General features: G+C 40.6%; 1 long non-coding RNA gene across 2 annotated transcripts; it reads right to left on the reverse strand.

The window, feature by feature from the left end:
* Positions 1-28694: 28694 nt before the first annotated feature.
* On the reverse strand, positions 28695-52020 carry LOC117244278. Of its 2 annotated transcripts, XR_004497038.1 has the most exons (7): positions 51893-52020; positions 39178-39355; positions 36119-36246; positions 32545-32714; positions 31446-31471; positions 29894-30022; positions 28695-29003 (listed from the first exon to the last, which is right to left on the reverse strand). It is a non-coding gene; the product is annotated as an uncharacterized LOC117244278 (long non-coding RNA). The 2 variants fall into 2 exon arrangements; XR_004497037.1 differs by lacking the exon at positions 31446-31471 and having other exon boundaries at positions 28699-29003.
* Between the last annotated feature and the right edge of the window lie 3089 nt (positions 52021-55109).

Raw genomic sequence — 55109 nt, forward strand, 5'->3', positions numbered from 1 at the left:
TGTCTGGAAATTTTGCACTTCAGGAATCTATCTGTGGAGCTGCACAGCTTTGTTTGTCTGCTGAGGGGGAAGAGGAAAAAGGGGACAAAATGTAAAGTCACCCAAAAATGTGCTGCCTGTGAGTACCAAAAGGGTGAGATACCACATCTGCTGAGATGTGTTTGACTTAAGAAATACTTCCCCACATCTGGAGCAGTAGTGGCTGTTTAAAGGAAGCTGTGATGTTAGTTTCAGACAGAAAGCAAATTCTCTTCAGTGCTGCAGCATTTGGAGGACATGGAAAAGTGATTGCTACTGGAGCTTAAACAGCACTTTCCTGGGTATTAGTGTAGTTCTTGGGGAGCTGGCTGTTTTTTATGGGTAGTTGCTTCAGGTTGCTTTCCATCACCTTGTCGTCTCTGAAAAATCAATCACAGAGATTTAAAACCCAAATACCCAAGAAAGCACCAATGTGTTTTTTCCTAGAGATCCTGGGCAGTCACTACAGACCCTGCTGGCAAAGCCACAGGCAGAGCTGGGGATCACATCAGTTAATTTTTTCTTCTCTTTGCAGGACAATAGTTGTATTCATCTTTCTCGATGTGCAAGCACTATTTTAGACAGTTTATCATCTAGAAACACAGTTATTTCAAAGTAGGAAGAAATAAAGCAGGTTATTATATTAAATATAAATATCAGGTTAAAATAATAACCTGATATTTATTTATTAAAAATAATTATCAGGTTATTCAAGCAGGACTTACCTGTCACTGACCCATGCTGGCTGGGCCTGATGTCCTGGTTCTCCTGTACATGCTGTGGGATCCCACGCCCCATGATCTGCCCCATGAGTTTTCCTGGCACATCGAGGTCCCACTGACAGGCCTGTAAATTCCCAGATCCTCCTTCAGGCCCTTCTGGTGGATGGGTGTCACATTTGGTGGCCTCCAGTTCCCTGGGATCTCCCCAGGGGCCAGGACTGCTGGTAAATGATGGAGAGTGTCTCAGTGAGCCCATCCATGAACTCCCTCAGTCCTCTAGGGTGGATCCCACCCAGCCCCACAGACCTGTGCATGTCTAAGTGATGTACCAGATCTCTGACCATTTCCCCTTGGATTATGGGGGTTTCATTCTGCTCCCCATTCCCATCTTCTACCTCAAGGGGCTGAGTACCCAGAGAACTGGTCTTACTGTTAAAGACTGTGGCAAAGAAGGCATTAAATACCTCACCCTTTTCTTCATCCTGTGTCACTGTGACTCCCCCTCATCAAATAAAGAAGGGAGATTCTTCTTAACTCTTCTTTTCTTGCTGATATATTTATAGAATTAGGTTTTTTAATGCCTTATTGTACACAGATAATCTGCTTATTACAAGAGTTTTTTCCTCTCCTAAAACAGACAGTAGTTTCTTAGATTAAACCTGTGAGACTTTAGAGATTTTTATTTTTATATTTTTTGCTAGCAAAATGGCCTAAGTGTGTATATATATATATATATATATATATATGTTATATATATTGTTCAGCAAACCATCCAGTTTGTTCAACTCTTTACTTTATAACAGACTTTTGGCCTTTGATGTACTAAAATCAATTATGATTCACACTAGTGACATCGGAGACATTTTAAAAGTGTAAAATTTAATATATTTATGAGGCTATCTGCATTCAGGCACTTCATAGAAGCATGGGTGTGAGAATCTGGTCAGAAATGTATTTTCCCTGAATCTTATCAGGATCTCAGGCATAAAATTCCTTCATTTCTACTGGGACATCTGTACTTCTCGCTGCTCTCCCACATTCCCTGGAATCATTTCCCAGCAGTTCAGAAACAAGGTACCATTTCCTGCAAAACTGACCTCGGTAAAAAATATCTTTTGAGAAAAATTAATTGCTTCTCCCTGATGAGCCCCCTGATCCCAACATTCATTGCCTTTAGGAAGTGGGAGGGTTGTGGAAGGAAAGTATCTCCTGTTGGTGTGTGGCTGCAGCTTAAAATGCTATGCCTGAAATAAAACACCAAGGGAAGATTTCTTTCTGTTTTCTCATTGGGGAGGAAAAGTTTTTGAGAAAGTTAAAGACAATACTGAGATTAGGCTGCTGTTGTTTCAGCTCAGTGGCAGACGTTGAAGCTTTGGCTAAAAGCCCATTGACAGGACCAGATGTTTTAGTCTTGCACTTCCTTTGCAATGGGAAATAATGAAAACTGAGCCTTGTAAACGGAACGGGACTTTGCCGATTTAATTCTTTTGTCGTGTCATTTTGATTCATATCATTAGAAAATCTTCCTGCCAGGGGTTCAGCAGGGGTTCAGCAAAACAGGAGCTTGTAAGGGAGCTGCAAATGGGGTTTCACAGGTGCCTTCTCATCTTGTTTTCAGTTCTCCGATGTCATCTTTAGTAGCTCTCACCCTGAGAAACCTATGGGAATCTATCAATTTTCCAAAGGTAATTGCTTTCTGGGAGTTCATTTGGTGTGGTGTGTGATACATAACCCCTTCCAGTTTATAGTGCAGTCTATAAGAACTCACAGAGGACTGGAATTCAATGCTCAGTGCTCAGAGAAGCTGATGACCTCCCCAGAGCTCTGCCCTGGGTGTGACATGGAACATCACTGCGCTACCTGGGTGACCTGGGTCACTCTTCACCTATTTTAGCTACCAGAGCATCCTCTGTGCACAGTGCAGAGAAAGATGCTTCCAGGTGTGACATTTTTTGTAGGGAATTCCTCTTTTGGAAGTGTCTGTGCTGGCTGTGTAAAGAGTGTGGGCGGCTCAGACCATAACAGAGTGGGATGAACTCGGGGTCAACTGTTCTCAACAAAACACAATCATTCTTTTTTCCCCTGTTCTGCCTTGCACCTGAATATAAGTAGCTTTCTTCCTCTGCCAGACACACTTGATTTTTTCATTAAGTGACCTCAAGTATGAGAAGTTCAGTGGGTTTAAGCACCTTTTCTTTTCAAACACAACCAAATCAAGGAGGTACCTAAGATGGTTGGAAACAGAGCTGGCAGTGCAAAAATCCCTGAATTTCTCCCTCAGAGCAATGTTTGTAATTTGTCATGGCTTCCTGGGCTTAGTTGAAGCTGCAACTAGAAAGAGCCATCACAACCACCTGGTTGGATCCCTCTGCTCTCAGTTTTTCCCAGATCCTTCTGCTCTGAAACATTTCACTGCTGGGAGTGTCAGCAGTGCTGCTCCAGAACCTTGGTCCCACCAGCCTGAAGCTTTCTGTGCCACCAGTGCTGATGCTCTCAACAAACCCATAAATTCAGCACAAAAACCTTGTGGACCCTGGAGCAACTGCAGCAAAAGCAACTGAGATAGGGCCATTGTGAATAATTGAAGGGTAATGTAAAAGTAACAGATGACAGAAACTTCGTACTTTGCAGCAGGCAAGTAAATTTCCTTCAAAAATATCAACATTGGAAACAAGATGGAATTATAGATATTGCTTTATCTCTGAGAAACATGACTTGTTGGGTTTTTTTATGTTTTAATAACCCATATGTAGTTTTACCTCTATTTCACTGTGTAGTAAAACCATTTTAGCAACAATACATTCCTCAGAAATTCAGACTTTGCAGGCTGTACTGTCATAACAGAATAAAAAATTACAGCATTTCACTGCTATTAAACATAGTTAGAAATACGTATCTATTTCATGAAGTCAAGTAATATGCTAAAAATATGCCTCAGAATAACCAAATTGCTAAAATCTTGAAATAGAGGCAATAAAATGTAACAGATTTGAAAGAGGGAAAGGGCTGTAAATGAGAACCAGAGAAGAAGGCCTGCAGTAAGAGTATATGAGCACCCCCAAAGCCAAGCTCTGGCAAATGTTAACCATAGTTCAGTCTAACAGGCTGCCTCTTGTGATCCTAAGCTCGGTAGCTTAGATGAGTTATTGGAGGGTATGCTCTGATTAGGGTCTGTTTTGTGGCAGATATGGAGAATGGGATTTCCAGCAGTCCTTTAGCTCCCTTCCCTGAAAACCTTCAGCTGGCTTCAGTAGCTGCAGCATTCAGTGGAGACTGAGGCTTTTGCTGTCTGCACATGTCTGGCCACAATGGATATTTCTAAGGAGAGGATGCTAAGGACAACCAGTTATTGAGGCTTTGGAGATCCCCTATTCTACATTCACATTAAAAACAGCAAATAGTCCTTAGGGTAAAAGACAAATTCTTCCTTTATCTCTGTGTATGATGATTGTATCACTCATTTTATTTGCCTGCTTTCCTAAACACTTATTTCTGCTTGGAATTTGACTGCAGGACACTTGAATTCTCTGTGGCATCCCCTGAGGTCCAGAGACAAGTAACACAGTTGAAGAGGGTTTTTCTCCTGGATGGGAACAGAGGGGCCCAGAGGCAGTTTGATTGTGTAAGGGTTAGCATATTGTGTCCTGCACTTTAGGCATTATCATAATAAAAATTAAATAATAATAAACACCAGCATAGAGTTTGATAATCAGCATTGCCAATTTCCCAGGGTATACTGGGGAAGGAGGGTGGAGAACAGAGGTTGATCAGCCTTGTAGTTATGTGTTTGAGGGTTAAAAAGGATCCAGATTTGTTTCTCCTCTGTTCTTTTTCATGACAATCATATTAGACTGAGTAACTTCTATACACATCCTAGTGCCTCGTTTCCATGAAGATTGTAACATCTGGGGATCCACCATTTCCTTTTGCAATTCTTTACCTCAGACTCACTCACTCTGTTAGATAATTGTGTCATATTTCTGTTGGGATGTCTTTGTCTTTAACTTTCAGTCATTCTGTGTTATGTTAAAAAGTCTTTTGAGAACTGATATATACTGTCTTTAAAGAAAAAGTGTAGTCTTTTTGACACCAAAATCACACTCCCTCCTTGATCTTTCTGAGGACTTCAGAACAGTGAGTGTCTGACATTTCTCTGCAAGGCACATTTTCCCAGCTTTCCAACTATCAAAACTTGTGTGTGCATCTATGCTCTGAATTTTTGTGAGTGTGGTGTTGAAAACATGTGTCCAAGATTTAGTATTATATTTTGCACAATAATTGTGTTTCTGTACATGCATGTGTAAAAAAATAGAAAGCTAAGACACAATATGTGTTAGAGACATGAAGTGAACATATTTGTACCTGTTGTACATTAACACTTTAGTCCTAGAACTAAAACCTTTTCCCCATCTTAATCTTGTAGCACTGGATAAAAAGGCATCAGGCACTGCTCATTTTTACTGAAATAAGGAAAGCAATACTTCTGTCATGTTCTTTTCCCACAAAAGTGTTGATGTTTTAGGACTTGCATCTTTCCACTCTTCTTTCCCCCAAGCAATTTGCTTAAACGATGTTTTGGCAGCTTGTGGTATAATCGAGTGTTTTATTCGAACGGCTGACAAACAGTTGGGAGAAAATGGGCCATTGTGAAATATTCTACATGGTAATGTGTAAAATGTTTTCCTGAAGAGCTGGGCACCTGCCTGCTGGAGTCCTCTGTGATTCCCAGGAGAAAGCCACAGAAACAGGAGTCAGACTGTCGATTAAGCAACATTTAAATAACAGAAATAAAATCCTCACATTTTCGCATTGCATTTCAAAGAAATAAAGAAAGCCATAAAACTGTCCTCATTTCAGTGAGCTAACCCCATGTGTGGGAACATTACACACAGTTTCTTACACACAGTTTGGTTTAGAACATTATTGAAAATTGCAAAGCCATTTACATCCTGTCTGGAAAAAAAAAAAAAGAAAGCTGCATTTTTCTCTTTAATATAATCCAAAACATTCCAAACCACAGACAAATATAATGGCAACACTGACAGGCATTTACTCACAGTGTCACTGGGACTTCATTAATGATTTAACAGCAGCTAGAAGTGATTAATTATGCTGCTTCTAATCATTTCTCAGGGTATGGTGGCTCTATGATATTGCACACAGGGACATTTCAGCACGTGTGAAGTCTTATCCCTACCCAGGGCGTGTCAAGGTGAAAGTGATTTCTTCTATATAGTGCTATAAGAGATGTGATTCTCCTTGCCAAACAGGAGAAGCAAGACTGAATGGGGAATGTGACTTTATCTCCATTAAATGCTTTAATTAGACAGACCCTGGAATGCTCTGTCTGTACTATCCAAGTTTTAGTAGAGATATTAAGAGATGGGAAAGAGGTCAAGGGGAAAAAAAAATAGAGAAGATTTTATTGCAGTGAAATGTTTTTCACAGCCAAAGAAAATAATTTGTAATGAGAGATTTATGAAGCAAGTTCTTAGGTTATCAGAAGAAGACTGAAAACAAGGGTCAAGAGATGAAGAATTTCAGTCTCTATGTTCTTTCACACAGAAAAGTACTGAGACCAATCATACTTCCACTCTTATGGACAGAGAGAGACATGGCCCAGTTGAAGCCAGGCATATTTTTACAGAAGGAAAATTAAATTTTGTGAAAATTTCCCATGCAAAATGTCTGGTTTCTCCACCTCCTGCCATTCCTGGGAAGTGACTTAAGCCAGTTCCTGCTGGAAGACCTGCAGTGAGCAAAGACATCACTGGAGCCACTTGTGGGACAAGAGGGCAAGTGTCTGTGTCATATGGACACACTGATACAGCGGTGTTCTGCTCCCAAAGCCCAAAAATGAACTGCAAAACTTACTGCCTCTGCAGAGATCCAACACTTTCAAGCCGTGAGGGTGACTCCAATGTGGCGGTGAAATCCAGCTCAGGTCTGGGTTCATTCCCTTTTGGGAGGAGCTGCATGGGTCTCTCATCACTGCAGTGGAATCCGATGTTTTAATATGGAGACCAAACGAAACTCAAGAGAACTTTTCTGAATACAAAACTTGCACATGTATCCCACTCCTTCATGATTATGGATTAACTTCAACGTGGGGCAAAGGTGCTGCATTTCATTTGCCTCCTCTTTACTGATCAACAGCAACCCACACACAAGGAATATGACTAAATTCTTGACCTAAGGACTTCTGCAGTGGCTGAGGCAATGGAAGAGACAGATCCATAATGACCTGTTTATTCAGTAGAAGAACAGTAGTTTCTTTCTGTCAGCAACAGAAACAGAAAATCTTTGTAAGTATACACGTATACAAGGCAACTGCTTCCAACCAAACAGTATGAGTGCCAGTATTTAGAGATGGGACACAGGGCTGCCTTCTATTAGTCTGCTAAAACACCAATGCAGCTCCTAAATAAGACTGTTATTTTGGCTGTGAGATCTAACCAGAGAAAATGCCTGTGCAATGAATACGATACTCATCCAATTTCTACATATGAATAGGGAGTAACTATAGCTCAGAAGGAAAACATCCATGTAAGTGTCTGAACTTTGCAAGTGCCTATTTTATTTAAATATTTATAGTACTTTGAAAAGTGTTGGACCAGTGTCACACGAGCAGTTTTCCATGTGTCTGCCTGGGATGTTTCTAGACTTTGCAATGTCAAGCAAACAAAGAACATTGAAAACTAGATCCTTATTCACTTTCCCCTTTGCTGGAAAAAAAAAATTAAATAATCTGAATCAAACTTTTAAATGACAAATGAGATCTTCTCAAGGGACTGTAGTATCTCCTTTTCCACGTTCCAGTCTGGGATCAACAGATCTAGAAGATCCTGCTTGTACCACAAGCACACCAGCAAGACACCAAAATGTGCAGCTGCTAAGTTGGATTTTCAAATTAAAAGGTAAGAGAAGGTGCTTGGAGAGAAGTGCTAACTTTGTGTTTTTTGGGTGAGAACTGAGGCAGCAAGGATGGTTTGTCCCAGGTGATGGCAAAAGGCCATGCCCAATCTGGGATGCAGATACAAACCAGAGCTGGGTGACTGCAGTGTGGTCCACATGGGCTTCTAGCCTTGTCTCTGCAGGCTCCACCTGCAGTGTGAAAGTGTCATTCAGGTTTGTTATGTAAGGTCTGTCATTCTTCTCCCCTCCTTTCATCCCACCCCACCATTGGAGGTGGGCAGCTCACCCAGAACCTCATGTGTGAGTTATGAAGATGGGCCCCATCCAGTGCCTTCTCTTAAGGTTATATTTAGTATTTGATGGGTCCCAAATATTATATATTTGTATTTTATCATCATATATCATTTGCTGGGTGTCCATGCTGTAGTACTGCGCACTGTGGAGCTCCAGGGCAGGAGAAGGTTTGCAAGGATTCACATAGGATTGACTATGCCTTGTACAGCTGTGCTGGTATGACACTGAGAAATGGTTGGGACAAGTCATGTCATCACTGGAGACATGTCCTGGAGCAGAGGTAGCTTGGAGGTGCTGCCCTGAGATCTAGACTCAGCCTGCATTTGCTCTGACATGCTGTGGAGGAGGGCAAACACCCAGTTAAATTGCCTTAAAACCTCACAAGTCCATAAAAATCCTGTCATTTTAATTTGAAATACTTTGTGGAATTAGGTCCTGAGCTTTTGATGTTGACATTCAAACACTGTGCACGTCAGTGTTATTCGTGCACAGTGATCCCGAGTTTGGGGTGGAAACTTGCACAAATATATTCTTATTATAAATTTGATATGCACTGCAGCCCACAGCAAAAAATACACAGCTTGAGAGACCCTTTGAAAATGTGGGCACGTGTGTATAACTTGGCTGAAAGATCACGAAGGTGTTGGTACAATAACTACTATAAATATTTGAAAGGTGTCAACATCAAGGTCTTGATTTTACACACAGATTTCAGCACAATGTTTCCATTGATTAGCTGTTCTGTAATATAAGCCTGTGTATGGAAAACGTATGCTAAAAAGAGTCTTATACAGATCATGCCAGGATTTCACTTCCCCTGCTTTTGTTGTATCACTTTGAGCTTACTAAACCCACTGGAAGATAGAGATATTTTTATTACAAGTGAAAATCAGGAGCTTACTGTAAAAAAAAAAAATAAAAGAAAATAAAAATTTCTGGACTGACTGAGGCTCAGAACATGATCATTATTTGGGGCCATTATTTCCTGGATAATACTCACTTTTGATTAACAAGTCAGCAATCAGCTTTAACTAACCCAACACTATTCAGGGTGTTAATATGCCTCAAATGTGGATCTGAGCTGGAGTCTGTCCTGTCTAGAGAGCTACTTGCATTGTGTAGGTGTGCTCAAACCTCTTAGGAACAGTTAGGGCTTTCACATCTTGGTTGTTGTTCATGCATTTGAGCTTCATTTGCTGCTGTCTTTGTAACACCTGTAGGTTCAAAAAGCCACCTGTCACATTTATGGCCAAGGCAGGAGCACAGATCAGATCTTCTGAGACTGTGTTCTTATGTTCCAACTCAATAAAGCAGTTCACACATGCTGCCTGGTGGAAAAGGGTCCTGTTAGTCCCATTAACTCTGTGAAGTTCTCTGTTTGAAGTGAGCCAAGTGCCACATCTCATGCTGTCCCTAATGGAAACAGGTCTTCAGCTGTGCTGTCAATTATTTTCACCCTGTGATGCTCACACATATCCTCACCATCAATAAAAAGCATTTTTAATGGAAAATGCTTTCCACATGCCTGTAATTAGTGTTCCCTTTATTATAAAAGGATTGGTCAGGGAAATTTGGAAGGAAAAAAAAATAGGTTGAAAAAGATGTAAAAATTAGTACCTTTCATAAAGGGCAGTCAATTATTTGCCTCTCAGAAAAAAAATAAATCATTAAAATAGAAAAAATAATTAAAGCTTTCTATTTATACTTTTAGAAATTGAGCCCACTCTCCTTCCATTTTGAACCATCTTCAGATTTTTATTTTTTTTTACTTTGTGTACAAGTAGCCTTTAAAAGTTTAAATTAAATTAAGTTCTCTAAAAAATATATTGGTCAAAAAAAAAGGTAATTTTTGAGATAATTTTTCACTCATGTAAAATCTTACAATATTTGAGGGTTTGTTCTGATTTGGGCAGAAGTATGTCTGGAATTTCCTAACTGCTTCACAAAGTGGAAGTTTGGAGCTTCTGTTTCCATACAGCTTTATTACAAAATTACTTAGTAAAGCCCAGAAGGAGGAATCAATGCATTTTTCAGTTCAGTTTCCACTAGAATTGAGGCATGACTGAAGCTATTCCAGGACAAATTGAAGAGAACTTCATAATAATGGTTTTGGTTAAGGAAAAAAAAATAAAAAAATTAGAGATTCAAACTTTTTTACAAGTCCCATCCCTAAAAGAGGAAAAAACTCCTTACTAGTAATTTTTGTGCTATCACTCAACAGTGATCTCCATCTAGTGTTATGAAACTGTAGATGAGGTTGAAATAAGCACAGTCAGACAGTTTAATCTATTCAGCACTGAAATTACGTCCTTGAAACAAAAATATTAAAGAACTAGTGATTTCTGTTTCTTCTTTGTTTTATTTTATCTAATAGTAGTAAATACCCCCACAGATTTGTACCCAACAGAAACAGCAACCAGGTTTTACACACGCAGGAGAAATATTCCATAAAAGCATTTAATTAAGTTGCAAATAGTCTAAGGGTTGTTAATATTTACCCTGTAGAAGACTGGCTTCCTTTGTTTGCAGACCTTGATGTGAAAATTATTTTGACCTCACTGGGAATAATGGGGGTGATATTTGGTTAATGGTGCTGGCACAGGGACATAACACAGGTGCCCTTTTACTGAGCTGGTGCCTGGCAGGGTGATGTGGAGAGGTTGGGAGGGTCTGACTTGTCCTGGAGAGCATCCCTCTGTGTGAGGGGTGAGGGATCCAGGGACAGCCACAGGCAGATGCTTTGCAGCTGCAGACTGCAAACCTGCTTGGACCACGGTAGCAGGCTTTAATTTAATGGACTGTTTTGAGGAATGTTATTTGTCTGTTAGCAAGAACATTCTCAGCTGGCCTCCAGGTGAGACCATGTTGTGCCACGGCAGAGAAAACCCCAGGTAGGTCCTGTACTTTGAGGTGCAGAAGACAAACTGGATTTGGCATTTTTATGTGTGCTGTGTGTTCTTTCAGGTGGTTTTATTACTCTTGGAAGTGCCTCACCTTCCCATAAAAAGCAGAACTCCCTGGGCTTTGTGCACGTGTTGGAGGAGAGCAAGAGTATCCCCCTCAGGCACTTCTGCAGCCTCTGTGCCCAGGGCTTCCTCCCAAAACTCCAAGTTCTCACAGCAGGAGGACGTGCTCCTGGTCCCACCACGCCCTGGGGACTGTCCTGCCACAGCTCTGGGCTGCCACACTCCTGGGGCTGCTCCTGGGTCTAAGGCAGTGTTGTAGTGCTGCAGATGATGTGTGTACTCTGAGACTTGGGGAGGGATGGCACCAACCTCTTGTGTACAGTCCAAAAGAAGCTGAAGACTTTTCCTGATCATCAGAGCAAGGAGAATATCCTTCTAGTCAGGGTAAAACAGGTAAAACAGTCTGCAGATGAGGCACAGGAGATAGTGGAAGATATCATGCATGGCTTGGACCTGTATCCAGAGATGAATGAATAAATTCCCTCTTATGGAATGCAAGATGAGGATAACCAGGTGGATGTGGCTTGCTGAAGGGATAGAAATCTCTGATGGCTGATGGCAGTAAAGCTGAGATGATGCCACATCTGACCATGGCTGAGTGCAAACCCAAGTGTGGAACTGGCGTTTGCTTTGTTGTTTTTTGGGTTCGTTTTTTATGTTTTTTCAAAGCAGTTGAATGCAGTAATTCCAGTTTTTCTTCTAAATCTTCAAGATTTTTTTCTAAATATCTACAGACTGCAACAGGTACCTGGAAATGGTGCCAGTCACCATATAATATATGTAGCATTTGCTCTACTGGAATCTGCTCAGAGCTTAGCTGTTAGGCAACCCAGATCTTAGAAACATTTTCAGAGAAGAATATTAGCCTCTTTCCAAAATTAAACGTGCACTTAAAATGCTGCTTTCAGATAGTATTTTGTTCTGGGGTTGAACTCCACAGTTAAATATGGTGTATTCTCTAAATAAGCATAAAGACTGGACAAACTTGTTCTGAGGAGTGATAAATCCTGGCAATAAATACCATTCCTGAGGAGAAACCGAGACCTTGCTGTACTCCAGAGGAACAGAAAGAGCAGGTCACTGGAAAATGTAGTAGGAAAAAATACATGGGCTGCCTTGGGGGAGAGGGGAAGGTGGCCCCTTAAATCCCTTCCTACTCTTCTGTGATTCATCCAGACCTGCCTGTAATGGGCTGTTGCATCGCCACATTGTTAGTTTAACTTCTTTGTATCCTGAACAGCCAGTGTGTCGGTAAAAGAAACTCTTTGTGCCTTCGGTGGGAGAGAATGGCACAAGGGTTGTTCTTGGAACAGGCCCAGGGAAAGTGTGGGGTGAGGAGGGAGAAGGGAGTAAAAGAAACTCCCCAGTAAAGGGAAAAGAAGGAAAAAAAAAAAAAAAAAAAAAGGTGTCTGTTTCACAAACCCTGACCTTCGGCAGAACTGCCATTTCCTGAGACTGCACAAAAGGTACTGTTCTCAGGCCTGGCACGGAGGGATGGAGCCACACACTGCCACTGCCCCAGAGCTGCCTTCCCCTGGTGCCAGGGAGGAGCGGAGGGGCAGTGAGTGCCTGATCCTGCTGTACCAGCAGAGCAGGGAGAGATGAGCTGCAGAGATGAGCTGCAGTGAGAGATGAGCTGCAGTGAGAGCAGAGCTGCAGTGAGAGCAGAGCTGCAGTGAGAGATGGGCTGCAGTGAGAGATGGGCTGCAGTGAGGGATGAGCAGCAGTGAGAGATGGGCTGCAGTGAGAGCAGAGCTGCAGTGAGAGCAGAGCTGCAGTGAGAGCAGAGCTGCAGTGAGAGCAGAGCTGCAGTGAGAGATGAGCTGCAGTGAGAGATGGGCTGCAGTGAGAGCAGAGCTGCAGTGAGAGATGGGCTGCAGTGAGAGCAGAGCTGCAGTGAGAGATGAGCTGCAGTGAGAGATGAGCTGCAGTGCTTGGCTTGGCTGGGAATGGAAGGAGGAGCTGCAGTAGCCATCGCCTTTCACATGGCAGCTGGAAAGGGCAGCAAGCACAGAAGCTGTGTTGTCTTTGAACCTTGTTGCAAACTGGCATGAAGAGCAACAGGACTCAAGGGATGGTGTGAAGCTGTGCCAGGGAGGTTTAGGTGGGATATCAGGAAAAGGTTCTGTCCCCAGAGGGTGGCTGGGCACTGAACAGGCTCCCCAGGGCAGGGGTCACAGCCCCAGCCTGACAGAGCTCAGGGAGTGTTTGGACAATGCTCTCGGGCACAGGGTGTGATTTTTGGGATTTTCCTGTGCAGGGTCAGGAGTTGGACTCAGTGATCATGTTGTCCCTGCTTGTTCCTTCCAGCGTGGGATATTCTGTGTTTCTGGGATTCTTTAGTGCTCCATGGGTGAATCTGCTGCAGAGAGAAGGAAAAAGGTTAAACTACTTGGAATATAGAGAAGATCTGGGGCTATTCCAAGAGGAGCAGCCAAGTCAGATGGGGACCATCTTTCTGGAAAGGGAGTCCAAGCAGTGAATAGTCAGGGAGGAGCCTTATCAGTTCAGAATAACTTCATTCTCCCTTCCTAGGGGAACAATGCATTTATTTGGGTCAGCAGCGATAGTGCTAACACTGGGAAGGAAAGGTGGGAGGGAATGGCTGCATGCCATGTTCCAACAGCCCTTCTTCAGTGCCAGAAACGGACAATAGTGAATTTTTATCACCAACACTTTTCCCAGAAAACTTCGAGGGATGTATTTAATCCTAAATAGAAATGAGTCCTGAGGTGTTATAGAAATTGAAAACTTCATGACTGAGAGGGAGCTGGGGGTTATAATTACGGAACAAATATTATCCCCTGAAAGACAATGGGGCCGGAAGTCATTGCACCTTGAGGGCAGCTGGGTCTGTCTTTTCTCCTTCAATAACTGGGGAAAATAATGTGCTTGAATAAGAGCATGAGTAGAATATAATCAGGAAGATCTCTCTTTCTCTGACTGTTTCGTAGAGAAGTCATTCTTTTCTACAGAGAAGCAGGACACTTCTTTGAGGGAGAGACACAGGCCTCGTCTTTCCTTGTGCCTGGAGATTCTGGATAGTGAGATCCCTCCAGAACATGAAGTGTCTCTGTTCCAGTTCCAGCTCTGACTCAGAAAAAACAAATTCCTCATTGCTTGCAAGACAAAGAAAACAGAAAATAGTTCAGATGTCTTCCATGTTCCATATTTTTTCTTTTAGTGTGAATCCTGCATTTTTCCATGGCTCAAATTAATGGTGAACATCTGCTTGGCTAAGTTATCTGGGACACTGCAGGAGAGAGGGAAACATCTTGAGAGGTGTCATAATCTGCATCCATCATGTATGTAGTGTTGCTATTTTGTAGTTTCATAGTTTTTGCCAACCTTTTCACCAAAACCCAGAAACTGAATGGATACACCCAAATGGTGGGATCTTTTCCCAACTTCTGGATTTTAGGCTGCGCTTACCACATCCTCATTATGCACTAAAAAGAGATATGTCTGATTGTCTGCCCTGGCTTCTGGATGAGGGTAATATGGATAACTAGACAATTCAGAATGGCAAAATGGTGTGGAGCTCACCCTCCCTGCAGCTGAGACCAATCCAAAGTCAGCACAGACAGAGACTTGCAAATCGTCATTGGCACAGATATGCTAATTGTTATGAGCAGCAAAAAGTGGATATGTCTATAAATGCCAGATGGGAATTTGCCTGATCCTTCCTCTATTCCTCTCCTCAATTAGAGATACTTTTCTCCTCATTTAAAGCCTCAATAAGCTGTTTCTTGAGGGGAAAGGCTCTGTTGTGTATGTATCTTTTTTTTTTTTCATGACTCCAGGGCATCTGGACAAAGGAAGTTTGGTGAAAGCCAAGCTTATTTTGCTATTTGTTTTCCAAGTGTGTTGAGTTGTTAGCATTGTGTTAGAAGAATGTTGGTTCATTCAATCAGTCTGGGTGTCTTGGCTTTAGTCTGTTCTGCAGTGTGGGAGAATGAATAAGGTGGGCAGTAACCTACAGCAGGGCACTCACATGGGATAGGGAAAACCTGGTCTCCAGACCTTTTTCTCTCCTTTGGCCATATAACTCTTGCCTGACAGGCTTTATTGCAGCACAGGTTCTATAGGACAGATAGAGCATGATCTATTTTTCCTATCAGCCAGGCTATTCTGTGTCTTGACAGCTCCTGCTAAAAGGAAAATAAATGATGGTTTGAGTTAATAAGTTTAGTGAGAAAACTAAATTTCATACAATAAAACATACATGGCCTGGGTGCTGGCTTTTTTTCCAGGTGCTCACCTGGAGCTGTGCACAAACTTTGATTCCTTTGATCTGGAGATCTTCCAGACCTTCAGAAAGCAGGGAAAGGCAGGAATTCAAGAATTTGAGTGTATTAAACATCTCCTAGGTTGCTTCCTGCTCTGCATGTCAGTCTTTTGGGGTCCTAAATCCATAGGCACCAGGGTTTTTACTTGGAATGGACCAGTGACACCCTGCTGTTCGTTAATAGGGTTTCCATTATCCAAGTTTGATACCCCTGGTCTACTGTGCAAGATCATGTCACAATGCCTCTTCTGCTCAGGTATGCATGCAGGTGCTCTGAACTGGGTTTTTGTCACTGCAGCCTGTGCTTCCTTTGCCCAGACATTGCATTTCAGCTGACACTGATGCTAGCTGCACCAGAGCAGAAGCATCCAGCTCAATATCCTGGCTCTTAGTTTGGGTCCTTGGCACTCTTCTGCAATTGCACACTAAGAAGAACCAGAGGCTGGGCAGAGCTGATCAGTCCTCATGCCTGACTGCAGCTCAGTCTGCTCTCACCAGTTTGCCCTGCTGGCTCAACAGCTCTATCAGAAATCACATTTTGGTGCCTCTTTCATCTCCAAAACACATCATGAACATTAACCATAACATCCCTGTTAAGTACCATTAGGTTCAGTGGTCAAAATGTAATAACTTGCAGACATTCTGTTATCCAAGATAGCAGTTTCCCGCTGTGAAGAGCTGAAAATAACCTGCCACATAGTGGTAATATGTATTATATCAGTGTTACCTTGTGAGACAGATCCTGACCAATATCTTAGGACATGCAACAGTTTGGTGTCAGCATCCAGAATTATGTTTCATGTCCAGACTATTAAAACCACGTGCTTGACTATGTGAAAGCTGAATTGGTGAGGAGACAATAATTTTAAAAAAAAGAAAGGTATTTTTAAAAAACTATACAGGTAGAATAATTATTGCTTTTAATTTATATTAATTAAAAAATAACATGATTACATTATTTCATGCAGTCTTACATATGGAAAGTTGTTGCCCAGGACCAAAGGAAAGCTGTAACACCAGAAGGGTGAATGTAGCTGAATACCAGTGCTCAGCCTGGTCCTCCTGCAAGGCTGAAGTCTGATCTGAGACAACTCAGGCACGTGTGCAGCAGTATTCCTCAGTGAGGGACACACCAGGGACTCCTCTGAAGCTAAAACAGACTTTTGGTGCAACATGTAGAAACCCATCCTGAACGACACTCCAAAAAAAAAAGGGGGTTCAGCACTTGCTGAAGAGCAAAACGCTCTCCAGCTGGATTCAGCTCACTTCAGGCTGGCTGCTTTGAAAACCACGGCTTCTTTGATCCCAGTCTGAGCATTTCTGTTGGACCTCTGCTGTACAATGAGCTCGAGGTCAGTAAAACATTTTTCAGTTGTGGTGGAAGCATTTAAGTTGGAATTTGTTAAATCAGGGGCACAATTCCATGGGTAGAAATTGAACTCTATGTGTGACATTTCTCTTCTTATTACACTTTAAAGTATTAAATTGTGCAGGTTTTTACTTCCATTAAAAACAAGTTGCCAGATTTAGCATTTTGTTACTTTGAAGTCCCTCTTTTATTCTTCCCCAAAGGGCTTTAACTTTCAGACATGGTTATCCTTAAAAATATATTTTAAATGTTGGTTTTGAAACCTTACAAAGGATATGGCATTGGAGAAATTCAGGATGGAATGACTTTCCAGGGGCAACAGTCAGGGAACAGCAAAATATCTCCATTTTTCTTCCACCCCCACATTTCCCTTCAGTTTCCAGTATATTTAATTGGCCGTCAGCTCTTTCTAACTCCTGTACAGAGTTTAATGCTGAACTTTTAGATAAGCTGTTCTTAGGATTAGTTTCTATTGAAACTGGTTCCAGAGGATTTGCCCATTCCCAGCAGCAATCTGAGTTGCTGCTCCTTCACAAACAAAACCGTAATTCACATATTAGAGCAATGTTCCTAAAATATTGAAAAGCAAGCCAAAATATTATAGATCAAAGTGTGATTTGTGATGGATAAGAGCAGTGCAGGCTCTCTGTAAGTGCAGAGAAATGTGAAGGACACTGCTACACCAGATTTGCTGTGTCTAATGCTACTGTCTTCCCCTGTCCCAACCACACAGTGTCTTTGAATCTTATTCCAGCTTCTTCTACTTGTTAAGAGGACACAAGATCAGGGAGGATCCTCACCTTGCTTGCATTACTCTCTCTCTTCAGAGAAGAGAAAAATCCTTCACTCTGTTTTTCTTACAGATTATCCTGGCTTAGCCCCAACCTTCTTGCTTCTTCTGGAAGTGTGAATATAACCTTCATGGAAATGACTACCCCAAAAATCAACTGGAATATGTGTGTTTGTGAGCCAAGGCATTCCACACAGTCTGAAAATCTCAGGTGCCTTCAATGACATGAGCATAAAGCCAGGAGAGAAGGCAGGAAATGCCATGCACCCCTGGAGTGTTCCACAGTGATCAGCTCCAGAAATTTCCATTGCAGAGACCTCAGTGCTTGTGCCCACTGGAAGATGACCTGGTAGAAAACTTAACTGGAAAATTCTTACTGTCACCTTCTTTCCCATTTCCTTTTTTGCAGCAGCCCTTAAATCTTTGGGGGAAGTGGAAAACTTTGGAATTATCTACCTAGAGACAGGTAGATAATTCTGTCTCTTTGCAGTTACCACTATCATTTTCTGTGCAATATTTATGAAAAAAAACCAAACCCCACAAGTAGTTTCTGGTTACACTAAAACAGAAGAAACATTTCTAGAATCATAGAATGGTTTGGAGATGTGGATGCTATAGATAGAGTTAATTTATATTTCTTTTAAGATGAAATAAGGTTCTAGAGGTACATAATTTTAATTATTTTAAACTCCCCCAAGTAACATACTTAGGGTTGAGGGGAATCACTCTGCTTGTTGCCAGTTCTCATTTGTGAAATATCTTTACAGACTTACAGTGTATTATCATATTTTTGTTGCTTCAAAACTGGTATTTTCCACTGGTTGAAACTAACCCCCAATTCAGAGAGCAACATCCCTGCTGCTCAGACTTGCCAAATCAAATTCCTTTTGCAAACTCAAAATAATTATGTAATCTCCTTCTATATCCAATTTTCCTTCCTCTTGCTAACGTCCTCAGTGAGGCTCTAACAATAAGTCTTTCAGTTTTAACATTGTTTGACATGCACAATGTGCATGCAGAACTGTCCCTTTTGCCTTGGCAGTCCTTCAAAGCCTGGGCTGTTCTGTGACTTCATGTAAAGTTTAAGTCAAAAGTAAATATGCACTAAGTGTGCCTATCCTGATGGGCTAATGTTTTTGGGGGGTGGAATTGTCCTTTTCATGATTTTTTCTCTTGCTTGATCTCTGAGATGTCACAGATCCCAGGAACCTCACTTAAATCTGAGTCTTTGAATTTGACAAACTCACTGTGATATTAAATATGGCCAGAAGTGCTAAAGGAAGATTCAGATTAAAAGTGTGCAGAAGTAGTTCAGAAAATAAGATAACATTATTCATATTGTTTTGTACAAAGACCCTTTACTGCTTTCACAGGGGAGGTGAAATGTGGGTTTTTCACAGGTGGGAGAGCAAACAGCCTGAGGAAGAGTACCAAATGCCAGAATTTTGCACTTGGAAGAGAAGATAAAAAACCCCATGGGAAGTAGTAAAGGAAGGAGCTAGAGTTAGGGGAAAGTTAGTTTTGCCTGAAGATTTGGAAGAGTAGTCCCAGAAGCAGATAGAGCCTTGGCCAATCCAGAGGTTCTGGTATCAAATCAAAAGAGAATGCCTCCTATCACGTGCTAGGGACAGCCCACACTCCTTGGGGACAATTTGGTGCCATCTGATAGCAGAACTAAAGAAGATGTGCTGTTCCTACCCTGGGAATGTCTCCTGCACATGAATACACATATGAACGGTGTTCTTCAACAAAACTGAACTTCCTGCTGCCCAAGGTGGTCAACTCACTTCCAGAAGTGTTGAATGAGTGTCCCTGACAGGAAAGGTAAATGCAGTTATTGCACCAGGTTCCAAGTGCAGCTGTTCAACCTCAAGAACCAACTTTGGATGAGGTCAGGGTTTTGTAGAATGACATTATCATTATAATTGGTCATTATCATTCAGGATATTATCATCAGCCAAGGAAATAACAAGGTCTTTTCTCTTCTTCTTATAGACTCTGAAGTTATGATTGTGTTGTTTGGATGGTTATCTAAGGAGCAACAGTCAAGATTTCTCTTGCTCCCTAGGACTCAATCAACACAGAATTACTCCTTAAATTTATGAGATGGTTGTGGGGGAAAGAAAAAAATCAACCCTAACTTATTTTAACTGTGTCTGTTCTAGAGTCTCTGCTTGTTTAAATATACTCCCAGAACAGCTGACTTAAAATGAAATTGCTTATGCCAAGCCTTCGACTATGTAAATCTGCCACTGTCTGGAAGCATGGAAATGGCAATGCTGACCTTTTTCTTCCCTGTGTCCTCAACTACCATAATCTGCCATGCAGGGGGATTCCATTTGCAGTTGCTGAGGACAGTCCCCATCAGACAGCAAGAACTGGCTAATGAGCTATTTCATAATCTCTTTCACAGACACCATGTCAGAGAGTGTGAGGAAATGCTTCTGAGAAATTTTCATCCTCAAATGCATTTTTGATAAACACCTAATGGTATCTTGACACAAGACAGTTGATAAAGGGCAGTGGGTACTTTCAGATGCTGTTTCCATTTTTCAACATGCTACTTTTGCACTTTTTCAAAGGAGCAACCAGGGACTTTCTAAGCTTTGAAATGAAAAATACGGATACAACAAAGTGGCGGATTTAACCTCTGAGCCAGTATGTGTTAATTTCAGCTCCTGAGAGTGTGCTGCATTAAACTGTTCTTGACAGATTTTAATAGGAATTTTGGACATTGTACATTAATAAATAAGTATTATCTTTGTTATTTTAAGTGCAGTGGTTTTCCTTAGCTGAGAAAGCCTGGCGCTTTCATTTGATTTATATGATGCTATGTTAAAAAAAAGGTAGTAATGATACGTGTGTTATTCATGTACTTGGAAGTCTCAAAGGATTTTAAATATATCTTGACATGAATGCTCATAAATTCTATCTAAGGTAGACATTTTGGCAAACTGGATATGGAATTAATGTTCTTGAGACTTCCAAACACCATTGATCAAAAGTACTTTCAAAATTCTCCAGAATGCTGAACTGATTTCTTTTGAACCAGTCTGTGTGGTCAGTGCACCATCTATCAAATTGTCTTCAGCTTGGAGTCGTAGTCTGTGGGCCCAGACTGAATTTCATTGCAAATTCTTCACTCCACAAAGGCTCAATTCCATCAGTTTGAGACTGAGCAGTTGAGAGTGTCTAATGAAGAAGTAAAACGTGAGTACAGAGCTCATTGTTCCAAATGTGCATCTGTTTATGGGTTTCTCTGGGGTGAGTTTTTACTCTCAATCCAAAGTGTGAAGTGTAAAAGCTTTTGCAAACAGTGTGTTTACTTTCAGTGAAGGCCACATGGTCTTTGTGGAGTGGATTTGGACTTGAGTCTATTTGGGAGAGGCAGAATCAAACACAGCAGTGGGCTGAGAGCAGGATTTTGGGTTTGCTTCCCCCTCTGTGTATGGGCTTAACCACTCTGGGACTTTTGCTGCAAATCTTCTGTAACTGTTAATACCATAGACTGTTTTGGGCACCAAGATTAATTTATCCTTACTATCTCTGTGTGCTGACAGATAAAAACATGGCATTCAGGTAAGGGTGTAATTCCAATAATCATTGCTGCATTCTGGTCTACACAGCTGTCCCAGGTGGGGGCCATGAAGGTCATTTACCTCAGGAAAAACACATGACAAACTAGTATTTCTTTGGCAGAAAGAATTACTCTGGATGCAGCAATAACAAACCAAAAGTCAGTGGCTTGTGATTGCAAGTCCTTGCCAGGCCTTTCTCACTCCCAAAATGAGCCCTTGATATCTCTCCAGGTGTGCTGCAAGGGCTTCCTCACCTACATTTTGATGCTCTCTGCAGCTTTTGGAGACCAGTCTGCTACTGACCCTGGAGCTCATGTCCATACCACAGCATGTTTCCTCTGTAATTTAGGGATTACAGAGATTTAAATGTTTATAATAGGGTTTACTCAGACAACACCTGAGGTCATTCTAGCTCCCACTGATCTGGCCAAATATTATTCAAGCCTTCTTGCCTGGTTATCTTTTCAATGTATGGAATAAGTTCTGTCTGTCTCTGGTGGATCTCCTTTGTTTCTCCAAAATCTGCTCATTTTGGTTCCTGGAGCTAGTTTCTTTCCAGCAAAACTGTTCTGGTCTCTGAAATGATACTCTTGGCTCTTGTGGCAGAAACCTGAAATAGTGCTGTGACACTTTTTTGGGTGACCCCACACATTAGGAGTCATCTTCCAAGCTTTATTCAGCCTGTTCTTCCTCATAACTCTGCCCACACAAAGGAAAATACCTCTTCTGAAAGTTCACTGTTTGAATGCGTGAGAAACCTTCTATAAACTGAAAATTTCTTCTTCAGCAGAAATGAGCATTTTTTCAGTTTTGCCTTGTAGAAAGCTTGATCAAGATCCACACTTCTGTGTTTCTTTTCAGGAACCACATATGAGAATTTATGAAGGACCTGACTTTACCCAGCACTTTGGAAAGTGTTGTGATATATTTTACTGTCTTTTTAGAGTGGTGTTGTGGTTTTTTTCTATTTGAAGGAATGGAATATGCTGTTCCCAGTCTTTTTTGGGAGGCTTGATGCACGTAAACAGATGAACTGCTATTGAACCTTACTACTACATGATCAGCTTGCTGGTACAGAGGGAAGCGTGGAATTTCTAGAAACACAGAATTCAATAAACCCAAAGAAACAATTAGAATTCAAAGTTTAAAAGGCTCAGGGGCCATCTCCAGTATTAGTGTACCTGTGTTTGCCTGTTTCTTTCCAGAAGTACACATGCTAGTGCTTACAGTGAGAGGACAGCATTAGCATATGAGCAGAAAGGACTGGGAGCAGAATTTGATTTTTTTCTGGGAATCAATTTCCCAAGGAGAGCTTGTTACTTTACCAGGCAGTGCCAAAGTCTTTATCAAATTTTCTCTATGATTTGTATGTAAAGTCAAAACCCTGTGTAAGCAAAAAACTCCACAGAAAACTGTGTGGTGAAAAGCATTTGCAGAGCTGAATCTTCCATAGAACCTTCATTTTCTTCCTGTAAGAGGAGATTTTTCCTTCCATTGAGTTTCTTAGCAAATACCTTTTTATCCTAACTCACATTTCTTTGCTCTCACCAGTGCTCTTGCTTGGCAATCAGAGAAAAGCAATGAAAATACAAGGTCTTCTCAAAGACTTTAGAAAGCTCTGTGGTGTTATCTGGATTTAAAAAAAATATCTTAATGTTGGCAGGCTTAGCCATCCAAATCTGATCCATGGGTTTCACAGATGGGACACCTTCCTCCCCCAGGGTTGAAAGTTGTCACTTTATTTAACTACAGGCCTTGTTATGGTGTATTTTCCCCTTGTTTGGGGCATTTTCTAGTTTAAGACCAACACAATACAACAGACAGGGTGTTCCATGTTTCTAAAAGTGAACAGGAATCCTGTACCATTCCCTTAGATGGACTCAGCTTCAGGCTGAACTCTGATGCCTTTTCAAGCCAGCTCCTTCTTGAAATTTTGTTTTCCTCTGTCCAGCTCTCTGGGTAGAAGAGAAGCTTCTGCTGAAGACACATGATGCTTTGTCTGGCCAGCCAAAGATATATAATGGTCTTGGCCATGAAACAAAGACATTTCATAACAATAACTTTTATCTGGTCCGTTCTCTAAATTTGCTGCACTTGCCAGTTTTTCTCTTCTTTCCTTCTCTCTCTCTCACTTAAAAAAAGGAAAAAAAAATAATGTAACTGAGTTTCATTGTTTTCCTGTTAGCTCAGAAGAGCTGTGAGCCAAGTTAGAGTCCCTTTGCTGTAGACATTTCAGGGATGGAACATCAGAGCTCATGGATACCATCTTCCAGCTTCTTTGCTCTCTCTTCTGCTAAGGGAGTGTTGACTGGAAAGCAGGAGCACCACAGCAACTTCTTCCACATCCCGAGGTCTCCTGGGCCTTTTTTCTGATTTAAGAGACATGTTTGAGTTCAGGCAAGCATCCCTGTGTCAGTCTTTTGTATCTTACAAGTCTTTGTCTGAATCCAAGCCCATGTAAACTGAGATTGCACAAGACTCCTTGGACATCCATCCTGTTACTCAAGGTCTTCTCTTGTGCTCCCCCTCCAGCTGTAACCCCTTACCTTTCTTTGAGCTCAAACAGATTCAGATGAAATTACAGCTAAAAAGAGTTGCTCTGTGCAGTGACTTTCAAAGTGGGATGCTCAGGGTGATTCTGTTCAGACACAAACCCCAACCAGTCTTTTGGGATGTGAAGTGGGCTGAGGTGTCTGTGCCTCCAGGAGAGTCTGACCCTGAGCTGAGCCATGGCTTCTGTCCTGTTTGATCTTCACAAATAGAAACTGGAGTAGGAAGAGTTACCAGTGCCCTCTGAGTGAAAGCCCTTTACATCATCTGAGTCCATCTTTCACTTATTTAGAAAGCTGGGTTTTTATTTTTCGTTGTTTCTTTTCAGCTCCTTGAGCCCATGTGTCAGCTGAAGTGCATTTATAAATCCCAGCATTAAAAGGTTTCCCAGTTGTAATGGGAAGGTTTGTGATCCATCATCCCTCATTGCTCAGTGTTGTATCAACTCAGAAGTCCCTCAAAAGCTGAGTGCTAGAATCTATGGCAACAGAGCAGAGGTAGAAGAATCATCCTACAGGTTTAGTTTTTTTCACTCTTCTGTCCTAAACTTCTAATATTGGCTGTAGTTAACAAAAGGATACAATTTGACATTAATTATTATTTAGTCTTAGTGCAGTTTTCTGCAGGGTTTTTTTCACATGCATATCAAAATTTTATTTATGTTTAGGAGGGTTTTTCTATCTGCTCAGCCACACTTCATTCTGTCCCCAAAAACATGGTTGTATTTCTGCCTTTTCTGGGAAGCTACGGAATTTTGACTCAGATTCTTTATAGAGGGCTCCAGCAATTGTTTAGATCTTGTTCTAATTATTTTCTGGCCATTGTTGAGCTTTGTGAGTACCTCCATTGTTTGTTCCAGTTTGATTGCAGATATCAGCTTATCTTTTCTCTTCTGGGAAACTTGATTCCTCTGGTGATATTCGCCTGCCTCATAGCCAATATTTGTGGTGTGTGAGATTGTTTTCACTGGAAGGAGAGATTGGTGACCTGTATTTCTTCAATGCAGTCATGTTTCCTTGTGGAGAATGTTAGCAGAGACCTGCAGCAATGAACTTTGTTCACAAAGCCATGCTCCTTCTGAAGTAATTCCGCCCCTTTTTGGTGGTTTTATTTTATAGGTGTTCTTTGTGGTGTTTTCTGCCTGCCACTGGTTGTTTCTGTCACTTGTGCAGGCACATCCAGGTCTGCTGTGTCATTAGCAAAATTTAAAGTGTTAATTCAGAGCCCAGCCAAACCACCAAAGACAGATTTATATGACATGTAGATTAGTTACACAAACATTAACTTCTGCTGTTAAATTAAAGACCTTTTTCTTTCATCTCCCATTTATCTTGAATAAAATGTTGCTACCAAACCCATCATCTTCAGACAGATTTGGAAATATCCATGTACCAAACATACAAGACTTTGAGACTGAATCTTCAGCCAAATAATGAGATATTTTGACTCCATCACAAGCCTTTATACAGACCTATTGGATGTTTGATAGTGCCTAAGGCTTAATATGCCTTATTTTTCCCACTTGGAGAAACTGAAATAGCAGTAATTAATGACTCAACAGTCATAAAACTAGAGATATTAGCGTCTATGAAGTGCATTCGGGTCTTTCACTGTAATTAATCCAAATGTCAAAGCTAAATTAATTAATTAGAATGGTGACAGGTACACTTTTTAGGTTATAAGCAAATATAGGCCTGGGTTTTATTTGGTTGGGTTTTTTTTTTCCATTTTATTTGAGCTGGAGGAGACACTGCAGACTTCAGTGGTGGCCTCTTCTTTCTGAGCCTTCAAGTCTTTCCTTATTGAGCTTGTGGGAAATCTGTTCATCCATTCATATGGAAGAGAAATATTCAGGGAAATCAGATTTCAGGGATGTTTCATGTCTTCCCCGCTTTCATAATGAGCAGATCTTCTCTGTTCAGGATATGCAGAATGATTATGCAGCTATCAAAGAGGAATTAGTTGAAACAATTTAGCCAGACAAGAGATGAACAACAGCATCTTTAAATGATGGGGAAGTTTAGGAGTTTGAAGTAATATCTTTCCTTTAGTGGAAATGTGTGTGTCTCTTTGTAGGCAGGGAAACCAGGGGTGCTCTCTCAATAGTGTTTTATCATATGCCAGCAAGAATAAAAATAATTAATGTATGGTTTATCTTCTAATGGCAACAGGAATTATATTAAGCTTTGCATCTCTGTGCTGACCTGAGGGCTTGGACAGCTGTCTGCTGATCCTTGGCAGGTCCTTGATTTTGCAGAAGAGCTGTGGTGTGATTTCCCACACCACTGGGTGGGTGGTGTGCCTGCTGACAGTGCTCACCGGGGTCAGCGTGACCTGGGCCACACATCCCTCCCTGCCCATAGCCCCACACAGGCTCTTTGTCACTGCAGCTGATGGGCTTTGTGCTTTTACCAGACAGCTCCTTCTCATGATCAGTCTCTCTAATCTTGACCCTTGTTGTTTTGTCTAATCTGAACAGACATTTTTTGTGCAGCTAGAGAAATACGGAGGATGGCGTTTTGCCTTCAGTTCATTGATAGCTCTGGTGCCACCCTTAATGATCTGCTTGAGGCTCTAAACTTCTTCACTAACTTCTCTCCTCTCTCCTGTGAATATTTTAGATATACTTCCCCTTATTTTTGTCCCAGACTTTCAGCTTTGTGTCTTTTCCCTTTTCTAGGACGTTCGTTTTCACTGATCTGAAAACTCCTTCTTTCCCTCTACTGTTCTCTGTTACTTCTTCAAGCCCACAAGGACTCCCTCACTTATCTGTTACTGGGATGTCTCTGAAAAATCTTTCTTTATCCAGAATTATGTTTGAAGGAAACTGGCTCTGAACTATCATTTTTCAAATTATCATTATCAAATATCTGATTTTTCCCAAGGGGCTGGGACACATCCTTGAATTTCAGTCCATTTATTTCTCTCTCTTTCAGTGACATTTTTTGCAGTAACGTCTCCCAAAACACAGATAAGTTTCTCTAAGCTGCCTTTCCTAATTGTTTTCAGATATAAATTATCCATCTTAAAACTCACAAGTCATTATTAATTGAAGGAACTTTTGGCATGTAAAATATGATGTTTAAATGCTTAAAAGAGTCTGGCAGAACATTACTGCCCTACCTTTCCAAATGTTGCAAGATATTCTTGGCTTATAGCATATTATATAACAGAACCTTTAAACACAGATTAGCTTTAGAAAGAAAGTCAGTGATTGTTGTCAAACCGCAGTGATGAATCAGCTGAAGCTGATGAGATGCATTTGCAAAAGGATCTGAGCAAGACTAGTAAGAAGTAGTCAGCCTGTTTGGGAATAACAATGTTCCTAAAGAGAAGTAAACAATGCATGTGGTCCCACATTTATTGTTCTCTTGGAATGAATATTCTGACTTCAGAGTAAACAAAAACTCTGTTTACATTATGGCTGTCTGCTTTTAATAGGGCTAACTGAGGACTTTTGCCTGTAAGTAAAGCAAAGCAGTTGGCCAAAGCTGGGATCATGGCAAGATAAAATCAGTTTTCTATTGGAAGTCTTGCCATACAAGCAATTTCTGACTATTTCTGAGTGTTGCTCATGTTTTTCTAGGACTCTTACTGGCATCAGAAGACCTGTCCTGGGAGCAAAGTTAGAGGAACTGACTTTTTGTGCCTTGGTTTGCTCATGTATTTTAAATAGATACTATCTCTGAGCACTAAGATTTTAGACTTCCAATCCATAAAGAATGTGTCTTGGATGTACATTCTCATGCTCTTGTAAGGATATTTGTGAAACTTAAACAGACTTTAAAAAATTGTTTCTTACCTGTTAATGCTTTCCCCAGTTTCTTATTTATCACTACAATCTCATGATTTCTCGAAGGAAAAAGTTACAACCAACTTCACTTGTGAATATTTAACAATTCTACATTTTGTGTATATTTAATCTGTAGATTAAATATGAGTCCAGACAAAAATTCCATTCCTGTTGGTGAGATTTTGCCCTATTGGTAACTAGCAGCTTGCCAAGGAATGTGGTGGATTCTTATAGTCTTTAAATCAGACTGAATGTCTTTCCGAGAAGGATGCCCTGAGTCAACCACAATTTATTGGAAATAATTTAGGAATTGCTGGGCAGCCTCCTCTGGGCTATGCTCTGCAGATGTCAGAGTAGGTGACTGCAAAGTTTCCATATGATCTTAAAATCTACAAATACATGGCTGATCTTTGAAATACCATGGTCTTAAAGAAGTTTTTCTTTTTTTCATCTGGGATGTTTTAAGATCTTTGATGCGCTAATGATCTAAGTTGTCTGGCTAGATGATAAATCTCAGATGAAAGAAGTAGATGGTGAGTTAAGACTTCTTTCTCACCTCTGCTTGGGAGCAATGGCACATCTTAGTAACTCCCTTAATAAACACTATGTGTTTTCAAGGGATTGGGCATGGTTTTAATTGCAGCTCTGTAGGAAACTGTTTTTCTGTTTCATGAAAGCTCTCTTGATTTTTCAAAATGTTCTCATCTCCACATGGCTAAATCGTTCTCGCTCATACCCTCTCCCAAAATAAGGCTGAAGTTTAAGGCTCTGGGATTATAATGTGGTGTCCTTGTTCTGGGTCAACAGAGCAGGAGACTCACATTTTGTCTTCCCAAATGTTCTGAAAGAGATGGGAAAGGGACTATGGAGTCTTCCCTGGAAAAATCCATCTTCTTGTTTTGAATAGTGGTTCAATTCTGAAATTTTCCCTGGAGAAACTGGCCCTTGCTTTCTGGTGAAAATGTGACGTCTGACAATTTGATATTTCCTGGCAGACACCTTCCTTCCCAAATATTGAAGTATAATGTCAGAAAATTCATGTCAAATCTACTAGCAATGATTATGAATAAAGCTATGCTTGGATATAGAGATCACTGAAAGCCATGGTGCCTCAAGAATCTCAAAAGCTTTGTGGACTACCAGAGATAACAAATCATAGCAACTCTGAAGGCCAGGATGAAAACACTACCAAATAAAATACAAACTGTGTCTTCTCCTCTAAGTGTTCACCAGTTTTTTAATGAGTATGTTTACATAATTTGAAATGAGGATTTTTTTTTTCAGTGCTCGTGTATACATAGGAAGAAAAAAAAAAAGAACATAACTTTTTCTTCTCAAAATCAGATTTATTAAGTGTAAAAAAATTTCCTTCTCAATCTTTCTGAAGCTGGCAGTGCTAAATTTTACCTTTGCAAAAAATATTTAATATAATGTGTGTAAATATTATGTTAAAGGATTAATGTCCTGTTTTAAACAGTGGCAAAAAATTTCCTTTCAGCCTTTAGGTTTTCCACTAATTTATTTCATATTAAATCAGAGCAGGCTAAAAAACTGCTGATCAGATCTTTACTGAGCTTTATTGTAATGTAGTTTAAGTGGATGCAGACGGCTGGTTTTTCCTTTTCTTTATTTCTTCTTTTTTTTTTTCCCCCTCCATGTCTGAAATATTATACAGGAGACTGAAGTTCTTGTGGCATTAACATGAGAGTCTCAAAATGGGCTGAAAAATAAATATTATAAAAACATGTCATCCAAATCAAATACTGTGTGAATAAGGGAAGCTGGAGAGGTTACAACTGTGGTTCAAGATTTAACATGCAAGGTACCTCAAAAGTTAGCTAAATACATTTCAGATGGATGTAAAATGCAGAGGAAATGTGTTAGGTATCTTCCCTTGGTGAGATCTCCAGCATGGCTCAAATGACACGCTCGAAGGTCAAGTCCCCACATGGTAGCACATGGGGTGATGGGAGTAGGCTCAGATCCCTCTCTTCCTTCAACAACCTTTTTCAACTTGCTTTTTACCAGCATCCCCCTGGTAAAAAGGCCTGACTGTGCTCCATGATCCCCCTCATGCTCATCAGCAGCCAAAACCCCAAGGGTGCACAGAAACAATGCATGGAGCCTTTAGGTTTCCTTGCACTAGGGCAAAATCTTTGGCTACTGACTGCTCGTGGTGCTTAACTGTGTAATTGTCTTAATTATGCTAAATTGCACTGTGTAGTCCCTTAACAATTATGTGGGTTAGCAGCAGTATTAAATGACAAAAATGGCATAATGTAGTCACAGCATTGTCTTGCAGAAGCATGAAAGTCAGAAAATAAGGGAGTCTGCATGGGTTTCCCTTGAGGAACCTCCCTCACCACTGCACACAACTGGCAGCTGCAGGAGACTTTAGCACAGAGGGTGATCATAATATCACTGATTTTGTTAAAAAGTTTTGATTATGGGACAGCTCTAGCAAAATGCTGACTTTGAAATGTTCACTAAACAGTAAATGTTTGGGCAAACAGTTCTCACCCTGTGGTTCACCTCAAAGGGCTGATGTTGGCTACCAGAATTTGACTGAGGGGGCTTCAGCTGGTTTGGAGTATAACTGTGAAATCTTACCATGACCATGACAGAACTGGCCCAATCCAATATTCCAGGACAGTTTCCATGAGCAGATTACTTTCAGGGTGCAGTTCTGATCATCCATCTTTCCACATTGCTTTGCCTGGAAGCCAGGGACACAGACCTCTGGAAGGAGAAATTAGTTTTGACTGTGAAAACTGAGGAAGAGCTTGCTCAGTAGTTCTGGCGACTAAAATCTCAATATATTTGGCAAGTGTCTAGTCTGTGACACTGCTAAAACCTTCCTATTCACTGGTGCTGCAGACCAGTTTCCTGCCTCTCCTACCCAAAGCAGCAGAGCTGTCTGTGGCAGCCTCTCCATACAGGTGGGCTCTTGCTCTCAGAAAAGGTGCAATTCCTCCTCCTTTTCCCAAAACATCAACCTGCTACAATATGGTTTTCAATGTGGTAAACAGGCTCCTTCCCCCTTGCACTTTTTGCAATATTATCTATTTTAATTTAAATATAACAATCACATTTAATAATGTAAAAAAGTATATTTACTGTTTCTTTTTTAAAAACTAATTATTATTAATATAATAATAATAATAATAATTATTATTATTATTATTATTATTATTTATCACATTTGGGTAGCAAGCTGCGAACTACAAATCTGAATTCTCTGTCATTCACAACTTTCCACAGGACTTACCAGAGACCTGCATTGTTTCAGCCCCTGTGACTAGCAATAATAAAGACAGCAGCTCAACTCAGCAACCAGACATGAGTACAAGCTTCAGGGAGTTACAGAACCAAGTGCTGTCTTTTGTACTGAACTGTTTGAAGTAAAAAAAAACAAAAGAAAACAGGCTGCATATGGAGCATTTAAGTATTTGACCAGCTTTAGTGTGAAATAATATTAGGAATGAATAGAAAGGAGCTTGTTGTGGTAGAGTTTTCATGTTCATGTTCTTTAAGGGGTTATGTAGGATCCTCTGCAGCTAGAAAGCTTATTGAGTGTCTATTTTTAAAAAGATGTTTTTTTGTTATGTGTATGAAATAACATGGCCACACCAATGAATCCCATCTTAAATATTAGTGAAGCATTTATACTTGTTGTCCTAAAGTGCTGCTAAAATCCAGAGCAAGGCCCTTCTTGACTGACTGCCTCTGCCACTGAACCCATTTGTAGAAGCCAGGAGTAATTTATATTATCTCAAAGTAATAACAACTGGTGGAGAAATATTTTTTCACATAACCATCTGTGGAAAAAACAGTGCATTCCTCTTTTTGTACTCTGGGCTAACCTATAAATTAATTCCTTAGGTATTTATAAGGATAGCTCAGTGTGTGTGGGATTTGCTAATAAACCCTCCTAAACCTTCTAGTTTGGGTTTCCTCTGGTGAGGTGAGCACACATATCCCAACTAAGCCATCTGGACAGACCCTGCTCAGTCTGAAGAATTTGACACTTCTGTAAGGTTTAAACATTCCTAGAAAATTTTGGATTCCCTTACAAATTGTATTTACATTTTTTAATAGTGTGAGCGTAGCCAAGATGGACTCTGTCTGGAAGAGGTCTCCCATTTATCAACTGAATACTTACTCTTTAAGCAGTGAAGAGGGCAAACCCTAGAAAAGCAAAGAAAATCTGTTTGAAAGGAGGAAAGAGTGGTATTTTCTTAAGCTGGCATGCCTTCTTGCATTTGAAGTCATATCTTATAAAATATATGGCCAAAGTTCAACATTATGTGGTTTGAGCTTGGCTTCCTTTGGTAAATAAGAGTATGTATTCAGTGGATGAACCTTACTTTAATCTCAAATTCAGACCTAAATTCCCTCCAGACTCTGGGGAATTGTCCTCTCAGGGTTATGACCAATAAAAGGAAAAAAGGGAGAGCTGTATGCAAAGTTCCAGGATGTGAGATTTCGGCTTAAGGATGTCTTTGTCATGGACAAATCATTCCATATACAATCTCCAGAACCAACTAACAAATAAACTGCAAAAACTTACAAAAAATGTATTGCAAAAAGGAATGGTCTCATTTTATCTAGAAGTTAACATTCTAAAAATAACCCCAGTCTGTCTCCCTGGACTCACACTCAGTAATGCTTCTAAAAGCACTCAAATAAAACTTTGCAGTTAAAGAATTGCTTTATCAGCCAAAATTATCTATAAGCAACTTGAGGATTTTTCTGGTGAATAAAATATTGTTCTGCAAATATTTGGTCTGCTTCAACATGGCATCGTTCCTGCTCTGAATCTATTGACAACCTGGGAAAAAAGAGACATTACCATTTTGGGCTGTGTCTCAGTATTCCTGATCTAGTTTCTTCACAGAATATGTTACAGCAGCAACTATCTGTAAAATTGCATTTGATACTTTGATAGAAGTACAACAGTGTGTCAGCTCTGTTTCCTTCCAAAAATTGCTTTGATGTGGACACAGAACTCAGTAAGTACAGCTCATTTAAAGTCAGAAACTTTTCTCTGGTCCCAGCATTACTCAGCTTCCATATTTAATGTGTCCATTTTGACAATTACTGCTGTCCAAAAAGAAATTATAAAGTTAAGTTACCTGTTGATAAAATGGTTTACATTAAAGAGCACATTCCTGCAGTGCACTGTAGGTATGGCTGGGGAGGGAGCGTGGGTGGGGAGCCTTGCCAGGATCCCAAGCAAGCATCTCTGTGGCTCATCTCACCTGAAGTTTCACCTGTTTGTGTTCCTTGTTTTGGGTGTCTCCTGCAGGCTGTGATTCCCTCTGGGCTTGTGGCAGCTTCAAAAGGATCAGTTGTGGTCAGCCTCAACACCGGGGGCAGTGGGTACTGAGGGGCACTTTGCTTTTTGCCTCTGGAAGATGCAACCTTCAGCCTAGGAGAGAGAAGAGCCTCACAGTCTGTGCTCTCTCTTGCCCTACCACTCTCAAAACTTAATTTCAAAGGGCTCAAAGGTTAATTTACTTGTTTACAGGAGATGTTTCCTTAAGAGATTGGGCTGAGTCCATATCTCACACCCATGCAAATGAGGAGTAATGGCTTTTGTCTTGGAAATCAGTTTATGCTGCTGCAATAAACCAGGAGTTGGCTACTGGGTTCTTTCCTATCATCATTTTAATTCCAGTACATACTTGTATGTGCTTTGCAGTAAAATTAGAGAAAAAAACATCTGGCAAACAAAATCATTACCAAATAAATGTTGCCCATTGGCCCGGATTTCACACTCAGGATATTGAAAGCAAATGTTCTGGTGCTATTGAGATCTTGACATGTTTGTGTTTAGCTTGTTGGGTCAGCTGAAATTGCTTGTGTTCACAGTGATCCCAGATGAGGGATGCTTTTAGTCACAGATTATTTAGACTATTCTCAGTATGGGGTAGAACTCAAAGCTCCTTAACAGCATGACTTTCATAACAATGATATAACCCAACAGCAGGTCCTCTGACCTGACAACATGCCCCCCACCTCAAGGGAATCTCTGTAGCTAAACAAAATATTTATGAACTAGTGGGAAAACAGGAGTCACCTGCTATGGATCTGTCTTTATTTAAGGACAGACAGCACTCTGTGGCCTCTTTTGGCTTCCTGGCCTATTGTATTAGACTTGATCAGAGACTTGATCAGAATCACAGAATAAGCTAAGGTGGAAGGGACCCAGGAGGATGATCCAGTCCAGCTCCTGTCCCTGCACAGCACCATCCCCCAGAGTCACCCCCTGAGCCCGAGAGCATTGTCCAAACACTCCCTGAGCTCTGTCAGGCTGGGGCTGTGACCCCTGCCCTGGGGAGCCTGTTCAGTGCCCAGCCACCCTCTGGGGACAGAACCTTTTCCTGATATCCAACCTAAACCTCCCTGGCACAGCTTCAGGCCATTCCCTGCCTCCTGTCACTGTCCCCAGAGAGAAGAGATCAGTGTCTGTCCCTCCTCTTCCCCTCTCGAGGAATTTGTAACTGCACTGAGGTCTCCCCTCAGTCCCCTCCAGGCTGAACAGACCAAGTGCCCTCAGCCTCTCCTCACACGGCTTCTCCTCAAGGCCCTTCACCCTCTTTGTTGCTCTCCTTTGGACACTCTCTAATAGTTCAATGTTTTTCTTTTATTGTGGCACCCAAAGCTGCCCCCAGCACTGGAGGTGAGGCCGCCCCAGCCCAGAGCAGAGCGGGACAATCCCTGCCTTGCCCGGCTGCGATGCTGTGCCTGATGTCCCCAGGACAGGGATGTCCCTCCTGGCTGCCAGGGCACTGCTGGCTCAGTTCAACTTGCCCCTGAGCAGGGCCCCCAGCTCCCTTTCCATGGCCCTGCTCTGCAGCCCCTCATTCCCCAGCCTGTCCGTACATCCAGGGTTGTCCCATCCCAGGAGCAGAATCCGGCGCTTTCCCTGGTTGAACCTCACATGGTCGGTGATTGTCCAGAAAAATGGTGAGTTTGTCTATCTGTGGAATGGACATTTTTTCCAGTAGGACAGCGTTAAAAGCTTTACTAGAATCCAAAATTTTACACTGACTGTCTTCCTGTGTTTAATCAGGTGTGTTCCCTTGTCATAAAAGGCTCTCAGGTTTGATAACCAGGCTTCCCTCTCATGAAGCTGTGCTGGCTGTGACCGATCGCTGCATTGTCCTTCAGGTGTTTTCAGTACCTCCCAGAATAATCTTCTCCAGCTTTACCAGGCACTGAAGTGACACAAACAGCCTGTAGATTCTGGGGTTCCCTTCTTGTCTTTCTTTCACCGGCTTCCAATCAGCTTCCAATCAGAAATCTTATCCTTCATATGCATCTTTGGCTGCAGACAATCCACCTTTTCCTTCATCTCTATCCTTTAGATGGAGCTTTGGAATTCCAAACCCACTGCCTAAAGTAGGCTGTACCCATTAATATCTGGCTCTGTATTGTTTTTTTACCAGACACCTCTCACCTTTCTGGATGAGAGTCACAACAATTCTGGGTGTTGTTTGGTTTGGAGTTTTTGTCTTTGTTAAAATAATTTCTCTATTCAGGAAATACTAAGTCAGTCTCAGTAGACTCGTAGGGCCTTAACCCAAAAAAGAAAAACATGCAGCCTCAACTGCTCATAATCAGTTTAGTGGATCCATTACTCTACCAGTGCATGCAAATTTGGTCAAAATGAAACACTTCAGAAAATGTATTGATTTTGTCAGCACTTTAGTTTAAGAAAATAAAAAGGGGAAAGAATTTCCGTCCTGTTGAAATGCGCTGTTTTTAAAATACTGCTATTTTGGGCTTGGTTTTGTTTCAGAGAAACTTTTCTTTGGCATTTTAGCATTGTGTTGTTGGGTGTTTTTTTAACAAAGTTGAAGTAAAAATCAGAATAGAAGTGGTTTTGTTGAATTCTGAAACCTGCAGGTTTAATTTCAAAAGAAAATAAAACGCATATCTAGTTCAGCAGCAATCAGGACTTGTTTCAGCAGAGATCTACTCTAAGCCAAAAAGCTTAAGTAACATCCTTACCAACTCACATCCTCCAGCTCTGTCTGGGGAAAGTGGGACTGCAGGGGATTCAAATAACAAATTAACATGGAATCATTACGAGTAATTTGAAATGAGATCTTTCTGCATGAACAATAGATCCATCTTGAGCCCCCTTCTTTCCCACAACTGTCAAACATGCTTGTTTTTATGAGGCCTGGGATAAAACTCAGTTTGACTGCTTGATAACATCTTCTTTGTATCAAAGCAAGTGAATGTGGCATAGATCCTGAAGAATTACTATGTACATGCAAAATCTGAACTGACTTTTATGTCACATTTTTGCTTTCTCTCTGAATTTCTTTTCACCTCCCCTTTTATATCAAGATTTGAAGACTCTCAGTGTGAAAGATTTTATCTAGAAAAAGATAACACATTGAAGAAAATGTGGGTTTTTTTAAAATTAAAATCTGTTGTTGTTGACAATATTTGATGAATTCTGACTGATCAATCCTAAGTGATCAATTGTAAGTAAAGCATTTGATAATTTTTTCAGTCTCCACTGGGAAAAGTAAACAGTCATATCAGCAATAATTTTTCTTGTGCCAACACAGTAAAATCAATCTTTAATTCTTATGTTAAAGCAAGATAGTTTTATTATTCTTAGTAACATAGCAGTGTGGGATGCTAAAGGACAGAAAAAATGAGTATATGAGAAGTTTGGTGTCCTTACAGTTCAAAAATGTCATAATTAGGAAAGTCCAGCAAGAACAAGGTGGTTGTGTGTCATCCAATTAATGAGCAATTTAAGTGTAGTCACATGGATGTAAGCAAATATGATTAGGAGTGAAAACTTACCATGCCCCAGAAGGAATTTTGTTTCAATTCATAAAAGGAACTGGTTGTTTAATTACGAACACACAGAGGATCAGCGTTACAATCAGATTCACTATGTGTTTTAATTCATGAATCAAGCTTTTGTGTAACTGAAAAAAAAAAAAAAAAAGAAGTTGTGATTTAATTAGTGGCATGAGAGTTGGACAACCCAATCTCATTAGGACTAATCACTTTCCAGGAAGCACTGGGCAGCGTCTCACACAGCATCTCCCAGAAATGATCACTATTCTGCAGGACTGAGCTCAGTGTTTAATGTTGCAGGAAGCTGTCATTAGCTGTGTTGGGGAGGACAAAACAGGGACAGAAGGCTGCTATTCCCAAAGTGAGTGTGGCAATACAGGCTCTCACTGCTTCCTCTTGCTCATTAATCTCACAGTTTACCATCTCCTCCAGTAAAGGCTTGAAGAACAAACTGGATTTTATTAAGAAGGGATATAACAGAGGATAACTCCAAGCAAACAAGGAACTTGGGCAGAAAGAAGTCAGATTTGGAGAAGGTGGTGCACAGATGTTTTCAGGAGTTAATACATTAGCATTGGAACAGCCATCAAAGGAATCCTGCAGGGCAACAGAGGGTGCCATTGTGCCACTGTGCTACTGGTGTAAACTTTGGTGGGGATGGTTTCCCTCCCAGACCTAATAGACAAAAAACAGTCACATATACATTGATTTTTATATATTATATTAAAATAATTTATTTATTTATAAATATTTCAATTTTTTTTTCATGGCAATAGGGGCAGAAGATCATCACATGTTTTCACATAAATATGTGTGTGTGTATATATATGTATATATGTACAAATAAATGAATATACTGTTGAGGGGGTGAATAAATATAAAAAAAGCTCAAGTCCTGGATAGGCTATGATAAATGTCTTCAGAGCACATTCTTTCCTAACTTCATCTGCAGTCCACCCTCTAATTTCTTGATCTGACAAGATATAGGCTCCCAGCTGAGCCCCGTCCCTTCCCCTCTCGCAAGTGCTTTGTCATTGGAATATTTCCCCACAAATCTACTCTGGCTCGTGGTCTAGAAGATCAAAGTACTCAGTCATTGACAGCATTTGTTTATAGTAAAAAATGCCATAGCTTCATATCCAGATTTAGCCCTTGTCTCTCAGTGCTGTCGAAAAGGGACATTTTTAGATATCGATGCTCATTCCTGCTTCTCAAGTTATCAGAATTTACAGTTGTAATGTTCTTACGAACAGAGTAGGCTATTTTTGGTCAGAATGAAGGCATGTGATAGACCAAAGCAATTAAGGCCCCTTACTTTACTAACAGGATGGTAAAAAATAGTCCTAATTAAATATTTTTCAGCTCTCCTAAACATTCCTAAAATAGCCCTTTCTGCAAGGGAAGGGGAATAAGCAGAGGGTGTGACAGGGCAACACGGGCCTCATGGCACTCCTCTGTCTGCCTGGATAATTCATAGCACTTGTTATGTGCCCAGCCCAACATTCATCTGAAAAAACCCTCTCCCCCCTGCCGTGTGCTCCTTCCCCACATCCCAGACAGGCACTTGCACACTCCCTGCGGGATTTGCTGCACGCGGCAGGAGACGCTTGGGGACTAAAATCACCAATGCCCTTTAAATCGCTGCAAAGCGGGTCAAGGTCTTAAAAGCTTAAGAGGAGAAGCTGAGCCGTTCAAATGTTGGTGTAAAAGCTCCATTGTACAAACAAGAGCTGCGTTCCAAGGATGCTGTCACCTTGGATCTCACTAAAAACAGCACCCCCAGCTCCTTTACAACTGCTGAGCTATTTAGACTGCGAATCCTCAGGACAGGCAACCTTTATTTTGAACCTGGTGATCCTTCAGGCTCACAATCCCTTCTCCCACCAGGACACAGACTTAGGTACATATTGTGTTGTTGCAACACAAATCTGAACATGAGTCTTGGGTTCTCTCTGTGTTTGAAAGACAGCAAAGACCAAATGTCAGGTTCCATATATTCATGTATATTCAATATAGTTTTTTGAGTTTTCAGAGGGAACAGCAATGAGATCAGCTAAGCTCCTAAGTAGTTTAGGAGTACTGAAGTTTTGACCCTGGAAGACTTTATTTTATAGAAGTGCCTGTCTCTTTTTGTATAGACCCAATTGGAATTACTTCTTTCTCCTGAGTTTTGCTTTGAAAGTGAAAAGGGTCAGGTCTGTAGTAAAAATGTCTCATGGAAAGAGAAGTAGAATTTTAGTGTCCAAAAAAAAAAAAAGTCCAAAATGTATGCAAGGAGGACCCCAAACAGTCAATGGCTTGGAGGTAGAGGGGAACACTTCTGCTCCTATGGTTAATGTCCTAAAGAGGACTGAAAAACTTTTAAACTTGAAAAATACAGAATTTTTCAAACACAAATTAGAGTGATTAACTTCCAGTCAGCAAAAAACTCAATGTGACTAGGGAAGCCAGAAGATAAAGGTTTATTTTTCCACCATATGCCAAACACCAGCATGTGGAAGATGAGCTGTAAATCTAAAACCCAAGCTCCTGTGGAACAATCTCTGTTGTTGGCCAGGACAAAAGAGAAAGCAGCTTTTGGCTGCAATGCCCTCCCTGGAATGGTTCAAAGCCAGGTTGGACAGGGCTTTGAGCAAACTGATCTGTTACAAGGTGTGGCTGGGGGTGTGGAACTAGATGGTTTAAGGTCCCTTCCAACAAAAACCATTCTGTGATCCTGTAAAGCTGGTTGTGGAAAATGTTCACTCACATTTCTTTGCCAGCAAACAGTGGTTTGCTGGGCCAGTCAACAAAGTGACTACTGCCACACCACCACTGGCTACCAACATAACCCACAGTGTGAAGGAGTAACCATGGGGTTTTTACTGCTGATCATCTTGAATAAAACTTGTGTTGGTGCCATGGAGGCATGAACCTCCACCTACTGTAAATTCATAGGAGCTGTCATGATCAACCAGATTTTTCTTTGGAACAAAGGAAATTCCCCCTTTGAAACCTTTATAAGTTACTCTGGTGTCTAATGTTGCCACCCTCACCCTTTCTGTCCCCTCCTCACCTACCTTTGATGGTGAGTCAGGTATTGTTTGGACGACTTATATGCTGAGGTCTCCTAATTCCCCGTTGAAATCAGCCACAACAGGTCAGCTTCTTCTTCACCTGAGCACATTGTGTGCACGAGGACTGATAGCCTTCCTCATTTTCCATAAGCTCCATGGAATTTATGTTCACAAGTGATGTCTGAAAACAATGCAGTAGCAAAGAGTCACCGTGGTCCCTCTGAGCCAGCAGCAGGGACAGTAAGTACAAGGTAGAAAAGTGAGATCTTCTTTGATATGAAGTCTTGAAAGAGATCTGAACACCTCTAATGTTTCCCCTTGCACCTAAAAATTCCTTGAGGTCCGAAGTGCCCAGATTTATTCTTTATGAGTGTTTAAATTCTGTTTTGATATAACTTTTCATCTTCATTCCTGTCTTAGTGCTGAATCAAAACTGGAGTTTCTATCCTGTGGAAAATTTGGCCATTTCACGTTCTGTTTCCATTCTCAATCAGAATTAAAAGAATGTGGTTAGAAATTCCAGCTTGGAAAAAAATCCCTCACCCCTTTTGCCCATCACCTGAGCCAACCACATTTAAGTAGAGCTGAAATATTTTTGTCAAACTGCTTTTATTTCCTCTTCCTATAATAGATAAAATAGTTTTAAAAGTTTCTATAATCTTCTTAAACAAGTTAAATTTGTTAGAAGAATTTTTGTTTTGACAGTACAGTATTATTTTAACAAAAGTTACTAGTTATAACAGTTATAAGCTATATAAATATAAGTCGTAATCTAAGTCTAGTCTTTTCCTTCCTTCTGCCAAGTTCATGAGAACACAGAGACATGGAAGAGACCCACACTCTTCTTTCTAAAGGTCTTTTTGCCTCAGCAAAATCTTTTGCCACAAAAAATCTTTTACTGTGAATGAGGCCATTCATTGATCTGATCTTAACTCTCTTCCCCAGCAAATATAGAGTTCATGGAGAGCTCTTCCCAAGGGAACCCAAAGGGGTTTGTATAGCTGGGGGAATGGCTGGCTGTGGCCAAGATGCTCAGACTTTCTTACCTAGACAATTGCACCTTAACTTGAAACTCTATCACTTAAATCTGCACTTAGTCTGCCATGCTACACCCATCCTATGGTCTGGAATACCACAAAAACCCAGACAAAGTGGTGTGTTGCCTCTTCTGTAAGAAATGCTGTGCAATCACTTCCCAGAAAGGGCTGCTGTCATTCTGTGCAGAAGCACAGTCAGGGTTGTTTTCTTAATCCCAGAGCTATTCTTGCCCCTGCCCTCCCATCACTGCAGAAGACTGGTCAGGAAAAACAGAGGCTATGACATGAAACAATTGCACAACACTGCACTTATAATTTTCAAATGGGATAGCAGTAAATGACATGAACAACATACTAAAATTGAAAAACTGCAGTTACAACTATTTTTTACAATGGTGTACTTCATCCCTGAATATACATCTGAAATATACCCAGATCATTATGCTGCTTCCTAGTAGCACAATGATTTGGCCTTTTTGCTCCTAGAGTTGAGAGGGATGGCTTTATCCTAACTAAAAGTGAGAAGAAGATCCAGATAATTTTTCTGAAGAAAAAGGTGTTTAGGAAATCCTCTACTAGCCATAATCATGAACTTTTTTCCAGCACATTCAGGTTAAATATTAGACAGCTGCTGTTACTGAATAGAAATGGAAAAGTGTACTTGACCTTGACCCATCCATGTATGTGCTTTTCCCACTGATAATCCTGGAGTTTCTAAGGTGCTGAAGTGATACCTCTGTGCTGTGCTGTGTGTTCCCCTGGAAAATGGGTCTCTGGTGGTGAACCTTGCAGGCCAACCCCTATCACACACACTTAGCCAAAGGGTCAAACCCTCTGTGACCAGAGCACGGGGTCACCAAAACACCTCTGTGAGTCTGACAGTCCTTTAGATAATTATCTGCTAGATCTTGAAACTCTCAAATCCTCTGGGGCTGACATGCAACAGGAAGGTGGTACCCTTCCCATCCCATCTTTCAGCGGGGATCCATGTACTTTCTCTGGAAGATTATCCACGTGCCGTTGTCCATCCCTGCATTAATCACATGCCATTATCTAGCTGCCATTGGCTGGAGTCCTGTCTCCAGGGTCTTTTGGTGGGAAAAGCCCCAGATGACCTAGGTCAGGGTCCAATCTTAGTCTAAGAAAGAGGCTTATCTCAATTCCTCTTGTTTCAGGCATAGTCCTTCATTTGACACACATGGAAGATATTTCAATAGTAATTATCATCCTCCGAGGCCAAAGTTTGCTCCATAAAATTCTCTAAACCAGCTTTTTAGCACACTTTCTCTTCAGCCCTCTCTTTATATGTATATTTGCATGCACAAACACACACACACAGTTACATGCAGCATGAGACCACGCACTGCCTAAACAAGGCTGTGTTCTGTTTTTGCCACATAATACAGTAAGAGTTCATCTCATCCTTCGAGACACAGCACTTCACCCAACTTTCTGTTGTTCACAATTGCTACATGACCTCCTGAGCTGTGGGAGCAGCCACAGTGCTACACCACAAGGCTTCCAGGTACAGCTTCCAGGCCTGGGGCAGGGGGAATCCCTGCTTGCTCTGTGGCATCTGTCGGCATATTGCCACAAGCTTTCATTCTATATTTATGAAAAGGTGCTGAGGCACAGCAGGCATTATGCATGATCTTCAGCATAAAAAAGGATCATGCCCTTATCAGTTTCCTGCAGTAATTTGCTAAATGTCATTGGTGTTACCCAGGTCTCATTCTGCAGAGCCCTGGCACGCCGTGGTGCTGCTGAAATGTGGTGCTGTCCTCGCACCCGTGTGTTTGCTCTGTCATGAGATCTCCCAAATGCTGGATGTTTGATAGGCCAGTTAGCTGCCTGAATAAATATTTTCACTTTCTTTTAGTCAATGCTAGAGCCAAACATTCAACTGAAAATAGCTTGGGGTAAGCATTGTTGGTTTAAAATTAATTTTGTAACAGATTCTGTTTGTGGAATCATTGATCAGCGTTCCTGTGCTGGCTTTGAAAACAGAGTTTAGAGTATTGCAGAGTAAGAACATTTTTACCACTGGAAGAATTATATTTTAGTTGTGTCTATTTTCAGAAGGCTATCCTAAACTGTTCATGGAAAAGGAAAGCAAAACATTCTAGCTCAAAACCAGATATATACCTCTAATAGGGATTTAATTTTTTTACCTTAATGGCCCATTTTACTTACTACCTACATTTTTTGAAGCCTAAAGACATTGTAAATTATAAAAAAATAAAAATAAAAAAATAATAAACTTCACCGGCTGCAGATCAGAGTTTTAAAACCTAAGAGTTTAAAAAATAAATAACAAAAAGGTTAGATCCTAGTTTGGACGTTGAGTTATTTTTGACATTATTTGATACAAGAACTCAACATGGATGTTTTTGAAGTATGGTTCTCGTTAACATCTGGATAGAGTACATTTCCTTTTCTTGATTCAATCATGAAAAAATTCCACTTACAGATAGTCCATACAATAGTGCAACCTCTTTCACACATTACTACATCATAATCCATTTGGCTGCACTTGCTTCAAACAGGTCCACTCTACCCATATGGCCTGGCTTTATTATTTCTTGCTCCCATCTGTTTTACGTTATCTTCTTTGGGCTGTGTTTTACTGAGAGATGCTCCTCAGCCACATGCAGAAAAGGCTGTTTCTGAGAGAAAATGTGAACAACAGGGGATTTTTATGCTCTCACATCTGTGGGAGTTCATTGGAGTCGACTGAGCCTACTGCTGTAGATTTTGGCTCTGTAAAGTCTGTTAAAGCCCATTTTGTCTGCGTGGTCTAAGATTTCATTACAAAACCCTAGACGCCTGGTTTGGAAATCCTTGATTCATGTGAATATCCCTGCTGAAGAGCAGTCCTGCAAAGAGATGTCTTTTATTTTCCTTTTCCCATTCACCTCTTTCCCTCCTCACCTCTCACAGTGGGTCACAGAGTCCTGACCATGTCCCACACACTGGAGAAGCAGAAGAACAGTCCTTGCCCCTAAGCTTTGTCATCCTCAGCAGACAAGTTAAGTCAAAATCAACAAGAGATTTCTACTGTCTACCCCAGCTTTGACGAGTCTCAGGTTGGGCTGGGAAGCCAGGAGGAGCAAACCAGCTCACAAGACCTTCCCCTACCCTCCAGCCTCACTGCATGCTCATGGAGTGGTGGGACCATGGAAGTCACTGCCTTGTTAGGAAGTCCACAATCTTCTCCTTTCTTGTTCTCTCCTGAAACTTGATGTTCCTGACATAGTGATGCCACTTGACATTACTGATCCCTCCTAAACACCTGCTATCAAATGCATCAAATCTTTTCTTGTCAGCTTGCGTAATGCCCCAGGTCTTTGCAGCATCGAGCAAAACTGATACCACACAGCTGTTGTAGAGCCTTATTTTTTGTTTTGCGGACATGTCACTGCCCCATGCTTTTGCCCTTGAATTTATTTGCATTGATATTCACCTTATACTGGTCAGGCTTGAAAGGACACTAGATGTAATCCAGGCAAAGTGGTCCAGAGTACTGGAAATGGGAATAAAATATGAACCCTGCCATGACTGCAACTGACCTAAGAGAGGAAAGACAAAGCCAATATTTCCTTTCCTCCATAGACTCAAAGTCATTATTTAATCAAAATCTTTGATGTTTATTTCCACTAAAATCTTCAGGTTTTAGGATTTTTCTTTTAAGGTGATCACTGGCCTTTGGGCTCACCAAAGATGAGCCAGAGGATTTTCAATTCTTGTTAATAGCTGCTCATGTATATATGAATACCTTTAGAAAAGGAGGACAGAATGAAACAGATCTTAAATAATGTATTAAGAATGAGGGATGGGTTTTCTTTTTCAGAAGTGAAAATTCGTGATGTTACTAAATTTGCTGAAGTTCTGTACTTCAGAAGAAGTGAAAAAATAACACAGAGAAAAAAATTGCAATTAAGAACTCTGTGCAAAATTGCTTTTGTTTCTCCAGAGGTTGCAAGGCCATTTATTGCAATTTTTAAAATACTTTCTGACTTTTAAAAGTTACCTAAAGAATGTAAAAGAAAAGACATACCTTGATCATCTTGATTTTTAAATTAACCTTTCCTGATTTATTTTGTCTTCTGTTAAATCTTTCTTTGTCTGAGTAAGTGTGAAAGAATAGAAAGGGGTGTGTACATTCTTCCACAATATTGAAATAATTTGTAACAAATGTAAAAAAAAAAAAAAAAAATCTGAAAAAAGCTAGAGCTGGTAGAGTGCATTTTTCTTATATGCAAGTTCAGGAAACCTCCACATGGTATACAAGCAGACTATGCCAGCCCATGTAGGGCACAACATCTACTCAGTAAAGGTAACATTGTCACAAAATAAAGAAAAGTTTCTTCCTAAAATTATAGAATTTGATGGAAAAAAATATTAATGCTATATGACATGGACATACAAGCTTATAGTGAGCATAGACCACTAAAGAAATTTACCTATTCCTCAAAATTGAAGAGGATAATAATAATATGAATATATAAGTTAAAATAATATTGAAAATACAGTTATTAAAAGTAGAAAAATATTGAAAAATAAAAAGCAATTTAAACACAATTATGTGGTTCCATTTTTTATATATAACATGTTTTTGTGATAATACATATTTAATAATACTCTTCTGGTATAATAAAATAATATATTTATTTTTATTATCATATATTAATATAATAATTATAATAATAGATAAATAAAATACTAAAATTATTAGAACAAGTATATAAAATAATTTTCTGTGAGTAGTTCTATATTACTAATTTTAAATTGTAATATTTTTACGTAGTATAGTACTGCATACATTATATATAATATTGTTAGCTTTTAAATGTAGGAATAAATTCTACATTCAGCACTGCCACATTTCTGGTGATTATCATAAGACTGTATAGAACTTGGGTGTAGTTTAATTTTTTTCCAGCTTATTAAAAGTCATGTGAACATAAAACTATTCTGCTTCAGATTATAATTTTGCAATTTTCACCTAAATTTTATTAATTTAGACCAGGTTCAACTTTTATGAGAATCCTGAAATATTTTTATCTTCCACAGAAATAATCATAGCGCGAAAATAAGACATGAAATCATTAATACATTCAACAGTTCAACATGTGAACCTTTCATGTGACTATTTTTCACTTTGCTTGCTCCTAAATCTGCCTTTATATTTTACATATCTAAAAATAAATGAACAGAATTAAATACAAAAAAGCACATTTGAGAAGCTATTCCTTAATTTCTAGGTAGTTAAATGAATTTAAGTTGAAAATCATTCCAGTCTGATCTACAAAACCTCTGTAGAGCAAAGATTTCCATTCACAGGGGCTGATATTGTAACTTTTATGGTTGTTTCTAGATTTTAGTCCCAAAGAAGACAGAAGAAATAGATTCATCACTGCTATAGGAATAAAATCTGACCATAAACAGATATCAGTTCTCATATTATTTTTTTTTTTTTCTGGAAAATGCTCTTATCTAAGTATTTAAAATATTTACTTCTTTAAAGTCAATAATGTAAAAAAAAAATTGGAATAATCTTGATCAGAATTTTAAAAGTTGTTCAGATATTTGAGTTACAATTTTAAGTAGCATTTGTTCAGGGGGAAAATATTAATTTCACCACAAGGAATAATATGAGTTAACAGTACTGCAACTCTGATTTGCAAATAAGTACACATTCTTTCTCTGTAAATAGTGTGCTTTTTTTTAAAAGTGGCATTAATTTTTCAAGTCTACTATATTTTCTTTACAAAATAGGACTCTTGTTAATTAGATTCTTAAATCCCACCTCAGCTGAATTTGCTATGAACCCGACAGTAGCACAGTAATGACAAAGAACATTCTAAAAGCTTTAAAACGTGGGCTGGACACTGTACAGAACATGTCCCTTAATAGCAACAGTGACAGGAGATAGAGGTGCCTTTCAAATGTCTGCTCATTTTGCCAAGACCATGTCAAATGAACTAAAAGGGGACAAAGTGACAATGGGCCTTTGTGTGTCTTGAGGCCACCTTTGCTGGGTAATGAGCAAACAAATTCTGAGCAGGAGTTACCTGTGTAAAGTGCAACAACTCAGGTGATTTTAACTAGAGCTTCAATAATGAGCAATATGATCTTTCTTCACTGTAGATCATGAGGAATTTTTTGACTGGATTTTTCTGTTTCACCTCTGCTTTATTATTTTTTTTTTAATTTGAGGACTGTTGGACATGGTCAGAAAGAGCAGCACATCCCTGGCCCAGCCCAGATGACAAGACTGGTTGCAAACCACCCACAGTCTGAAAAGAGGTTTTTGCATCCAGCTGGGGCTGGGGACTAACTCATCATAGAGAGGGAAACAGACAAACAAGGTAAATGCCACTCCAAAATGAGGGAACAGCACAGTGAAAATGATATAGTGACACCTCACTCTCCAGTTCTGGAGGATGACTGAGCTGAAGTGACTGCTCCACCAGTGAGATGAGGATGCTGGACTTGGGAACACGGAGCTCCATGAGCCCAAGAGTGGGCAAACCTTACTGCCATTGGAAAAAACTTTGATTTCTTGCAGAAATGAGTTTGGAAACACATAGACATACGGACACTGTGCCCAGAGTGAAAAATTTGATCCAGAATCACATTAAAAGAATATCTCTGTGTGGGGAATGCAATATTGTCCAGCTGAATTGTTCCCCAGGGCAAGGCAGTATGGACAGGGCTCCTCTGGAGGGGCTGCTGACCATAAGGGTGTTTGGCTGAATCACTGCCCTCCTCCTCGTGGGATGCCCTGCCAGCTTTGATCTCCGGATTCGATGCCCCCGTGGCCGAGCAGCTGCTCACAGGGAATTTTCCAAGAGGGCTCTTGTCTCTGAGCTCGTTAGCTCTTCTGAGCTCATTAGCCCTTCCTCTTGGCCTGAAGCACCCAAGCCCCAGTGACATTTGCTGCTGGCTGAAAAACCCCACCCATTACTTGGCTCTTCTAGTGGAGGATGAGATTAAGAGATTCATGGCATAATACAGCCTTGTGGGGACTTTGGATTGACAGCTGGAGTAATTTGGGGAATAATGCCATGTGTGACAATTTTGAAGCCTCGTGAGCTAGAGGCAGATAAATGGGGTTATCAGCTACAACACAAAAACTTGGTCTTAAAGTTGTTTTTGTTCCATGTAAATAAAGCTATAAGACATGTTCAGGCAGGTATCACCGACTAAAGAAAAATACAAAGCTTTGCTATCTTTCAAACTGCTCAGACTTTGTCTTCTCTCTATCCCAAATAGAAATAATTTAATGTGGTTTCTAGTTCTTTTACTTCTTTTTATTTACCTGAGAGGCCCATAGGGAGCTACTATGAAACATCCCCCACTGAACATCCCCCCACAATGAACATTATTGATGGATTGCAAAGAAATGCCATAAAAATGGGTCCTAAGGTACTGCAGCAGAGGAAAAGACATTGAAAATTTAACTGAAGCAATTGGAGCTGACGTTGTCAATGCAGAAAAAAAAATGTCATCAGGATAAAGCAGCTCAGTACACCTTTAATCACAGCTACACCATGGATTAAAGTACATAGAAATATGGATCTCCAGCTTCATATCCAAAATCTGCTTCCCTATCAATATCCCATAGCCCCGTACCCACCAGTGTCCTCTCCCTGTGCCAAAGACACTGGGAAGAGCTGAACCTTGGCTTTACTCCATTCCAAAAATCCCATGGGACTGAGAGAGGAACAGAAACTGGCTACTGTCCTGGACTGGGAAGAAAGCTCTGGGGTCTGAAGGAGCAGATTTGGTGCCATTACTCTTAAATGCTAGAGACACCAGGGTCAGCAGACTCTGGAGAGTTTGTGGAGGAATTCTGAGTGAGTTCTGCACTGCAGAGCTTACTCAGGTGGACAGACTCATTAACAACAATAAACATCCCATTTCCAGGCAAGGCTTGTAAAAGTACCAGGCTAATCACTGACTCAAAGCTGAAGTAACATTTAAAAATCAGTTTTCCTGCACATTCATGCCAAACAAACCAGACCTGAGTTTCTGCAGACACTCAGAAGTCTCATTTGCAGTTTCTGGGCAGCAGGGAGGCTGTTGCACAAACAGCCTTTGCTACAGCTTCCAGTGGGCTGAAAACAGGCTTTTCCAAACCATTGCTGAATGCTGCCCAATTGCATTTTGCCTCCCTGCTTATTTATTGTTTTGCATTAGGTGACCCTGCTAGTGGTGTGGCATTGCATGGAAAGCATCAAAAGGAGGGTCAGAAGTTATCGCAGCTCTCTTATCTCACGGCCAACATCATTTCCCAATCACTGCACATCTGCCTTGCATTTTGTGAATTTTAGTGCTTTGAAATCATTGTGGCTCAGAAAAGCTTTTCTGGAGCCTGCTTGGTTGGTTTACACAGAGATCAGTGCTGGTTCATGTCCTGCTCTCCAAGAGCTCAAGTACTGGAGTTACCTTGCAGTGCCATTGACACAGGAGGAACGTCTGAGTGCTGGACTGTCTGCAAGACACAGACCCTAAAGCTGAAGTGAGGCTGAAAAGCACCACCAAAAAGGGGTCAGAGAGAAGGAAGTACAGAACAGAACATAGGAAGCAGTGAATGAGTTCAGGCTCCGAAATAGAGTGTTACAATTTCACTTATAATAAAACAATAAGGAACGGGTAAGAGAAAAGACAGAAGGGAATACCAGCTTTGAATCAAATTACATAATTCTCTCCTGATAACAACACGTAATTTGTGTTGGAAATTAATAAAAAATGCAGCAATGGAACTAAGCAAGGAAAAAATATAGTCATGATAATGGGACAATTCTGCAGCATTGACTGGAAGATATTGCTTAGCTGATTGACACTGATTTTAGACACTTGCTACAACCTACAGCAGGTTAAAAATAAAATATCACAAAGTTTGGGTTTTGGAGAGAGAACAGTAGCAACTGAGGCACAGCAGTTTGTCCACATGAGGCTGGAAAATAGTTTGGGGCAGGGATTTGTGTTGTGATATATTTCTACACCTGAACCCTATTACCAAGAAATATTATTAAGTCATGAAAAGCTGGTTAAAAAAAATAAAATCAATTTTTTGGAAATAATGCTGTTGAAGACCTGCATGCTCAGGAGTACTGCTGCTCGTTCAGAGTTTCATTTGGGTTTTCAGGATTAGAGACAGAGCAAAATAAGCCCTTCCATTACCCTGGGCAGCCTGCAGTAAACGTGAGGGTGACTTTCTTTTGGTCTTGATTTTGGCATCATGCCCTGATTTGAGTAAACGTGGCTCACTTGTTTTCTACAAAAATACAGTTTCTGGTTGTTGGGTGATTAACTATTTGTCCTTCTGCAGTCCTTCCTGCTCACCCTCAGTCCCACACTCCAGCGTGGCAGGAGGGATGAATGGTAAATTTGCTGGAACAACACCACCAACAAAACCAGCACCCTGTGACTTGCATATCCTAAAAACTACACCGTGCTTATATTTAAATTTAAAATCTACACTTTCCCAGTCTGAATGATTGCCATAACAGAGACACCGAGGAGTTAATGCTGAGTGTGGCTCTGGATGTTGTCAGAGCCTTTGATAGCCTGTCCTGGGTCACTTCAGGTGTTTCTGAGCCCCCCATTTGAGAGCCCGTGGGGCTGGAGCTGATGAGCACGGCCAGACCCTTGGCTCCTGGCATCAGCAGCTGCCAGAGAAACCCAGAGAGATGGAGATAGGGAGAGAAGCAGTCTCTCAGTGGGAAAAATCCCTGTTTGTCCCAGCTGAAATGCTTTGCAGCAGCTTTCAGGCTTTGACAGCCGCCTGGGGAAGCGTGGGGGGAATTTGGGGAGATCCAACCACTTCACCTCTCTTCTGACCCCAAAGAGGCACCGATGTGTTTGTGCATAAGGGCCAGAACGAGCCCACTGCAATTTCACAAGATATTTTTTTCCAGGAGGAGCAGTAATCTTGGTGTCTCCATGCTCTGGGGATCATGTCTGGATGCCCCAAGGGACTGAACATCAAATCTTTGAGTAATTAGGGGTCAGCACAGCCAAGCAAATTCAAATCTTTTCCCTTGTTTGTTTGGAGGGTTCCCCATCAACACAGATCCATGACACTGCCCAGTTTAGGTGAGAAACTGCCAGTTTCTGGGCATGGACACAGACCTCCTAGACCTTATCAACACGCTCAAAATTAGATATTGTCTTCCTTTCTATTCTTTTCTTTCTACTCTGTGGGGTTCTTCTAATGCCATAATTTTGTTTCTGAAAATCATACTGTTATTTAACTATTTTAAATTGCTATATGCCCATGAATACAAATGTCTTATCTATTTCCATATTATCTGAGGTATTTCATAATTTTATAATCTTAAATGATTGCTTTCTTTGTAAAGACATCATCTCAGACATAACTGAATAGCTGAAATACAGTATTTTAAAGTTAGAATACTTCAGGGCTTTTTACCCCCTTGTCTGGAGCTCTCCTTCTCCTTTAGGTAACGTGCCAGGCAAGTTGCTTTTAACTTTTTGCGCTTCTTTTTTTTTAAATTTATTTTGCAGGACTTCAATAATTTATTTTTCAAAATGTTAGTGTGAAGCTAAATTTATTAACTTTCTTTTGGGTGATGGAACACAAACTGTGATCACTTACTGAGCCTGGCAATCAACTATAATTTGAATATAATGTGGCCTCAAAATTAATAGCCCTGAAACAAATAAGAGTAACAGACTCTAAAAAAATTACCAGAATAGGAGCCCAGCAGGCTCTTTTTAAATGTGTCTTTAAAAAAAATTGCATACTAATAATCCTATTATTCACTGGAAAAAAAGAATATCTTTCTATGTTTATTATATGCCCTGGAAAAGCCGCAGACTTTTACAATACTGCTTCTCACAAATCACTTCAGTTTAATGATGTTACTCTACATTTCATCTCACATTTGAGTAAATATGTTTATTTCGTCCTGGAGAGAGATTTTATTTTAACTTCAAGATTATAATTTCTTACAAGTCTGTCACAGAACAACATGAGCTCTGCCAAATGGAAATACATAGACCCCCCCCACCGTCTACCCCGTATATTTAAAAATTAAGGATTTTTTCCTCCAGCACAGAAAAACAGTTATTTATTCTGACAAAGAAGGGAAGGACACTGATCAGAGACAATAAAGTTAACTGCTGCCTGAAGTCATAAACATCTGGTGGCTATTTTAATTGTATTGTGAACTAACCACAAAATCGTCCACTAAAGAATAAAAATATTTCCCCTGTGCAATACTGTATTTTAGAATTCTTCTCTTCTGAATCAACGTCAAAACTGATTACAGCACAATGAAGTCTGTGTTTCATGCCTGCATTTTCTTGAAAACACCACACACTCTTATTATAATTGCAGGATTACTCAAAGTACCTCATGCAGAAAAATTTTTCAGGTTACTTCTGGAAACACTGATTAGAGATAAAATATAATGCTTAAATCATGTAGTTTGTTTGCAGGTAAGTCAGACAGATCAGTATGTCTGTACAGAAATACTGGACATTAGAAAGCACACAGACAATCACACATGCACACAAATTTGTGTATATGAGATATCTGTGTGTATATATATGCATACACACACAAAAAATGCAGATATTCAGACATTTATATGCATATACACATATATATAAGAGGAATTTAAGTAAGTAGTAATACAACCTACCTAAATGTGAATAGAAATTGTTGTTAATAAAATACTTGCATGAGTTGTACGGGGACCTTCTAAATGTCTGTGCTTCCTGGGGAGACCAAATGACCTCTTTTTTACAGATACCAAGATCAAAGCTCTTGGTTTAGATACTCCAGCTGTCCCTCTCGTTGGCATTTGACATGCAACCCGGTCCATTTAAAATCAGGGGGCATGTAAACATTTTAACCCTTGGCAGCAGTATCTGAGAAAGATGCTGGCAATAAATGGTCGTAACTGCCTGGGCCAAATCACATTTGGTGTCCTCCCTTTGAAGTCCATGCAGGCTCTGTACCCTATGGTTTTGACAAAGAGCCAAGTCCAAAAAAAGGATGTAGGCTCTCGAAGCTGTCCGGATGTGGACTCTGGGATCCAGAGTGGCTCCGTGCAGCTGAGCAGTTGCCTCTGAGCTTGCCACAAGACTCCCTGCCTGACCTTGGAGGTTTTTTGCCTTGGCTCTGCGCTGGTGCACTCCCTGCATTGCCCCAGCACTCAAATCCCAGTGTTTTTGTACAAGCACAGGAGCACCTTCATCCCTCGTGAAACCTCCTTTGGGAGGGTGGGTGTGCACAGGGGTAACACATGCTCATAGGATTAGACTCTGCTCTGAATTTAGTCACAGCTATTTATTTTATTTTTTTTTTCTAAACCATTGCCACAGGAGGGTGCCATTTTTCTGTTTAAGCTCCAGTTGAGCCACGGGGTTCAAATACTCTGGATCCATCATGCCCCAGGAGAGCAGGAGGTGATGGATGTGAGCCCAGGACAGGTGTCCTTGCATACCCACACCCTTCCCACCAAAACCAAATCAGGCCCATGGAGACAGATAAACAAACAGCATGAACAAGATCCCATGGGCAAAAGTGCTACTTGTGATCCTCACCTACAGTTGTTTTCTGTCACATTTTGAGAAGAGATAGCAATGAAAAAACAGGACCCTTCTCTTCTGCAGCCCTACTTTGGAAGAGTGAGTCTTTTCTCTCTCTCTCTTACCAGTCCTTGGAGAAACAGTGATGAGCCCCATCCTGTGTGACTCCAGAAGGTACTTGGCTTCTGCACTAGGTACTCATTGTCTGGAGAAAGGATGAGCTCCACACCCAGATAAAGTGTGTCTCATGGGCTTGTGTGCGACCTGAATGCCATTCTCCCATGCTGAGAGTCCAGCTGCTTGACCCACCTTCATTTTGGGCTCAGGTACTTAAATATGCTTTCCTTTAAAATGACAAAGTGTTGAAAGTGTCCCAGGACACCTGTGCAGAAGCCAGCTGTGGTGCAAAGACAGGCTGATGCAGCACTGGTTATCAGGAGTTAGAGCAGACCTGTCACACAGATGCCTCATAAGGTGGTGCAGAACTTGTTCAACACCACATATGGCCATGGGCAAGAGGAGGAGGGCACTGCAGGCAGGGGCACAGCCCTCCTAGAGACACTTTTGTGGTAAGGAGGGTGCTGAGAAGCCAGTTCTGATGGTTGCTGTCTGGCACTGGAGTGGGGAGCTGGATGAGTAGCCAGGAACTCATCCTCAGAGAAAAACCTGAGAACTCATTCACTTCTTGGAGAACACTTGATGTAATCAGCTGAAATGGGAGAAATAATGCCAGTGGCAGAGCCCCAGGATTTTTCCTTCTCTAACTACCAAAGTTTCTGCTGCATCCACTCATTTGGTTTCTCCAGACATCTGAGTTTCAGGCCCATCTCCTCCTTGTTCCTCCTGGTGGCATTTTCCTTGTGGACAGCCACTTCCATGAAGGATTTGCCTCCTCAATACCTTCTTTTAAAAGTTAGGATTCTAGAAAGAGATAAAACAATCTAACTACCCCATTTCAGAGTTTAAACAAATACACTTGGAGCTGCAGGATTTGGTCATTGTTAATTGATTGTAATTGTATCAGTGCATTTATTACACTTCCAGATGATGTTACAGAAAACTATTGGAGAAGGATTTCCTAATAGTGCAAGCATAGATGGAAATATTGAAAAAAACCATGTCCAGGACTCCTGTAATTAATACAGAGTTGACTACAGGTGTTTATAGTCAAGGGATTGAAGAAATCTATGTAATATCTTCAGTATTGGTGCTGTTTGAGAATCACTGCCTAACTAGAAAGGCTGGAACATGGATTCCAATCCTGCACTCCCTATCAGTTGCTGATATGGATCACTGGTCACAGCTCTAATTGACTGATTACACAAAAGCTCTTTGCAAAATCAAGACTAAGCCTCTACAAAGTGTGAGCTGCAGTTCCTAGGGACTGGCTCCAACCAGAGCTTCAAAATTCATGTAGAGTCACCAAAATTGGATTTGCAGCCTGAAAAGCAAAACTTGGAGGATTTGTCCTGTGCATTTATAGAGTCTGAAGGAATAATGGATAAGACTAGAACAGCCAGATGAAACCTTAATAGCCATGGTGTAAATCAAGCAGCAGTGTTTAAAAATATATTTTGTGTCTGGCTTCAAGTAAAAAAAGGATTTAGATCAGAATTTATGTTAAGTTTGGAAGATCAGCTTTTGATTTGCTGTTAACAAAATTCAGATGAATTTCAGGAAAAATAATAGCATGAAGTAGCACACCTCTGGAATATGATTTCAGTGACAGGGCTGTAAGCTTGTTTTCCTTTTACCTCTTTCAAAACCAATTAAATTAACTGGTGCTGTACCTACTTGCACCATAATCTCAAATTTAATTCTGCAGATGGCCTAGAGACATCTTTTCATCTGTTGCCTTGAAAACAGGAAGAAAATTAGAGGCAGAGAAAGAGAAGCATAATCAAAATTCCTGGTAGCAACTGAAGATCTGACTATCAAACTGCTTCATTGTCACAATTATTTAGGAACAAGCCATCTCACTTCTAGTGTGTGCTATGATCTCGTGGCAAAAGGTAGAATATCAGATCAGGAGAACAGAATGTATGTAATAAATAAGTCACATCAAGCACAATAAGATTTTGTGTTCTATTTATGCAGCATCACAATTCCTATTTCAAGAGAGCTAAAGTATGTTGGAAAAGACCCTCAGAGTTTTCATGGACATTTCAGCAGACCAAGGACAGAAGTCATTTTACCACTGCATCCTAATAAATTCTACTAAACCAATGGGTTTCTCCTTCTCCTTCTCCTTCTCCTTCTCCTTCTCCTTCTCCTTCTCCTTCTCCTTCTCCTTCTCCTTCTCCTTCTCCTTCTCCTTCTCCTTCT

Source organism: Parus major, chromosome 4, assembly GCF_001522545.3.
Source record: "Parus major isolate Abel chromosome 4, Parus_major1.1, whole genome shotgun sequence".
Taxonomy (NCBI): domain Eukaryota; kingdom Metazoa; phylum Chordata; class Aves; order Passeriformes; family Paridae; genus Parus; species Parus major.